The following is a 72089-nucleotide window of genomic DNA, read 5'->3' as shown; positions in this document are numbered from 1 at the left end:
ATTTATTACAGCATTTCGGACTCCAAGACTTAATCATAGTAGTAGACTAGTCCAGCAAAGGATTGTACAGTTTTAACCAAGCCAATCCTAGAACAACCGGAGAGGGTAAATTATCTAATACAACCAAGTCCAAAATTTCTTGGTGAAGACCATTGATAGTAAGGGGAAATGCAGCAACCTTGTGAGTAATACATTTCAAGGGAGTGTTATCAATTGCAATCACAGAAATAGGTAATGACAAAGGTTTGTATTTCAATTTAAGTTTTTCAAAAAACCCTTTATCAATCACATTAAGTGTTGAACCACAATCCACAAATACCTGAAATTCAATCAAATTTTCCTGCAAAGTAGTACTCCCTGAAAGAAATATTCCTGCAGAGCGTAAACAAGCTATACGGGCGTACCTGACCTTTTTGTTTTTTCTTTACTTAAAAGAAGCTCACAATACTTAATCAAATGGTCAGCTTTACCACAATAAAGACACAATCCCTCGGCGAACCTCCGGTCTCATTCCTGAGAGCGGAACGACATCGCCCTAACCTCCATCGGTTCTCCGCCGTCTGAGCAGATTTTCTGGGGACTAGGACCTGGCATTACAGAAGTCTTTACCTCATTCAGCCTAGATCTCAGCCTCCTATCCACACAAACAGCTAATTGCAGGGCATCCTGCAGAGTCTCAGGTGCAGGTAGTGCAATTAACAAATCCTTAACCGTTTCACTCAGACCAGCAAGAAATAGATATTTCAGAGCAGGATCATTCCATCTGACTTCAGAAGCCCACCTTCTAAAGTGTGTGCCATAAATCTCAGCATCATCTGACCCCTGATTCAAACACCTGAGTTCTGCCTCAGCAGATGAGATTCGATCAGGATCATCATATAATAGATCCATAGCAGAAAAAAACTCTTCTACCGACCTCAAACATGGATCATTAGGTTGAAGAGAAAAGGCCCACCCTTGTGGTTCATTGCGTAAAAGTGACATAATAAAACCAATGTGCTGTGATTCATTCCCAGAGAACCTTGGTCTCAAACGAAAATATAACAAACAAGCATTTTTAAAGGAAAAAAAATCTTGATGTTTACCATAAAAAAACATCAGGCAGTCCTACCTTGGGTCCCACAAAATGCGCCCCAGAACAGCTACTAACGTGTTGCTGGAGCTCGGCCACCTCCAGAGTCAACCCCTGCAAGCATTGAGACAAATCCTGGACGGAAGCCACACTGAACCCCGTATTAATATTTCCTTATTTTTTTATTTTTTTGGGGGGGCTGGACTTACTGTTATGATCTGCAACAAGAACTAAGGAAAGAAGGAAAGCTTTCCCTACAGTAAGACTAAGCTGAATCCCTACGATGTAGCGGGCTGCCTGTTCCTAGCGAACAGACCTGCCTTAGTCCTATGCTAGTCTGAATGAAGACCTATAGAATAAAGGTAAGGGGTCCCTAAAAGAACTAAGGACTGGAACAAGAAAAGGGACACCTCCTGAACAGAGAAAGTTGTTGCAGAAAACAAAAGAGAAACTGACAAAAAGGTACTAGAGGTCCAAAAGGACCAAGTGAACTGAGAGATAGGCACCGAAGCACCTGGCTAGCAAAACAGTTAAACAACACTGAAGTCCAGCACAGCCAAAATGGCGGAGCTGGAATATAAAGGCAGATGGTCACGTGACCGCAAAACACAAGATGGAAAAAACAAACAGGAGGGTTCTAACACAAAGTCTTCTATGCCATTTATATTGGTCCACTTGTGCGTTAAAAGTAGAGATGAGCGTTGTTCGACTCGAATTGTTCGCCAATCTCAAATTCGAGCTGTTTTGAGCGGTGTTCAAGCCGTTCGGCAAACACGAACGATTTTAAAAAAAAAAACAGGTGTTTGAGATTATGTTCGATAACTGTTCATGCACCAAAATCATAACTGGATTTTTTCACAGTAATGCTGATAATCAATGTTAATACGCAGTTTGAGTGTGCAGCGGGGCGGGGGGAGGGGCAGGGGATGGATCTCTGCAGAAATAATGAAGATCTCCATTTTTTTTCTCTTTCCCGCATTTACAGTGGGGAGGTGCAGTCTGTCAGCCTATCAGCAGCGCACAAACGGAGCGAACTGCTTTTTTTCACACAAGCAAGGGCATGTGTCATTGGCTGTGTATGTCACATGTCCTTGCCCTATAAGACCCAGCCATTTTCCCCATCGCCACCATTTTCTCACTGCTGCAGCTGCGTGTTAGACGGCACCGCTGTTACTATGTGCGCTATACATTCAGTGTTAATTTCAAGCCAATTTTCTCTGAAATATACAGATAGCTTGGGAGTAGGGAATAGTTGTGATTGCAGTCCTTTTGAGGACTAGGTTACAGCATTTCCTACGACTTTTAGAAGGCAGGTCTGTGCTCTGAGATAGATAGGTTGCCAGGCAGGTCTGTGCCAGTGCTGTGCAAGTGTTTTTCACAGCATTTGGCTAAATCTAGCTAAGCAAATCCGTTTTGGCCTCTTGCAGTGTGTGTTAGTCAGTGGAGTAGTGTATCTGTGTTGCAAGCTACACCACCTGTGTATAGAATACAATTTTTTTTACTGCACCTAGCCAAGTAAAACCTTTTGGGCATAGCATCATTCTATTAGGCCATCTATACTAAGCTCCACCAGCTTGCAAATTAGTAATAATTTTTATCTGCATCTAGCTCGGAAAATAATTTTGGGCTTGTAGCAGTGTGTGGGACTTATTCTTAGTACATCTATATTAAGCTCCTCCAGCTTGCAAATTACAAATAATTTTTATCTGCATCTAGCTCGGAAAATTATTTTGGGCATAGTAGTAGTGTGTAGTATAGAGATGAGCGTTGTTCTACTCGAACTGTTCGCCAATCTCAAATTCGAGCTGTTTTGGGCGGTGTTCGAGCCGTTCGGCGAACACGAACAATTTGAGAAAAATTCGGCTGTTCGAGGTTATGTTCGATAACTGTTCGTGCACCAAAATCATAACTGGATTTTTTCTCAGTAATGATGAAAATTAATGTTAATACGCAGTTTGAGTGTACAGCGGGGTGGGGTGAGGGGCAGGGGATGGATCTCTGCAGGAACAATGAAGATCTCCATTTTTTTTTTCTCTTTCCCGCATTTACAGTGGGGAGGTGCAATCTGTCAGCCTATCAGCAGCGCACACACGGAGCGAAGTGCTTTTTTTCACACAAGCAAGGGCATGTGTCATTGGCAGTGTATGTCACATGTCCTTGCCCTATAAGACCAAGCCATTTTCCCCGTCGCCACCATTTTCTCACTGCTGCAGCTGCGTGTTAGACGGCACCGCTGTTGCTGTGTGCGCTATACCTTGTTAATTTCAAGCCAATTTTCGCACAAATCTACAGATAGCTTGGGAGTAGGGAATACTTGTGATTGCAGTCCTTTTAAGGACTAGGTTACAGCATTTCCTACGACTTTTATCAGGCAGGTCTGTGCTCTTAAATAGATAGATTGTGGAAGTAAAGACTAATTGTAATTGGAGTCCTTTTCAGGACTAGGTTACATCAGTTCCTATCAGTTTTTGCCAGGCAGGTCTGTGCCAGTGCTGTGCAAGTTTTTTTCACAGCATTTGGCTGAATCTAGCAAAGCTAATCCTTTTTGGCCTATTGCAGAGTGTGTTAGTCAGTGGAGTAGCCTATCTGTGTTGCAAGGTATACCACCTGTGTATAGAATACCAATTTTTTTACTGCACCTAGTGAAGTAAAATCTTTTGGGCATAGCATCATTCTATTAGTCCATCTATACTGACCTCCATCAGGTTGCAAATTGAATATAATTTTTTCTGCATCTAGCTCTGAAAAAATATTGGGCTTCTAGCTGTGTGTGGGACTTGTTGTATTAGTCCATCTATACTGACCTCCATCAGGTTGCAAACTGCATATATTTTTTTCTTCATCTACCTCTGAAAAAATATTGGGCTTCTAGCTGTGTGTGGGACTTGTTCTATTAATCCATCTATACAGACCTCCATCAGGTTGCAAACTGAAAATATTTTTTTCTGCATCTACCTCTGAAAAAATATTGGGCTTCTAGCTGTGTGTGGGACTTGTTCTATTAATCCATCTATACAGACCTCCATCAGGTTGCAAACTGAATATATTTTTTTCTGCATCTACCTCTGAAAAAATATTGGGCTTCTAGCTGTGTGTGGGACTTGTTCTATTAATCCATCTATACAGACCTCCATCAGGTTGCAAACTGAATATATTTTTTTCTGCATCTACCTCTGAAAAAATATTGGGCTTCTAGCTGTGTGTGGGACTTGTTGTATTAGTCCATCTATACTGACCTCCATCAGGTTGCAAACTGAATATATTTTTTTCTGCATCTACCTCTGAAAAAATATTGGGCTTCTAGCTGTGTGTGGGACTTGTTCTATTAATCCATCTATACAGACCTCCATCAGGTTGCAAACTGAATATATTTTTTTCTGCATCTACCTCTGAAAAAATATTGGGCTTCTAGCTGTGTGTGGGACTTGTTGTATTAGTCCATCTATACTGACCTCCATCAGGTTGCAAACTGAATATATTTTTTTCTGCATCTACCTCTGAAAAAATATTGGGCTTCTAGCTGTGTGTGGGACTTGTTGTATTAGTCCATCTATACAGACCTCCATCAGGTTGCAAACTGAATATATTTTTTTCTGCATCTACCTCTGAAAAAATATTGGGCTTCTAGCTGTGTGTGGGACTTGTTGTATTAGTCCATCTATACTGACCTCCATCAGGTTGCAAACTGAATATATTTTTTCTGCATCTACCTCTGAAAAAATATTGGGCTTCTAGCTGTGTGTGGGACTTGTTCTATTAATCCATCTATACAGACCTCCATCAGGTTGCAAACTGAATATATTTTTTTCTGCATCTACCTCTGAAAAAATATTGGGCTTCTAGCTGTGTGTGGGACTTGTTGTATTAGTCCATCTATACTGACCTCCATCAGGTTGCAAACTGAATATATTTTTTTCTGCATCTAACCCAGCCAATAGTTTTGGCCTAATACCACAGTTTGGCCACTCAGCTCTGCTCGGTTCCCATCCATTGTTTTTTTGTGCAAACAACTCCAGAGTTGTTAATTAGTTAACCACCAAAATGAGTGGAAAAAGGCCTGCTGCTGGTGGAAAGGGGAATAGGCGTGTTGGGAAGGGGAAAAAAGGTTGTGTCCGTGGGGTAGGTGTTAAAGCAACAGTAACATCTGCAGAAGAAAGACCATCTTCCAGCCAAACTAAAATGTCTACTTCTTTTAGCGGACAATGTGATAAGATCCCTTTCTTACGGCCACGCCAATCGCTACAAATTCCAGATGAGGCACAAAAACAGCAGGTGCTTCAATGGATATCAAGTGCTCCTTTAAGTGGGCTCTCCTCCACATCAACTTCAACATCACAAATACTCCAGTCCTCAAAGGTGTCACCCCAATCGCACTTGCTTCCTCACAGCTCCCCATCTGAGTATGAGGTAGAACAGATGGTTGAGTCTGCAGAGCTGTTTACTCATACTATAGCCTGGGAATCAGAGGTCGACTCCAGCGCTTCTGTGAATCCAGACGAGGAAATGATCTGCACTGATGCCCAGAATCTTTATGAGTCGGATCCAGGACCAGACGCAGAAGGTTCTGACCATAATGTAGACCCTCATTCCCAAACTGTAACTCCTGTTGGTGGAGACAATGAGGAAGACGATGATAAGACTCAAATACCTGATTGGAGCGACAACTTTAGTTTTTTGTCAGGGCAGGAACAGGTTGGCTCTGAGGACGACGGGTGTGATAACGCACAGGGTGATGATGATGAGGTTGGAGATCCCACTTACTGTCAACCCACAGTCAGCCAAGAGATGAGGTCAGCAGAGGAGGTGGAGGAAGATGCTAGTGACGACGAGGTCAGGTTGCGCCTTCCTGGACAGAGACGTAGTGCTGGAAGCACGTCAACAACTGCATCCTCAAACACAACTCTGCCTCTCACCACAAGTCGTGGTGGCTCTTCAGGTCGCATGGGTGCTAAGCCTTGCATAGCCTGGGCATTTTTTCAGATCGATAAAGATGACCCAACTCGTGTTATCTGTAACATTTGTCAGCAAAAGCTAAGTAGAGGCCAAAAAATACATAGTTTGAGTACTTCATGCATGAAACGGCACATGGACATGAAGCATAAGTTGCAGTGGGAAGCTCAGTGTGCTACAATGCGGCCTAGCCGGCCGGGCCAACCACCGTCTGCCATATCTTGTGCATCCGCGGCCTCTTCATCCTCTGTGACTGGGGGGACAGCAGTCACACCTGTTTTGGGGCGCAGACCTGCCACCTCTTTACCCGCAACAGCCAGCGTGATTGGCAGGTCATCATTTTCTTTGGAGGTGGTAACACCAGCTGGTGTTGAGCGCTGTCCGACATCGATAGCACCACCTTTGGATCAAGGCAACATAACATGTCCGCCTGCATCTTCCTCACAGACCGGCAGTTTGCCGGGGACACCCTTATCAACCCCGTCTAAGCACAATAGCCAGCCCTCGGTCCCTCAGATGTGGACAAGTAAAAGACCATTTCCTCCTAGCCATGAGAAAGCTAAGAGGTTGAATTTCACCATCTGCAAGTTCTTGGCTACAGAAATGCTGCCTTTCCGCCTGGTGGACACAGAGGATTTTCGAGACCTTATGTCTGTCGCAGTGCCCCAGTACCAGATGCCCAGTCGGCACTACTTCTCAAAGAAAGGTGTGCCTGCGCTCCACCAGCATGTCGCACACAACATCACCGCTTCTTTGAGAAACTCTGTGTGTGACAGGGTGCATTTCACCACAGACACTTGGACGAGTAGGCATGGACAGGGGCGTTACATGTCGCTGACTGGGCACTGGGTAACTATGGTGACAGCAGGACAAGGGGCTGCTGTCCAAGTCTTGCCGTCCCCACGAGTTGTGCGTCAATCCTCTTTATGTCAAAGTTCCTCCACTGCTTCTGCCTCCTCAACCTCCTCTCGGTCTTGCACCTGCACCCAAAGCCTGTCTGGTCATGCCACAAGCTTTCTAACTGCGCAGAAGGGATCCTGCACACCTCCTTACTATGCTGGCAGTAGGGCTCAACGTCATCAGGCGGTTTTTACATTGAAATGTCTGGGAAATGTGAGTCACACAGCTGAGGAGTTGTGGTCAGCTCTGGAGAACCAATTTCATGAATGGTTGTCTCCACTGGACCTGAAACCAGGGAAGGCCGTGTGCGACAATGCTGCAAACCTGGGTGCGGCCCTTCGCCGGGGCAATGTCACACACGTGCCTTGTATAGCTCACGTGTTGAACCTGGTTGTCCAGCAATTTTTAGCCCACTATCCCAGACTAGATGGCCTTCTGCAGAGGGCACGGTCGCTGTGTGCTCACTTTCGCCGTTCGCATCCCGCAGCTCAGCGACTTACATCTCTACAGAAGTCGTTGGGCCTGCCACTTCACCGGCTAAAATGCGATGTGCCTACCCGGTGGAATTCAACTCTGCACATGTTGCAGCGACTGTGGCAGCACCGACAAGCCCTGGTGCAATACGTTCTGACGTATAGCCTGGGCCAACGAGATCCAGAGGTGGGGCAAATCACGCTGGAGGAGTGGTCTCAGATCAGGGACCTATGCACCCTTCTGCACAGTTTTGAAATGGCGACGAAGATGTTTAGTGCTGACGATGCCATTATCAGCATGACTATTCCGGTGATTTACGTGCTGGAGCACATGTTAAACAGAATTCGGAGTCAGGTGGTGGCACAAGAGGAGGTGGAGGAAGTAGAGGAGGAGGAGTTGTATGCGGAAGGGCTAACATCTGCAAGGTCCAGACGGTTGGCAGCACCAAGGCGGCAGGCATGTGAGGGTGGGGGAGATGGTTTTACCAGGGCGCATGGTAGCAGCCAAACTAGTGAGGAAGGTGCAGGAGCCCAGGAAGAAGTGGAGGACGAACTGATGGAAGACTCATCAGATGAGGGAGACCTTGATCACATTTCTGTTGTGCGAGGTTGGGGGGAGAGGACAGAGGAAGGAAGCATGATTGTTACCTCGCCACCAACACAACAGGGACTTGGTGCTCCTGGATGCGCAACACACATGAGTGCCTTCTTGCTGCACTACCTGCAACATGACCCTCGAATTGTGAGAATTAGAAATAATCCTGACTACTGGGTTGCCACACTGTTAGATCCCCGGTACAAAAGTAAATTTGCCGAAATTATTCCTGCCATAGAAAGGGATGCACGCATGCAGGAGTATCAGCAGAGACTGTTGCAGAATCTTACATGTGCTTTTCCACAAAACACCAGTGGTGCACGTAGTGAATCTCACAGTTCCAACTTGCCAACCGTGGTCTGTATGGTGTTGTTCAATAAAGGGCCCAAAATTAAGATAACATAGATGGGAGAGGTCTCTATGAATAGGAATTCCTAAGTATTTGATACCCTGTGAGGGCCAGGCAAAGGGAAAGTTGGACTGGATGGAATCCTATATGGATTTGGGGAGGGAGACATCGAGGGCCTCAGACTTCGCTGCATTGATTTTAAAATTTGACCATGTAACAAAGTGATCTATTTCAGCCATAACAGCATGGATGGATATATGTGATTGAGTGATATATACTAGGACATCATCAGCAAATAGAGAGCACTTGTACTCGGTGCCTCCCACCTCAATCCACCTAATATTGGGGTTATGGCGAATTGATGAGAGCAGGTGCTCCGTCACTAGGATGTATAAGAGAGGGGACAGAGAACATCCCTGCCTTGTCCCATTGGTGATTGTGAAAGGTGATGAAAATGTTCTGACGCGCCCCCTGGGCCTTGGGACACCCGGAGCCGGACCCTTTTTGGTGGATGCTGGTGGTTGTAGTCTCCGTGGCGGCAACCCGGTTCCGTGGCTCAGGGCGGTCAAACCAGTGGCGGAACTATTTATGTGGTTTTGATGTTTAAATGTCCGACTACGCCACCCGTGGATTGCGGTCAGAGTGAACCGCCGCTCCAGGGCAGACCGCTGAGGCTGGTGTTGTGGGTGCAGCAGAGCGTAGCATAACTCCCCACGGGAGGAGTATAGCCTCAGGGCAGTGTATGCGGAGGATGGGGGTGATGGTGCAGGGCAGCAGCAGTAATGACACGGAGTCAGTGATGCAGTCCAGGGCCTTTACTCACAGTTCTTATTATCCAGACCACGTCTGCAGGTAACGGCTGCCCACGTCGTACTGTGCTCACCAGGTGAGGGGCTCAGACAACTCCCAGATAACTTTGGAGTGCTTCACAGGACCCCCTTTGTGTGTCCTTTGTCTGGCCTTTCTTACCAACCCTTCTGTCCGGCTGCCTCGGGCCTCCTCTTGGTAAACTTGGCGCCAGTTTCCCTGACCCTATGTGGTGCCTTCCTAGCGGGTGTAGCGAGGGGCTGCGCCACATAAAATGTCACAGCCTCCTGTTTCTACCTGAGGGTCGTTTCCTGCCTTCACTAGTTTCGGGGACCGGTCTCCTCCTTTGGCCTGACCCCTCCACGCAGGTGGATTCGGGCGTGCGGTGGCGACTCGCCCGTCCGCACCCCTGAGATCCCTTCGTTCCTCGTTCCTGGAGCCTTCTCCGCTCCTCTTCCTTCCTTCTCCCTCTTCCAGGCCTGGGCCTCTGTTACTAGGCCCGCCTCCGGAGCAGAGCTCATGCAGAGCCCCTGCTCCCTGCCACTTCTGCTCAGACTTCTCTGCACTGAACTAAGATGGTGCCCACCTTTTATACTCCCTTCTCAATGCACCCAGGAACTGCTTCCTCCCTGCTCCTGCACTACAGGGTTCCCCTTCCTCAGTGTTCCCTCCCCCCACTCCAGCCAGGGACAGGGACTGTCGTGCCCATCTCAGGGGCATATTGGTCGCCCTGCCCCACGGCAATGTGGTGTAATGCATGCAGGTGTCGGGTCCTGATCCACACTACATCCTTACCTGAGAGTGAGATATCACACCTCTGGGTGAGGTGCAATACCTCTGTAGCAACCGAGCCCTCAGGGTGCTACAGTTCCATTTATCTTCAGCCTAGGTGACGTATTGCGATACAGGGCCGTGATTTTGGCTATAAAAGGGTCCCCTAGACCCCTACCCCAAGCTTTTTAAGAGAATCATATATGGCGTGCCAGGAGACTCTATGGAATGCTTTCTCAGCATCCAACGAGAGTATCTAATTACAAATTTTTAACTGCATCTAGCCCAGGAAATACTTTGTGCCTAGTAGCAGGGTCTGCTAGTCAGCGGATTATCCCGGCTGTTAAGCAAGCTACACCACCTGTAGTTTGGACACTTCATTTTTTCAAAGGAAATGCTTCGGGACCATGGGATACTCAGTGAAGAGCATCAGGAGGCACCCCAAGGCATAGGGGCTCGGACTGGCAGTAGGATGCCTTGCGGTGGACAGCCGAGCTCGATCCTTATAAAAGCTTTTTAACTGCAGCAGCTTTAGTGGACGCTACTGGAGCTGGAATTACGCGGCTGCTGGCATGAGACTTGCCCTCCAATAGATCCTTGTAAATGGATTTAAAGTGTATTTATTCAAATTAGAGAGACAATTTAAATTAAAAAGCTTAGAGCTGCCTCCACTACAGGGGGGCTCGCTCGACCCACCAGCGGACAGGCACCAGTATTGGGAGAGGGGGGCTGGCCGTCAGGGTTCACCGCGGCTCTGGCACAAACCCGGCGACACGGAGGTGGCACGGGCAGGAGCGGACTGAACGTGTCGGCTTCTCACTTTTTGGATTTTAGAAGGGCATGACATGCCTATATCTGTGTCTCCCCCTCCTTTTACTCCTCCACCTCTTTTCTTTTCGCATGACTATATGTACTTGTCACTTTTCCATGTGTTAGTTGTGTCTTCTGAGCAGTTTGTCAGCTTTTGGACACCTTTGAAGGTGTTTTCTATGTGTTTCTATGTGTTTTTGTTTGCCTGCCATTGGTTTTAACGGTGTTCGAAGGTGTTCGACGAACAGTTCGACGAACAGTTCGGCGAACACACGGGTGTTCGACGAACCGAACTCGAACACTACGGGGGTGGCTCAACACTAGTGTAGTACTCATTGTATTAGGCCATCTATACCAAGCTCCACCACTTTTGAAATTAATAATAATTTTTAGCTGCATCTTGCCTGGAAAATAATTTTGGGCATAGTAGCAATGTGTGGTACTCATTGTATTAGGCCATCTATACCAAGCTCCACCAGCTTTGAAATTAATAATAATTTTTAGCTGCATCTTGCCTGTAAAATAATTTTGGGCATAGTAGCAGGGTGTGGTACTCATTGTATTAGGCCATCTATACCAAGCTCCACCAGTTTTGAAATTAATAATAATTTTTAGCTGCATCTTGCCTGGAAAATAATTTTGGGCATAGTAGCAATGTGTGGTACTCATTGTATTAGGCCATCTATACCAAGCTCCACCAGCTTTGAAATTAATAATAATTTTTAGCTGCATCTTGCCTGGAAAATAATTTTGGGCATATTAGCAGTGTGTGGTACTCATTCTATTTGGCCATCTATACTAAGCTCCACCAGCTTTCAAATTAATAATAATTTTTCGCTGCATTTTGCCTGGAAATTTATTTTGGGCATAGTAGTAGTGTGTGGTACTCATTTTATTAGGCCATCTATACTAAGCTCCACCAGCTTTCAAATTAATAATAATTTTTAGCTGCATCTTGCCTGTAAAATAATTTTGGGCATATTAGCAGTGTGTGGTACTCATTCTATTAGGCCATCTATACTAAGCTCCACCAGCTTTCAAATTACTAATAATTTTTAGCTGCATCTTGCCTGGAAAATAATTTTGGGCATAGTAGCAGTGTGTGGTACTCATTGTATTAGACCATCTATACTAAGCTTCACCAGCTTTGAAATTAATAATAATTTTTAGCTGCATCTAGCCCGGAGAATAATTTTGGGCCTGTAGCAGTGTGTGGGACTCAATCTATTACGCCATCTATACTAAGCTCCACCAGCTTTGAAATTAATAATAATTTTTAGCTGCATCTAGCCCGGAAAATAATTTTTCTTCCCAATAGTGGTAGCAATAGAAATATGGGGTGCGCGCCTGGCTAACAAAAATATACGCTTCATAACAAAAAACACCAGCCTAGCGCACTGCATTAATACGATGGCATCATCGTCTCTCCCAGTGCTAGGCCTACTACGCCGGCTAGCATTCCTGTGCCTAAAACACAATGTATGGGTCCGCGCTAGCCACGATGCTGAGGGGTCTAAAGCTGCTGCTAACGCTTTATCACAATTCAATTGGCAGATTTTCACAGAGCTCCTCCCCAACGCCCACCCATCGGGCAACAGTTGCCCACCCTCCCTATGGGATCTAGTGGCGAATAGTTGATGCCATTAATCAGAGCGTCAGTTGCCCCGTCGACGTGGCAAGCATACGGTAAGGCATGGGAAGAGTGGACACGACTAGTAGCAGGCAGACGGGTTGACCAATGTGAACAAGCCAGATTACAAGTCACCATAGAATTTCTCCACCAGCTAATGATGAGGGGCATATCAGGGGCGTCAGCGCAGCGGTGTCTGACCGGAGTAGCATTTCACTTCCAACTACTGAATTGTGGAGATGTGACAAAGAGATTCATCATCAGACAATCCATAAAAGGGTGGAAAAGGGGTCAGCCAAGTCAGGAGTGTAGATGTCCCGTCCCGTGTCACTAAAACTGATTTCTCACATCATATCCCTAACACCATTAACATGACACTCACAATTTGAAGCAACACTACTGTCTACTGCATTTGCATTCACCTTCTTTGGGCGCTATGCATAAGCGAATTAGTCCCTCAATCCAAAATTACCACCAGTGGAGGCTTATTACACCAGGACGTGGTCATAGCCAATAATGCAATACGTCTACGCATACGCCAATCGAAAACGGTTCCAGCGGGCAGGGGCACTTGGGTACTTCTACAACCCACAAACGGTACACTGAGTCAGGTAACAATAGTAAAAACATATATAACCATCAGATCACAAAATAATTTCTTCCTATCACACATTGATGGAATGCCATTATCAAGATACCAGTTCCAAGCTATATTTAATAAATGCATAACATCGGCAGGGAACCACCCCAAAGATTACAGAACACACTCATTCTACATAGGCGCGGCCACGGAAGCAGCAAGAGCAGGACTGTCAGAAACGGAAGTTCAGAGGATAGGGAGATGGCGATCCACGTGTTTGGCAAGATACATAAGACCGGACTTGTTATCCTAACATGGTTTGTTTGTTTTACAGGTGACGCTAAGCCAACAGTGTGGGTGATAGGCCACTCGTATATATATTGGGCAGAAAAAAGGGCGAAAGTCCGCCCAGGCGGGAGGAAATTAGAGTTTCATAACACATATTTCAACTGGAGAGGTACTAGAGGCCTGCTATGGCCACAGGTACTAATGGAGGTAATCAAGGTAGGGAGAGAGGCAAGAGGTCCGGTCATCTTAGTTATACAGGCCGGGGGAAACAACCTAGGTCATCACAAGAGCGCATAACTAATGGCAATAATGAAACTAGACACTGAGCGCTTCAGAGAATTTTTCACAAAACTAACTATAGTATGGTCAGAGATTGTGCCGATAGCTGTATGGCAAGGTGCGCGAGACATCACGGCCATCGAACGGACAAGGTGGGTAATAAATATTCGGATGGCAAAATTTAGAAGAGACAGAGGCGGTGTAGTGATACAACACCGACAACTGGAAGGAGATAAAGCAGGCCTCATACGGCCCGACGGTGTTCACTTAATGGATATTGGACAGGACATATTCCTGTCAGGACTAGTGTTGAGCCACCCCCGTAGTGTTCGAGTTCGGTTCGGTTCGTCGAACACCCGTGTGTTCGCCGAACTGTTCGTCGAACTGTTCGTCGAACACCTTCGAACACCGTTAAAACCAATGGCAGGCAAACAAAAACACATAGAAACACATAGAAAACACCTTCAAAGGTGTCCAAAAGCTGACAAACTGCTCAGAAGACACAACTAACACATGGAAAAGTGACAAGTACATATAGTCATGCGAAAAGAAAAGAGGTGGAGGAGTAAAAGGAGGGGGAGACACAGATATAGGCATGTCATGCCCTTCTAAAATCCAAAAAGTGAGAAGCCGACACGTTCAGTCCGCTCCTGCCCGTGCCACCTCCGTGTCGCCGGGTTTGTGCCAGAGCCGCGGTGAACCCTGACGGCCAGCCCCCCTCTCCCAATACTGGTGCCTGTCCGCTGGTGGGTCGAGCGAGCCCCCCTGTGGTGGAGGCAGCTCTAAGCTTTTTAATTTAAATTGTCTCTCTAATTTGAATAAATACACTTTAAATCCATTTACAAGGATCTATTGGAGGGCAAGTCTCATGCCAGCAGCCGCGTAATTCCAGCTCCAGTAGCGTCCACTAAAGCTGCTGCAGTTAAAAAGCTTTTATAAGGATCGAGCTCGGCTGTCCACCGCAAGGCATCCTACTGCCAGTCCGAGCCCCTATGCCTTGGGGTGCCTCCTGATGCTCTTCACTGAGTATCCCGTGGTCCCGAAGCATTTCCTTTGAAAAAATGAAGTGTCCAAACTACAGGTGGTGTAGCTTGCTTAACAGCCGGGATAATCCGCTGACTAGCAGACCCTGCTACTAGGCACAAAGTATTTCCTGGGCTAGATGCAGTTAAAAATTTGTAATTAGATACTCTCGTTGGATGCTGAGAAAGCATTCCATAGAATCTCCTGGCACGCCATATATGATTCTCTTAAAAAGCTAGGGGTAGGGGTCTAGGGGACCCTTTTATAGCCAAAATCACGGCCCTGTATCGCAATACGTCACCTAGGCTGAAGATAAATGGAACCCTGAGGGCTCGTTTGCTACAGAGGTATTGCACCTCACCCAGAGGTGTGATATCTCACTCTCAGGTAAGGATGTAGTGTGGATCAGGACCCGACACCTGCATGCATTACACCACATTGCCGTGGGGCAGGGCGACCAATATGCCCCTGAGATGGGCACGACAGTCCCTGTCCCTGGCTGGAGTGGGGGGAGGGAACACTGAGAAAGGGGAACCCTGTAGTGCAGGAGCAGGGAGGAAGCAGTTCCTGGGTGCATTGAGAAGGGAGTATAAAAGGTGGGCACCATCTTAGTTCAGTGCAGAGAAGTCTGAGCAGAAGTGGCAGGGAGTAGGGGCTCTGCATGAGCTCTGCTCCGGAGGCGGGCCTAGTAACAGAGGCCCAGGCCTGGAAGAGGGAGAAGGAAGGAAGAGGAGCGGAGAAGGCTCCAGGAACGAGGAACGAAGGGATCTCAGGGGTGCGGACGGGCGAGTCGCCACCGCACGCCCGAATCCACCTGCGTGGAGGGGTCAGGCCAAAGGGGGAGACCGGTCACCGAAACTAGTGGAGGCAGGAAACGACCCTCAGCTAGAAACAGGAGGCTGTGACATTTTATGTGGCGCAGCCCCTCGCTACACCCGCTAGGAAGGCACCACATAGGGTCAGGGAAACTGGCGCCAAGTTTACCAAGAGGAGGCCCGAGGCAGCCGGACAGAAGGGTTGGTAAGAAAGGCCAGACAAAGGACACACAAAGGGGGTCCTGTGAAGCACTCCAAAGTTATCTGGGAGTTGTCTGAGCCCCTCACCTGGTGAGCACAGTACGACGTGGGCAGCCGTTACCTGCAGACGTGGTCTGGATAATAAGAACTGTGAGTAAAGGCCCTGGACTGCATCACTGACTCCGTGTCATTACTGCTGCTGCCCTGCACCATCACCCCCATCCTCCGCATACACTGCCCTGAGGCTATACTCCTCCCGTGGGGAGTTATGCTATGCTCTGCTGCACCCACAACACCAGCCTCAGCGGTCTGCCCTGGAGCGGCGGTTCACTCTGACCGCAATCCACAGGTGGCGTAGTCGGACATTTAAACATCAAAACCACATAAATAGTTCCGCCACTGGTTTGACCGCCCTGAGCCACGGAACCGGGTTGCCGCCACGGAGACTACAACCACCAGCATCCACCAAAAAGGGTCCGGCTCCAGGTGTCCCAAGGCCCAGGGGGCGCGTCAGAACATTTTCATCACCTTTCACAATCACCAATGGGACAAGGCAGGGATGTTCTCTGTCCCCTCTCTTATACATCCTAGTGACGGAGCACCTGCTCTCATCAATTCGCCATAACCCCAATATTAGGTGGATTGAGGTGGGAGGCACCGAGTACAAGTGCTCTCTATTTGCTGATGATGTCCTAGTATATATCACTCAATCACATATATCCATCCATGCTGTTATGGCTGAAATAGATCACTTTGTTACATGGTCAAATTTTAAAATCAATGCAGCGAAGTCTGAGGCCCTCGATGTCTCCCTCCCCAAATCCATATAGGATTCCATCCAGTCCAACTTTCCCTTTGCCTGGCCCTCACAGGGTATCAAATACTTAGGAATTCCTATTCATAGAGACCTCTCCCATCTATGTTATCTTAATTTTGGGCCCTTTATTGAACAACTCCATACAGACCACGGTTGGCAAGTTAGAACTGTAAGATTCACTACGTGAACCACTGGTGTTTTGTGGAAAAGCACATGTACACTGTGTTCCAAATTGTTATGCAAAAAGTGTTTAGGAGTGATAAGGGAAGAATTTGTTTGTTTGTCAGTTAAACTCATTGATGGTGATGTGTGTCAGGGCTCTTTATATCACTGTAAGCAATTGCAGACACCTGTGCTAATTAGTTTGGCAGGTGTGTCCAATGAAAGGCAAGACTACTTAAGAAGGCTGTCTCACATTATTAAGCAGCCTACATTTTCTGCCAAAATGGGAAAGAAAAAGGATGTGTCGGCTGCTGAGAAGCAACAAATTGTGGAGTGTTTAGGTCAAGGCATGACTACAATCAACATTGTGCGATGATCAGGATGAAGTGTCTTGGCAATGAAGAAGTATGTAGCTGATTCACAGTACACACGTGTGCGTGCTGATAAGGGCAAATTGAGGACTCTTTCCTACAGGCAATTACGTCAGGTTGAAAGAGCAGCGGCAAAAAAGCCTTGTCATAGCAGCAGACAAGTTTTTGAAGCTGCTTGTGCCTCCAACGTCCCCCGAACAACAAGATGCAGGGTCCTTCAGAGGTTTGCAGCTGTGCATACGCCATCCTGTCGACCTCCTCTATCCACTTCACACAAGCAGAAACGGCTCCAGTGGGCCAAACATTACATGAAGACTGATTTCAAAACTGTTTTGTTCACGGATGAGTGCCGTGCAGCGCTCGATGGTCCAGATGGATGGAGTGGAGGATGGCTGGTTGATGGACACCCCACGCAAACACGGCTACAGCGCCAACAAGGAGGAGGTGGAGTAATGTTTTGGGCTGGAATCATGGGGAGAGAGATTGTCGACCCCTTTAGGATCCCTGAAGGCGCTAAAGATGAACTCCATAATGTATGTGGATTTTCTCAAACAGCACTTCCTGCCATGGTTCAAGAAGAAGAACCGTGTATTTCACAGCAAGATCATTTTTCTGCATGATAATGCACCATCTCATGCTGCACATAAAACATCTGCATCTCTGGCTGATATGGGCATAAAAGGGGACAAACTTATGGTGTGACCCCCATGCTCCCCTGACCTCTACCCCATTCAGAACCTTTGGAGCATCATTAAAAGGAGTGTCTATGATGGCGGGAGGCAGTTCACATCTAAGCAACAGCTCTGGGAGGGTATTCTGTCCTCATGCAAAACAATTGAAGCAGAAACCATCCAAAACCTGACAAATTCAATGGACGAGAGAGTTCAGAAGCTCCTTTCGAACAAGGGGTCCTATGTGAAAATGTAACATCACCTAGAATAAAGTTTTGAGTTGAAAACTGTTTGATTTCAGTTTCTAACAACCTGCTAATGCTTATAATTTCAAAAATGACCATTTTTTTGGTCTTTATTAAAATGAAAAGGTTGATCGAAAAGTTTGGGGGATCTAAGAGTGTGGCAACCCAGTAGTCATGATTACTTCGAATTCTGACAATATGAGGGTCATGCTGCAGGTAGTGCAACAAGAAGGCACTTATGTGTCTTGCGCATCTCGGAGCCCCAAAATTATTTTCCGGGCTAGATGCAGCTAAAAATTATTATTAATTTTAAATCTGGTGAAGCTTTAGTATAGATGGCCTAATAGGATCAGTGCTGCACACTGCTACAAAGCCCAAATTATTTTCCAGTCAAGATACAGATAAACATGATTAGTAATTTTAAATCTGGTGGAGCTTATTATAGATGGCCTAATAGAATCAGTGCTGCACACTGCTACAAAGCCCAAATTATTTTCCAGCCAAGATACAGATAAACATGATTAGTAATTTGAAAGCTTAAAACGGTTGGTAGGGTGATTTTAACCAATCATCAAGCTTTTACTCTCCCCAGGATGACACAGGGGTAGAAAAGTCATTTCGGATCCATGATTTGTTCATCTTTATGAACGTGAGTCTGTCTACATTATCAGTGGAGAGCCGCGTGCGCTTATCTGTCAGCACACCACCAGCAGCGCTGAACACACGTTCAGACAGAACGCTGGCTGCGGGGCATGACAAGATCTCCAAGGCGTAAGTGGCTAGCTCCGGCCATTTATCCAGATTGGAAGCCCAAAAAGAGCAAGGGTCCAGTGACACAGTCGTGGCTTCAATATTTACTTGGAGATACTCCTGTACCATCGTCTCTAGGCGTTGACTATGTGTCAGACTTCTTGTCTCCTGTGGCCTTGCAAAGGATGGGCTAAAAAAGTGGTGAAATGATTCCGCAAAATTGATGTTACCAGCAGATACTGTGGTTCTGTTACGGTTTGAGTGCTGAACACTTGACGGTCCCACGGTTGGCAAGTTGGAACTGTGAGATTCACTACGTGCACCACTGGTATTTTGTGGAAAAGCACATGTAAGATTCTGCAACAGTCTCTGCTGATACTCCTGCATGCGTGCATCCCTTTCTATGGCAGGAATAATTTCTGCAAATTTACTTTTGTACCGGGGATCTAACAGTGTGGCAACCCAGTAGTCAGGATTATTTCTAATTCTCACAATTCGAGGGTCATGTTGCAGGTAGTGCAGCAAGAAGGCACTCATGTGTGTTGCGCATCCAGGAGCACCAAGTCCCTGTTGTGTTGGTGGCAAGGTAACAATCATGCTTCCTTCCTCTGTCCTCTCCCCCCAACCTCGCACAACAGAAATGTGATCAAGGTCTCCCTCATCTGATGAGTCTTCCATCAGTTCGTCCTCCACTTCTTCCTGGGCTCCTGCACCTTCCTCACTAGTCTGGCTGCTACCATGCGCCCTGGTAAAACCATCTCCCCCACCCTCACATGCCTGCCACCTTGGTGCTGCCGACCGTCTGGACCTTGTGGATGTTAGCCCTTCCGCATACAACTCCTCCTCCTCTACTTCCTCCACCTCCTCTTGTGCCACCACCTGACTCCGAATTCTGTTTAACATGTGCTCCAGCATGTAAATCACCGGAATAGTCATGCTGATAATGGCATCGTCAGCACTAAACATCTTCGTCGCCATTTCAAAACTGTGCAGAAGGGTGCATAGGTCCCTGATCTGAGACCACTCCTCCAGCGTGATTTGCCCCACCTCTGGATCTCGTTGGCCCAGGCTATACGTCAGAACGTATTGCACCAGGGCTTGTCGGTGCTGCCACAGTCGCTGCAACATGTGCAGAGTTGAATTCCACCGGGTAGGCACATCGCATTTTAGCCGGTGAAGTGGCAGGCCCAACGACTTCTGTAGAGATGTAAGTCGCTGAGCTGCGGGATGCGAACGGCGAAAGTGAGCACACAGCGACCGTGCCCTCTGCAGAAGGCCATCTAGTCTGGGATAGTGGGCTAAAAATTGCTGGACAACCAGGTTCAACACGTGAGCCATACAAGGCACGTGTGTGACATTGCCCCGGCGAAGGGCCGCACCCAGGTTTGCAGCATTGTCGCACACGGCCTTCCCTGGTTTCAGGTCCAGTGGAGACAACCATTCATGAAATTGGTTCTCCAGAGCTGACCACAACTCCTCAGCTGTGTGACTCACATTTCCCAGACATTTCAATGTAAAAACCACCTGATGACGTTGAGCCCTACTGCCAGCATAGTAAGGAGGTGTGCAGGATCCCTTCTGCGCAGTTACAAAGCTTGTGGCATGACCAGACAGGCTTTGGGTGCAGGTGGAAGACCGAGAGGAGGTTGAGGAGGCAGAAGCAGTGGAGGAACTTTGACATAAAGAGGATTGACGCACAACTCGTGGGGACGGCAAGACTTGGACAGCAGCCCCTTGTCCTGCTGTCACCATAGTTACCCAGTGCCCAGTCAGCGACATGTAACGCCCCTGTCCATGCCTACTCGTCCAAGTGTCTGTGGTGAAATGCACCCTGTCACACACAGAGTTTTTCAAAGAAGCGGTGATGTTGTGTGCGACATGCTGGTGGAGCGCAGGCACACCTTTCTTTGAGAAGTAGTGCCGACTGGGCATCTGGTACTGGGGCACTGCGACGGACATAAGGTCTCAAAAATCCTCTGTGTCCACCAGGCGGAAAGGCAGCATTTCTGTAGCCAAGAACTTGCAGATGGTGAAATTCAACCTCTTAGCTTTCTCATGGCTAGGAGGAAATGGTCTTTTACTTGTCCACATCTGAGGGACCGAGGGCTGGCTATTGTGCTTAGACGGGGTTGATAAGGGTGTCCCCGGCAAACTGCCGGTCTGTGAGGAAGATGCAGGCGGACATGTTAGGTTGCCTTGATCCAAAGGTGGTGCTATCGATGTCGGACAGCGCTCAACACCAGCTGGTGTTACCACCTCCAAAGAAAATGATGACCTGCCAATCACGCTGGCTGTTGCGGGTAAAGAGGTGGCAGGTCTGCGCCACAAAACAGGTGTGACTGCTGTCCCCCCAGTCACAGAGGATGAAGAGGCCGCGGATGCACAAGATATGGCAGACGGTGTTTGGCCCGGCCGGCTAGGCCGCATTGTACACACTGAGCTTCCCACTGCAACTTATGCTTCATGTCCATGTGCCGGTTCATGCATGAAGTACTCAAACTATGTATTTTTTGGCCTCTACTTAGCTTTTGCTGACAAATGTTACAGATAACACGAGTTGGGTCATCTTTATCGATCTGAAAAAATGCCCAGGCTATGCAAGGCTTAGCACCCATGCGACCTGAAGAGCCACCACGACTTGTGGTGAGAGGCAGAGTTGTGTTTGAGGATGCAGTTGTTGACGTGCTTCCAGTACTACGTCTCTGTCCAGGAAGGCGCAACCTGACCTCGTCGTCACTAGCATCTTCCTCCACCTCCTCTGCTGACCTCATCTCTTGGCTGACTGTGGGTTGACAGTAAGTGGGATCTCCAACCTCATCATCATCACCCTGTGCGTTATCACACCCGTCGTCCTCAGAGCCAACCTGTTCCTGCCCTGACAAAAAACTAAAGTTGTCGCTCCAATCAGGTATTTGAGTCTTATCATCGTCTTCCTCATTGTCTCCACCAACAGGAGTTACAGTTTGGGAATGAGGGTCTACATTATGGTCAGAACCTTCTGCGTCTGGTCCTGGATCCGACTCATAAAGATTCTGGGCATCAGTGCAGATCATTTCCTCGTCTGGATTCACAGAAGCGCTGGAGTCGACCTCTGATTCCCAGGCTATAGTATGAGTAAACAGCTCTGCAGACTCAACCATCTGTTCTACCTCATACTCAGACGGGCAGCTGGAGATTTGGGAGCTGTGAGGAAGCAAGTGCGATTGGGGTGACACCTTTGAGGACTGGAGTATTTGTGATGTTGAAGTTGATGTGGAGGAGAGCCCACTTAAAGGAGCACTTGATATCCGTTGAAGCACCTGCTGTTTTTGTGCCTCATCTGGAATTTGTAGCGATTGGCGTGGCCGTAAGAAAGGGATCTTATCACATTGTCCGCTAAAAGAAGTAGACATTTTAGTTTGGCTGGAAGATGGTCTTTCTTCTGCAGATGTTACTGTTGCTTTAACACCTACCCCACGGACACAACCTTTTTTCCCCTTCCCAACACGCCTATTCCCCTTTCCACCAGCAGCAGGCCTTTTTCCACTCATTTTGGTGGTTAACTAATTAACAACTCTGGAGTTGTTTGCACAAAAAAACAATGGATGGGAACCGAGCAGAGCTGAGTGGCCAAACTGTGGTATTAGGCCAAAACTATTGGCTGGGTTAGATGCAGAAAAAAATTATATTCAATTTGCAACCTGATGGAGGTCAGTATAGATGGACTAATAGAGAAAGTCCCACACACTGCTAGAAGGCCAAATATTTTTTCAGAGCTAGATGCAGAAAAAAATATATTCAGTTTGCAACCTGATGGAGGTCTGTATAGATGGATTAATAGAACAAGTCCCACACACAGCTAGAAGCCCAATATTTTTTCAGAGGTAGATGCAGAAAAAAATATATTCAGTTTGCAACCTGATGGAGGTCAGTATAGATGGACTAATACAACAAGTCCCACACACAGCTAGAAGCCCAATATTTTTTCAGAGGTAGATGCAGAAAAAAATATATTCAGTTTGCAACCTGATGGAGGTCTGTATAGATGGATTAATAGAACAAGTCCCACACACAGCTAGAAGCCCAATATTTTTTCAGAGGTAGATGCAGAAAAAAATATATTCAGTTTGCAACCTGATGGAGGTCAGTATAGATGGACTAATACAACAAGTCCCACACACAGCTAGAAGCCCAATATTTTTTCAGAGGTAGATGCAGAAAAAAATATATTCGGTTTGCAACCTGATGGAGGTCTGTATAGATGGACTAATACACCAAGTCCCACACACAGCTAGAAGCCCAATATTTTTTCAGAGGTAGATGCAGAAAAAAATATATTCAGTTTGCAACCTGATGGAGGTCTGTATAGATGGATTAATAGAACAAGTCCCACACACAGCTAGAAGCCCAATATTTTCTCAGAGGTAGATGCAGAAAAAAATATATTCAGTTTGCAACCTGATGGAGGTCAGTATAGATGGACTAATACAACAAGTCCCACACACAGCTAGAAGCCCAATATTTTTTCAGAGGTAGATGCAGAAAAAAATATATTCAGTTTGCAACCTGATGGAGGTCTGTATAAATGGATTAATAGAACAAGTCCCACACACAGCTAGAAGCCCAATATTTTTTCAGAGGTAGATGCAGAAAAAAATATATTCAGTTTGCAACCTGATGGAGGTCTGTATAAATGGATTAATAGAACAAGTCCCACACACAGCTAGAAGCCCAATATTTTTTCAGAGGTAGATGCAGAAAAAAATATATTCAGTTTGCAACCTGATGGAGGTCTGTATAGATGGATTAATAGAACAAGTCCCACACACAGCTAGGAGCCCAATATTTTTTCAGAGGTAGATGCAGAAAAAAATATATTCAGTTTGCAACCTGATGGAGGTCTGTATAGATGGATTAATAGAACAAGTCCCACACACAGCTAGAAGCCCAATATTTTTTCAGAGGTAGATGAGGAAAAAAATATATGCAGTTTGCAACCTGATGGAGGTCAGTATAGATGGACTAATACAACAAGTCCCACACACAGCTAGAAGCCCAATATTTTTTCAGAGCTAGATGCAGAAAAAAATTATATTCAATTTGCAACCTGATGGAGGTCAGTATAGATGGACTAATAGAATGATGCTATGCCCAAAAGATTTTACTTCACTAGGTGCAGTAAAAAAATTGGTATTCTATACACAGGTGGTATATCTTGCAACACAGATAGGCTACTCCACTGACTAACACACTCTGCAATAGGCCAAAAAGGATTAGCTTTGCTAGATTCAGCCAAATGCTGTGAAAAAAACTTGCACAGCACTGGCACAGACCTGCCTGGCAAAAACTGATAGGAACTGATGTAACCTAGTCCTGAAAAGGACTCCAATTACAATTAGTCTTTACTCCCACAACCTATCTATTTAAGAGCACAGACCTGCCTGATAAAAGTCGTAGGAAATGCTGTAACCTAGTCCTTAAAAGGACTGCAATCACAACTATTCCCTACTCCCAAGCTATCTGTAGATTTGTGCGAAAATTGTCTTGAAATTAACAAGGTATAGCGCACACAGCAACAGCGGTGCCGTCTAACACGCAGCTGCAGCAGTGAGAAAATGGCGGCGACGGGGAAAATGGCTTGGTCTTATAGGGCAAGGACATGTGACATACACTGCCAATGACACATGCACTTGCTTGTGTGAAAAAAAGCACTTCGCTCCGTGTGTGCGCTGCTGATAGGCTGACAGATTGTACCTCCCCACTGTAAATGCGGGAAAGAGAAAAAAAAAATGGAGATCTTCATTGTTCCTGCAGAGATCCATCCCCTGCCCCTCCCCCCACCCCGCTGTACACTCAAACTGCTTATTAACATTAATTTTCATCATTACTGAGAAAAAATCCAGTTATGATTTTGGTGCACGAACAGTTATCGAACATAACCTCGAACAGCCGAATTTTTCTCAAATTGTTCGTGTTCGCCGAACGGCTCGAACACCGCCCAAAACAGCTCGAATTTGAGATTGGCGAACAGTTCGAGTAGAACAACGCTCATCTCTAGTCAGGACTCCAGGACGGAGTGGAACAAGCGTTAAGAGTGATGAATGGGGGTCAGAGTCCTGCATTCGAGTACGCAGGATCCTCCGTGGCCTGGAAATAGAAAGGACATGTTGGAGAGTTACACTTGTTGGCCAACTTGCCGGTGTGGATACCCAGGGCATGCTGCAACAAGCTGAATTATTTTAGAAATAAAATGCCTTTCTAATGGAATGAGTATAAAGAGTTAATAAAGCTGTGACCGATCCTCACCCATTTAGTTGTAAGAGTTACATTATTGTATTGTCAAGGAAAGGGGGGTGGTAGGGGGGCTGAGCGTTTGGGTTTGGATGGAGGTCCCCACATTCTTCCTAGGCTAGATGCATTTAAAAATTCTTATTAGATACACAGGCGGTGCAGCTTGCTTCACAGCTGGGCTATTACTCCCAAAGAATTGCCTAGGTTAGATGCAGTTAAAAATTCTACGCTGACTAGCAGACACTGAAGCTTTGGAGCAGACCTCTGAGTAAACAGCTCTTCAGACTCAACCATCTGTGTTACCCCAAGCCATAGTGTATGTAGTTTCTTACAGTTAAAAAGGGGGGGGGGCGACCCAACCCACCTGGAATTGACGATGCCAACGTCACGTAAAACACAGCAAGGGGACTCCAAAAAGAGTCTCCATTTTTTCCAAAAATTGTGGTACAGACACCACTTAAGTGGCATCAATTGCCCCAGAGATGCTTAAAACGGTTGGTGAGGTGATTTTACCAAATCCTCAAGCTTTTAGTCTCCCCAGGATGACACAGGGGTAGAAAGGTCCTTGCGGATCCATGATTTGTTTATCTTTATGAACGTGAGTCTGTCTACTTTCTCAGTGGACAGCCGCGTGCGCTTATCTGTCAGCACACCACCAGCAGCGCTGAACACACTTTCAGAGAGAACGCTGGCTGCAGGGCATGACAAGATCTCCAAAGCGTGAGTGGCGATCTCTGGATATTTTTCCAGATTGGAATCCCAAAATGAGCAAGGGTCCAGTGACACAGTCATGGCTTCGATGTTCACTTGGAGATACTCCTGTACCATCCTCTCTAGGCGTTGACTATGTGTCAGACTTCTTGTCTCCTGTGCCCTTGCAAAGGATGGTCTAAAAAAGTGGTGAAACTATTCCACAAAATTGCTGTTACCAGCAGATACTGTGTTACTGTTACGGTTTGAGTGATGAAGACTAGAGATGAGCGGTGTTCGACTAGAACTGTTCGCCAATCTCAAATTCGAGCTGTTTTGGGCGGTGTTCGAGTTGTTCGACGAACCCGAACGATTTGCAAAAAATTCGGCTGTTCGAGGTTATGTTCGATAACTGTTCGTGCACCAAAAGCGTGTCCTGCATGTCTGGCGCTATTTAGAGCACCAATCATGCAGGGATTGTCTGCCACTCACTGTAATGCCACAGCCATGGTGGTTGTGGCATTACAGTGATTGCCCAAATCGATGGGAACAGTGCCAACAGTGAAACATGAAAAGCCGGCAATTCAGCAGCGGCATACACCGGTACCCGACAATTTAGAACCGAAAGAATAGAGCATCACACATAGATTAGATAGATATAAACATGTCAGCCACATATATACGAAGTACAGTGAAAGTGCTGCTTACTGTACTTGTCATTTAGCGTAAAGGATTTATCAAAAAAAATAATAGTGTTTTCATGCACCATCTCTTTAAAAAAGCCGGCCGGCAATTCAGCATCTGTACCCGACAATTTATAACAGACAGAATAGAGCTTCACACATAGATTAGATAGATAGAAACATGTCAGCCACATATATACGAAGTACAGTGACAGTGTTGCTTACTGTACTTGTCATTTAGCGTAAAGGATTTATCAAAAAAAATAATAGTGTTTTCATGCACCGTCTCTTTAAAAAAGCCGGCCGGCAATTCAGCAGCGGTACCCGACAATTTATAACAGACAGAATAGAGCTTCACACATAGATTAGATAGATAGAAACATGTCAGTCACATATATATGAAGTACAGTGATAGTGTTGGTTACTGTACTTGTCATTTAGTATTAAAATAAAGGATTTATTATTAAAAAAATTGGCGTGGGGTTCCCCTTAATTTTAGGCTCTAGCGGAGGTTAAGCAGACGGCTGGGGCAGATGTTTGAAGCCTGGGAAGGGGGCAATACCCACGGAGCTTCCCAGGCTACTAATATCAGCCCCCAGCTGAATACATAGCCTTTACTAGCTATTAAAATGGGGGACACCCCAAAAAAAATGACGTGGGGTCCCCCCTAATTTAATAGCTAGCAAAGGCTAGGCAGACAGCTGGGGGCTGATATTAATAGCCCAGGAAGGGAGCCATGAATATTGGCCCCCTCCCAGGCTAGAAACACCAGCCGTCAGCCGCCCCAGAAATGGCGCATTCATAGGATGCGCCAATTCTGGCACTTAGCCTCGCTCTTCCACGCTGCCCTGGTGCGGTGGCAGGGGGTAATAGGGTTGGGGTTGATGTCAGCTTATAATGCCAGCTGACATCAAGCCCAGGTTAGTAATGGAGAGGCGTCTATAAGACACCCCCATTACTAACCCCATAGTCAAAGTTAAAAAAAACACAAACACCCAGAATAAAGTCCTTTAATTGAAATAAAGACACAATCCTTTATTGTTCTAAATTAAACCATACTTACCGTCACGCCCATTCCAGCTGAAGCCAACGATCTCCTGCAATAAAAGAAAAATAATAAAGCAACCTCATCCTTACCTTTCCATGGTTCCCACGACAGCTTCAGCTCTGCTACATCGAGATGACAGGCTGGACCGCAGCAGAACGCTGCCATCCAGCCTCTCATCCCGCAGACACTGAGAAGCGCAGGCTTGCTTGCGCTGCTCAGCGTCTCTCTGTGACGACATCCAGATGAGCCGAGTTCATGTCCAATGAACTCGGCTCACCTCATGCACGTCACTGACAGCGTGGGAAAATTCTCACGCTGAAGCGGTGAGTGCAGGAGAATTCTCCCACGCTGTCAGTGACGTGCATAAGGTGAGCTCATGTCCAATGAACTCAGCTCACCTCCTGCACGTCACTGACAGCGTGGGAGAATTCTCCTGCACTCAGCGCTTCAGCGTGAGAATTCTCCCACGCTGAAGCGCTGAGTGCAGGAGAATTTTCCCACGCTGTCAGTGACGTGCATAAGGTGAGCTCATGTCCAATGAACTCAGCTCACCTCCTGCACGTCACTGACAGCGTGGGAGAATTCTCCTGCACTCAGCGCTTCAGTGTGAGAATTCTCCCACGCTGAAGCGCTGAGTGCAGGAGAATTTTCCCACGCTGTCAGTGACGTGCATGAGGTGAGCCGAGTTCATTGGACATTAACTCGGCTCATCTGGATGCCCTCACAGAGAGACACTGTGGAGCGCAAGCATGCCTGCGCTTCTCAGTGTCTGCGGGATGAGAGGCTGGATGGCAGCGTTCTGCTGCGGTCCAGCCTGTCATCTCGATGTAGCAGAGCTGAAGCTGTCATGGGAACCATGGAAAGGTAAGGATGATGTTGCTTTATTATTTTTCTTTTATTTCAGGAGATCGTTGGCTTCAGCTGGAATGGGCGTGATGGTAAGTATGGTTTAATTTAGAACAATAAGGAATTGTGTGTTTATTTCAATTAAAGGACTTTTTTCTGGGTGTTTGTGTTTTTTCTAAATACTTTACTAGAAATTCATGGTGGTCATGTCTAATATTGGCGTGACCCCATGAATTTCGGGCTTAGGGCCAGCTGATAATGCCAAGCTGGCCCTAACCCCTTTATTACCCAGTGAGCCACCGCATCAGGGCCCTGGATGAGTTGGGTACAGCGCCAGAAGATGGCGCTTCTATGAACGCGCCATTTTCCGGGGTGGCTGCGGACTGCAATTTGCAGCAGGGGTGGCCCAGAAAGCTTGGGCCTCCCTGCGCTGCGGATTCCAGCCCCCAGCTGCCTAGTTGTACCTGGCTGGACACAAAAACAGGGCGAAGCCCCACGTCAATTTTCTTTAAATTATTTCATGAAATAATTAAGAAAAAAAGGGCTTCCCTATATTGTTGTGTCCGGCCAGGTACAAATAGGCACCTGGTGGATGGGGGCAGCCCGTTCCTGCCTGCTGTACCTGGCTGGACACAAATATAGTGCGAAGCCCCACTTCAATTTTTTTAAATTATTTCAGGAAATTCCTGAAATAATTTAAAAAAATTGAAGTGGGGCTTCGCACTATATTTGTGTCCAGCCAGGTACAGCAGGCAGGAACGGGCTGCCCCCATCCACCAGGTGCCTATTTGTACCTGGCCGGACACAACAATATAGGGAAGCCCTTTTTTTCTTAATTATTTCATGAATTTCATGAAATAATTAAAAAAAAAGTACGTGGGGCTTCGCCCTATTTTTGTGTCCAGCCAGGTACAACTAGGCAGCTGGGGGCTGGAATCTGCAGCGCAGGGAGGCCCAAGCTTTCTGGGCCCCCCCCCCGCTACAAATTGCAGTCCGCAGCCACCCCGGAAAATGGCGCGTTCATAGAAGCGCCATCTTCTGGCGCTGTACCCAACTCATCCAGGGCCCTGGTGCGGTGGCTCACTGGGTAATAAAGGGGTTAGGGCCAGCTTGGTATTATCAGCTGGCCCCAAAAAGCTGGCCCCAAGCCCAAAATTCATGGGGTCACGCCAGTATTAGACATGACCGCCATGAATTTCTAGTAAAGTATTTAAAAAAAACACAACACCCAGAATAAAGTCCTTTAATTGAAATAAAGACACAATTCTTTATTGTTCTAAATTAAACCATACTTACCATCACACCCATTCCAGCTGAAGCCAACGATCTCCTGCAATAAAAGAAAAATAATAAACCAACCTCATCCTTACCTTTCCATGGTTCCCACGACAGCTTCAGCTCTGCTACATCGAGATGACTGGCTGGACCGCAGCAGAACGCTGCCATCCAGTCTGTCATCCCGCAGACACTGAGAAGCGCAGGCATGCTTGCGCTCCTCACTGTCTCGCTGTGACGGCATCCAGATGAGCCGAGGTCATGTCCAATGAACTCGGCTCACCTCATGCACGTCACTGACAGCGTGGGAAAATTCTCACGCTGAAGTGCTGAGTGCAGGAGAATTCTCCCACGCTGTCAGTGATGTGCATGAGGTGAGCTCATGTCCAATGAACTCAGCTCACCTCCTGCACGTCACTGACAGCGTGGGAAAATTCTCCTGCAATCAGCGCTTCAGCGTGAGAATTTTCCCACGCTGTCAGTGACGTGCATGAGGTGAGCCGAGTTCATTGGACATGAACTCGGCTCATCTGGATGTCGTCACAGAGAGACGCTGAGCAGCGCAAGCAAGCCTGCGCTTCTCAGTGTCTGCGGGATGACAGGCTGGATGGCAGCGTTCTGCTGCGGTCCAGCCTGTCATCTCGATGTAGCAGAGCTGAAGCTGTCGTGGGAACCATGGAAAGGTAAGGATGAGGTTGCTTTATTATTTTTCTTTTATTGCAGGAGATCGTTGGCTTCAGCTGGAATGGGCGTGATGGTAAGTATGGTTTAATTTAGAACAATAAAGGATTGTGTCTTTATTTCAATTAAAGGACTTTATTCTGGGTGTTTGTGTTTTTTTTAACTTTGACTATGGGGTTAGTAATGGGGGTGTCTTATAGACGCCTCTCCATTACTAACCTGGGCTTGATGTCAGCTGGCATTATAAGCTGACATCAACCCCAACCCTATTACCCCCTGCCACCGCACCAGGGCAGCGTGGAAGAGCGAGGCTAAGTGCCAGAATTGGCGCATCCTATGAATGCGCCATTTCTGGGGCGGCTGACGGCTGGTGTTTCTAGCCTGGGAGGGGGCCAATATTCATGGCTCCCTTCCTGGGCTATTAATATCAGCCCCCAGCTGTCTGCCTAGCCTTTGCTAGCTATTAAATTAGGGGGGACCCCACGTCATTTTTTTGGGGGGGTCCCCCATTTTAATAGCTAGTAAAGGCTATGTATTCAGCTGGGGGCTGATATTAGTAGCCTGGGAAGCTCCGTGGGTATTACCCGCTTCCCAGGCTTCAAACATCTGCCCCAGCCGTCTGCTTAACCTCCGCTAGAGCCTAAAATTAAGGGGAACCCCACGCCAATTTTTTTAATAATAAATCCTTTATTTTAATACTAAATGACAAGTACAGTAACCAACACTATCACTGTACTTCATATATATGTGACTGACATGTTTCTATCTATCTAATCTATGTGTGATGCTCTATCTTTCTGTTCTAAATTGTCGGGTACCGCTGCTGAATTGCCGGCCGACTTTTTTAAAGAGACAGTGCATGAAAACACTATTATTTTTTTAAATAAATCCTTTACACTAAATGACAAGTACAGTAAGCAACACTATCACTGTACTTATTATATATGTGACTGACATGTTTCTATCTATCTAATCTATGTGTGAAGCTCTATTCTTTCTGTTCTAAATTGTCGGGTACAGATGCTGAATTGCCGGCCGGCTTTTTTAAAGAGATGGTGCATGAAAACACTAATTTTTTTTTAATAAATCCTTTACACTAAATGACAAGTGCAGTAACCAACACTGTCACTGTGCTTCTTATATGTGTGACTGACATGTTTCTATCTATCTAATATATGTGTGATGCTCTATTCCTTCTTGTCTAAATTGTCGGGTACCGGTGTATGCCGCTGCTGAATTTGCCGGCCGGCTTTTTTAAAGAGAGTGTCTTCTGAGCAGTTTGTCAGCTTTTGGACACCTTTGCAGGTGTTTTCTATGTGTTTCTATGTGTTTTTGTTTGCCTGCCATTGGTTTTAACGGTGTTCGACGGTGTTCTAAGGTGTTCGACGAACAGTTCGACGAACAGTTCCTCGAACATCCCGGTGTTCGACGAACCGAACCGAACCCGAACACTACGGGGTGGCTCAACACTAATGAAGACTCGACAGTCCCACGGTTTGCAAGTTAGAACTGTGAGATTCACTACGTGCACCACTGGTGTTTTGTGGAAAAGCACATGTAAGATTCTGCAACAGCCTCTGCTGATACTCCTGCATGCGTGAATCCCTTTCTATGGCAGGAATTATTTCGGCAAATTTACTTTTGTACCGGGGATCTAAGAGTGTGGCAACCCAGTAGTCGGGATTACTTCGAATTCTCACAATCCAAGGGTCATGTTGCCGGTAGTGCAGCAAGAAGGCACTCATGTGTCTTGCGCATCCAGGAGGACCAAGTCCTTGTTGCGTTGGTAGTGAGGTAAGAATCATGCTTCCTTCCTCTGCCCTCTCCCCCCAACCTCACACAACAGAAATGTGATCAAGGTCTCCCTCATCTGATGAGTCTAACATGCCCATCGCGAGTTCATCCTCCACTTCTTCATTGGCTACTGCACCTTCCTCAACAGTTTGGCTGCTACCATGCGGCCTGGTTAATCCCTCTCCCCCACCCTCACATGCCTGCCGCCTTGGTGCTGCCGACCGTCTGGACCTTGGAGATGTTATCCCTTCCGCATACGACTCCTCCTCTACTTCCTCCACCTCCTCTTGTCCCACCACCTGACTCTGAATTCTGTTTAACGTGTGCTTCAGCATGTAAATCACCGGAATAGTCATGTTGATAATGGCATCATCAGCACTAAAAATCTTCGTCGCCATTTCAAAACTGTTCAGACGGTTGTGTGGCGCCCCTGAGGGTTCTGTCGCCACAGAAGTACTGCATCTCACCCAGAGGTGTGGTATCGCACCCTCAGGTAGGGAAGGAGTATGGCTCGGGACCCTAACACCGGCATCCAACACATACACGCAGTGGGGGGTAGGGCGAGATTGCTCCTAAGGGAGAGCACAGTCCAAGGTCCCTAGCTGGCAGGAGGGTCCTATGTAGTGGTTGTGGGGGGAGAAAGCAGCTTAGGGGAGCACATGACAGGGAGAGTATAAATAGGAAGCCATCTTAGAAAGAGCAAGCCAGTCAGAGGAGGAGAAGTGACAGGAGCAGAGGCTCTGCATGAGCTCTGCTCCGGAGGCGGGCCTAGCCTGGGAGTCCCAGGGCTGAAGGAGAGAAGAGAGGAGTGGGAGCAGGAAGGCTCCAGGAACCGAAGTGACCCTAGGGGTACGGGCCATGCAGAAGGCCACCCGTACGCCCGCTGCTACCAGGAGGTAGAGGGGTCAGGCCAGATAAGGGGAACCAGTCCCTCAACTAGCGGAGAAACAGCAAGGCTCAACTAGAAACCAGAGGCTGCAGCATTTCATGTACTGCAGGCCAAAGTCCACACCAGTCTCACTAAGAAGGTAGCCACATAGGACCCAGGGGACGGAACACACGTTGCCCGCCAAGGCCCGAGGATATCGGATAGAAGTGTCACTTGATGTGAGGTGCAGGGAGAAAGCCAGAGAAAGGACACACAGAAGGGGGTCCTGCTAAGTATTCCGGAGCTATCTGGGGGTGGACTGAGCCCCTCCCTGAGTACCCACAGCACGACGGGGGAGATTGCTCTGGTACCTGTAATCTGGACTGCAACAACTGTGAGTAAAGATCTTGGGACTGCATCACACGGACTCTGTGTTCATTACTGACTCCCTGCACTACAACCACCATCATCCACCCACACTGCCCTGAAGCTACACTTTTCCTGTGGGGAGTAAAAATACCATTGCTGCAAAACCACCAGCTTCAGAGGACTGTTCCGCAGCGGCGGCCCCTTTGGCCGCACTCCATAGGTGGCATAGTCGGACATTATAAAACCCATATATACAAATTACCCTTGGATTGACCGCCCAGGGTCACGGACCGGGTCACCGCCACAGTGACTACAACCCCCAGCGTCTACCGGCCTGGCTCTGGGTACCCCATGGCCCAGGGGGCGCGTCAACTTCATAGGTCCCTGATCTGAGACCACTCTTACAGCTTGATTTGCCCCCTCTGGAACTTGTTCGCCCAGGCTATACATCAGAACGTATTGCACCAGGGCTTGTCGGTCCTGCCACAGTCGCTGCAACATGTGCAGAGTTGAATTCCACTGTGTCGGCACATCGCATTTCAGCCGGTGAACTGGCAGGCCCAACGACTTCTGTAGAGATGTAAGTCGTTGAGCTGCGGGATGCGAACGGCGGAAGTGAGCACACAGCAACCGTGCCCTCTGCAGAAGGCCATCTAGTCCGGGATAGAGGGATAAAAATTGCTGGACAACCAGGTTCAACACGTGAGCCATACAAGGCACGAGTGTGACATTGCCCCGGCGAAGGGCCGCACCTAGGTTTGCAGCATTGTCGCACACGGCCTTCCCTGGTTGCAGGTCCAGTGGAGACAACCATTCATGAAACTGGGTCTCCAGAGCTGACCACAACTCCCCAGCTGTGTGACTCACATTTCCCAGACATTTCAAAGTAAACACCGCCTGATGCCGTTGAGCCCTGCTGCCAGCATAGTAAAGAGGTGTGCAAGATTCCTTCTGCACAGTTGGAAAGCAGGTGGCATTACCAGACAGGCTTTGAGTGCAGGTGGAGGACCGAGAGGAGGTTGAGGAGGCAGAAGCAGTGGAGGAACTTCTAGATAAAGAGGATTGATGTACAACTCGTGGGGACGGCAAGACTTGGACAGCAGCCCCTTGTCCTGCTGTCACCATAGTTACCCAGTGCCCAGTCAGCGACATGTAATGCCCCTGTCCATGCCTACTCGTCCAAGAGTCTGTGGTGAAATGCACCCTGTCACACACAGAGTTTCTCAAAGAAGCGGTGATGTTGTGTGCGACATGCTGGTGGAGCGCAGGCACACCTTTCTTTGAGAAGTAGTGCCGACTGGGCATCTGGTACTGGGGCACTGCGACGGACATAAGGTCTCGAAAATCCTCTGTGTCCACCAGGAGGAAAGGCAGCATTTCTGTAGCCAAGAGCTTGCAGATGGTGAAATTCAACCTCAGCTTTGTCATGGCTAGTAGGAAATGGTCTTTTACTTGTCCACATCTGAGGGACTGAGGGCTGGCTGTTGTGCTTAGACGGAGTTGAGTAGGGTGTCCTCGGCAAACTGCCGGTCTGTGAGGAAGATGCAGGCGGAAAAGTTAGGTTGCCTTGATCCAAAGGTGGTGCTCTCGATGTCGGAGAGCGCTCAACACCAGCTGGTGTTTCCACTTCCAAATGAAATGATGACCTGCCAATCACACTGGCTGTTGCGGGTAAAGAGGTGGCAGGTCTGCGTCCAAAAACATGTGTGACTGCTGTCCCCCCAGTCACAGAGGATGAAGAGGCGGCGGATGCACAAGATGGGGCAGACGGTGGTTGGCCCGGCCCACTAGACCGCATTGTAGCACAGTGAGCTTCCTACTGCAACTTATGCTTCATATCCATGTGACGGTTCATGCATGAAGTACTCAAACTATGGATTTTTTGGCCTCTACTTAGCTTTTGGTGACAAATATTACAGATAACACGAGTTGGGTCATCCTTATCGAACTGAAAAAATGCCCAGGCTATGCAAGGCTTAGAGCCCATGCGACCTGAAGAGCCACTACGACTTGTGGTCAGAAGCAGAGTTGTGGTTGAGGATGCAGTTGTTGACGTGCTTCCAGTACTCCGTCTCTGTCCAGGAAGGCGCAACCTAACCTCGTCGTCAATAGCATCTGTGACGCCCCGCTGCGCTTGGTATAACAGATCCTAGAAGAGTGCATTGAAGGAATCCTCCACAAGAGGCCCCCATAAACATTCACATATCTCCACCTTCCACCTCAGACCAGCAGAGGGAGCCCGTTAGGGATATAAATAGGGAAGGTGGAGCTAGGCAGTTCAGTTCCTCTGAAGAGTTCCTGCAGTAGAGATGCCTAAGAGAGGTCAGTCTGCAGTGGAGCTCAGTCTAGTCTAGAGAACTCAGTTAATAGTTCAGCAGTGGAGCACGAGGCTCCTGCTAGCTAGATTCAGGGAGCCCAGTTAGAGCTTAAGGTGTGCTGGCGCCATAAGATCGGTGAAGCGCGGCAAGCTGCCGTAAGTGTGTATAGCCTAGTGAGGGCCTGAGTAGGCCGAAGGCGAGTGGAGAGTTAGTACATAGGGGGCAGAAGAGCTTAACCAGCTCACCCCGAAGCATTTACCGGACACCGGATCTGAGCTTACCGGGATCTCTATGACCCAGTAAGGCATAACCGGAATCCCTGGAGAACTAAAAGTCACAGGATCGCTAAGGTGCTGATGCGTAACAGAGCCAGGAGATGCTTAGGCCCCACATACTGGGAGCGTGAACTCCAAGACAAGGCCCTACCACAAGGTCAGCCAGCGCAGGACAGAGACAAAGTTAGGCCTAGCTCCAGGCAGGCCAGAAACTTACTACGCAGAGGCAAGAAACAGGAGACCTTAAACCCGCTCATTGGGGAGGATCCTGATATGCACCCTTCACCCTACAGTGCTCCGGGATGTGCCTGAATTTCCACCAGTAAAAGGTACTGAAGTGACTACCGTGTCCGTTCCCGTTCTTGCTCTGACCCAGCTGGGTCTCGCCTGTCCTGCATTCCCCCTGCATACGCTTTTCTGAGGCCTAGCTCCACCTGTGGGGAGCTATACCATTGAGCTGCCTTATTACCGGCCTCAGTGGACTGCTGCAGCGCTGGTGCTTCTCACCAGATACCACAGATGGCGTCACGAACTCTTATAAAATTAACAATTATCCACCCTTTTAAAGAGTGACCCCAGGGTACGGGCCCGGGAGCCGACCACCGCGACATCCCCAAGGCCAGGCAAAGGCTCGGGTACCGAGTCATCCCCATCCCCTGGGCTAGTCACATCCTCCTCCAACTCCTCTGCTGACCTCATCGACTGGCTGACTGTGGGTTGACAGTAAGTGAGATCTCCAACCTCGTCATCATCACCCTGTGTGTTCTCACACCCGTCGTCCTCAGAGCCAACCTCTTCCTGCCCTGACCGAAAAGTCAAGTTGTCGCTCCAATCAGGTATTTGAGTCTCATCATCGTCTTCATCATTGTCTCCACCAACAGGAGTTACAGTTTGGGAATGAGGGTCTACATTATGCTCAGAACCTTCTTCATCTGGTCCTGGATCCGACTCATAAAGATTCTGGGCATCAGTGCAGATCATTTCCTCGTCTGGATTAACAGAAGCTCTGGAGCAGACCTCCGTTTCACGGGCCATAGTATGAGTAAACAGCTGTGCAGACTCAACCATCTGTGTTACCCCATACTCAGACGAGCAGATGGAGACTTGGGAGCTGTGAGGAAGCAAATGACGCGCCCCCTGGGCCGTGTGAAAGGGATACCCAGAGCCGGATCTCGATGGGGGTAGTAGTCCTTGTGGCGGTGACCCGGTCCGTGCCCAGGGTGTCAAACTAAGTGGCAGTCTATGGCAGTAGATGTTAATTTGATCGACTACGCCACCCGTTGAGTGCAGCTAAGGAGCTGCTGCTGCAGGGCAGACCGCTGAGGCCGGTGGTAGGATTGTGCAGCGTGATAGTATAACCCCCAACGGGAGGGGTATGGCCTCAGGGCAGCCGACGTGGATGATGGGGGTAGCAGGAACCACTCGGAGACGGTACGGTGTAGTTCAGGGTCTTTACTGGTGACAAAGATAGACCCTCCCGGAGTACTGGCTAGCGATTGGGGCCTGGTCAGTCCTTGAGCAGATGGGATCTCCCCTGGCCAGGCGGAGTTGTAGGCCTCCCAAACTAACTGTACTCTTCTGGCTACCTTGCTAGAGGCGGGTATAAGTAGCCCACGTCCCTGAGTGTACTGTGTGGTGCTCACCCGTATGGCCGGTGACTTGGGGCCTTCTAGTAGCTTCCGCTCCACGACGGCGGTGCTGGTCCCATGCGTGTGACCGTGCCTTCGGGTTTCTTGGCCAGAGGACCTGGAATCCCCTGCCTGACGGATTCTGCTGCTGGGTAGGAGTTAGTCCCCACAGCCTCGGACTCCGGGTCCGGTAAGAAATCTTCTCAGTCAGGGCGAGCTCTGCAGCTGCCAGCCCCTGACTCCTTGTAACACTGCTCCCACAGAGCTCCTGATGTTCTGTTCCTATATTTGCTTCTTTTCTCTGTCTCTACTTCTTCTCTACTCACTAACCCTGCCTCAGCCCTAGGTTTATATAGGGGAAGTTCTTCCCCTCCCAGGACTGGGCAGGAGGTGTGGCATGCATAGGATTCCTGACCAAGAGACCTCCCACCTGCTCTCAGACATAACATTGCTGTTACTGTGGAAACCAGATCCCTGGGGTGCCACATTCCCCCCTAGTGAAATTTAGTACTCCGGGACTAAACATATTTTAGAAAAACATAACAAGATATAACAATACAATAAAGAAACACATAAAGGTGGTCACGGCATGTCCGTAACCGGGTGCAGTCTTTAAAGAAAGCAAGGTGTCCATTTCACCAAAACAGGGAGACGTAACCAGGTAGGGGTCTGTCCTGCCCCGAGTCCTTAACAGTCTTTAGTCCGTCCTGGGTTACGCTCCAACTATGTACACAGGATTCCCGGTAAATCCACCAAAGACTCCTATAAACAACTAGAAACACATAATTATACACAAGCAACAAGAAAAACAGGTAACCACAAATAAAACAATTTATACACTTCAAATCCTCCAACGTGCGGGTAACTGGCCTCTAGTGGCCCTAGTGGACCTACGGAGCTGACTGTCTGGCCCTGAACTACAGGGTGTAGGAGCTGTTAAGGGTAAACTGGGCAGCGGTCTACGGGCCCTTTGGCTCACTAGGGATATGGCAGGCTCACTGCAAGCAGAGGGTTGATCCTCCTGGTCTGCTGGTGTGGGGTCTTCTGCCTCCTGGACCGGCTGTTCTTCCAGCTCTACCTGTTGCTCCGTAGGTGCTTGGGATGCTGGTTGGAGGAAGGTGAGTACGGGTACCACAACTGCACCATTGACTTGAGTCCAAGACCGAGGGAAGTCTCCGAGCACAGTACTAACCATATCTTCCCTTTCCTCTACGGGTCGATGGTCTTCTTGTTCCTCTTCAGGGTTCCGTAGCTGTTCAGGACACTTCTTCAGGTGATCCCGGGATACAATGGCTGTGGTCTCCCCTCCGTCTTTACTGATGGTACAGACCTTCGGGTTCTCGTGGCTTGAGGGCAGTACAGTGTACGGGTCCTTCTCCCACTGGTCGTCCAACTTGTGGAGCCGTCTTTTCCTCTTCAAGACCTGCTCTCCGGGCACCAGGGGAACAGCGGGAGCATACTGGTTGTAAGTTTTCTCTTGTCTCTCCCTAGCCTGACAGAGACTTCACTCCACGCTCTCCTGTACTTTCCGGTACTGCTGCTGCCTCTCTGTGTCCCAGTCTGCTTCTGGTGAAGTGTCCTCGGGTGTCAGGACTCCCATTTCCAGGTCAACAGGTAACTTACCAGGTCTCGCCCTCATTAGGTAAGCCGGGGTACAGTTGGTGGAACCTACCGGGATGTGGTTGTATAGGTCCACCAGATCGGGCAGCTTCTCAGGCCACAGACTGCGTTCTTCCAGGGGCAACGTTTTCAGAAGATCCATTACCACCTGGTTCATTTTCTCACAAAGTCCATTAGTTTGCGGATGATAGGGTGTCGTCCTTATCTTCCGGCAGCCATACAGATTGCAGAATTCCTGGAAGACCTCCGCTTCAAAGGCAGGTCCCTGGTCCGTCAGCACTTGGTCCGGGTACCCGTGTGGACGGCAGAAGTGCTGCTGGAAGGCTCTAGCTGCTGTTTGAGCCATTAAGTCCTTGATGGGGACGACAACCAAGAACCGGGAGTAATGATCCACGATGATTAACGCGTAGACGTAGCCACTTCTGCTTGGGGTCAGTTTTACATGATCCAAGGCTACCAGTTCCAACGGCTGCCGGGTGACGATGGACTGCAGGGGAGTCTTCTGGCTGGCACGGTCCTTCCTCCTCAGGTTGCACGGGCCACAGTCTCTGCACCACCTCTCGATGGTTCCCCTCATGCCTACCCAATGGAACCGCCCGCACAGCAGGAACTCCAGCTTCTTCCATCCGAAATGCCCAGCTCCATCGTGGTATGCCTCCATCACCATGGCTGCTTCTCGTCGTGGCACCACTACTTGCCAGATTAGTTCATGCGTCCGGGAGTTAACCATCCTGCGGCACAACTTCCCCTTGTAAAGGAACAGTCTACTCTTTTCTGCCCACAGTTGCTTGGCTTCCTCCGGAGCGTCTGGGTCAAGGCGAGCCTCTGGCTGAGTCAGCATCTCCTTCACCAGCCGGACAGCAGGGTCACTGTCTTGCGTTTCCGCCCAGTTGTAGTGAGGTAAGGGGTTAAGCGTAGCGCCTTGCTTACTCCTTACCCGATGGGAATACTGGATAGTCCCATGACGGTGAAACGCGGGGAGTTCGACTTCTTCCAGTCCCTCTGGATCTTCTCCTACGTCCGGTAGGTTTGGCATCCTGGACAGGGCGTCCGCGTTGGTATTGGAGCGTCCTGCCCGGTATTTGATGGTGAACTCGTAGTTGGACAGGCGGGCCATCCATCTCTGCTCTAGGGAACCGAGTCTTGCCGTGTCCAGGTGTGTCAACGGGTTGTTATCCGTGTACACGACGAACCGGGAAGAAGCGAGGTAGTGCTTAAAGCGTTCGGTGACTGCCCACACCACTGCCAGGAACTCTAGCTTAAATGAGCTGTAATTCTCAGGGTTTCTTTCGGTGGGTCGCAGTTTTCGGCTGGCGTAAGCGATTACTCGCTCTTTCCCCTGCTGGATCTGGGACAGCACGGCTCCTAGCCCGATGTTACTTGCGTCGGTGTAGAGGATAAAGGGCTGGCTGTAATCCGGGTACGCCAGGATTTCATCCCCCGTGAGGGCCATCTTCAGCTGGCGGAAGGACTCTTCTTCCAACTTCTCCCATCTGAAGGGCGGCTTCTGGTTCTTGGCCTTCCGGGACTGGCCTATCAGGAGGTCCTGCATAGGAGCTGCCTTTTTGGTGAAACCGGGGATGAACCTGCGGTAGTAGCCTACCAACCCGAGGAACTGCCGCACTTCCTTTACACTGGAGGGACTTGGCCATTCCTTAATTGCGGTGATCTTATCAGGGTCGGGAGCCACTCCGTCAGCGCTCACCACGTGTCCCAGGTACTGCACCTTTGGTTTCAGGAGGTGACACTTGGAGGGTTTCACCTTTAGGCCGTAGCTTGCCAGAGCTTCGAACACTTCCGCCAGGTGTTTCAGGTGGTCCTCATAAGTCTTAGAATATACGATGACATCGTCCAGGTACAACAGGACCGTCTCGAAGTTTCTGTGGCCCAGACAGCACTCCATTAATCGTTGGAAGGTTCCTGGTGCGTTGCAGAGTCCGAACGGCATGCAGGTAAACTCGCTAAGTCCCATCGGGGTGGTGAATGCGGTCTTCTCCCGGTCCGCCTCTGCTACAGAAACCTGCCAGTACCCACTAGTGAGATCCAAGGTAGAGAAGAAGTTAGCAGATCTTAAAGCAGCCAAAGACTCCTCTATCCTTGGTAAGGGGTACGCATCCTTGTGTGTGATACGGTTGATTTTCCGGTAATCTACACACATCCTCATGGTGTTGTCTTTCTTTTTGACTAAGACTAGTGGAGCTGCCCAGGGGCTACAGCTATCCCTGATCACCCCAGCCTCCTTCATGTCTCTAAGCATCCCCTTGGCGTGTTGGTAGTGTGCAGGGGGTACGGGTCGATACCTCTCTTTTATGGGAGGATGGTCTCCCGTGGGGATGTGGTGTTCTACCCCCTTGACTCGCCCGAAGTCTAACGGGTGTTTACTAAACACTCTCTCGTACTCTTGAACCACCCGATAGACTCCCTGTTTCTGGTGTGAGGGAGTGGAGTCAGTACCCAAATGTAGTTGCTGACACCAGTCCTCCATTGTTTTCTTAGAGCCGTTACCTTCCTCCGGGTGAGATGGAGGCAAGGGTTCCACAGATTGTATAGCATTTTGGTTAATGGTATATAATTTGGCTAGCGTGGCATACCGGGGCAGGTACACTTCCCTCTTCCCGATATTGATTATGCGAACGGGCACCCTCCCATGGCGTACATTAACCACCCCCCGTGCTGTCAAGATGGTGGGCCTACTGTCTGAGTAAACTGGTTCTACCATTGCCTGGTAATCTCTACCTCTCAGACCAATAGCTGCCCGGCACCAAATCATCATTTCACTTTTTGGGGGCATGGCAATAGGGAAAGGGTCACACATTCTCACGCTACCAATCTCACCGCCGGAGAGTTCCACCTGTTGCCGTCGCATCAGTGCCCGGATCTCTTTTTGGAGCACTCGCTGCTCGCCGGAGCTGGCGTTCTTGGCAACCTGCTGTAAAAGGAAAATCACCTCTGCAAGACAATTTTCAATTACATTAGTTCCTAGAGTTATCTTTGGGTGACTCTCGTGTTTGTCAGTGTCTACAATGATCAGTCCCTGTGCTGCCAGTTCAACTCTACCAATTTTAATGGTCACCTCTTTAAATCTGATCTGTGGCACGGGCTGACCATTGCTGGCGATGATACTCAAGTCGTCGTCAGGGTAGCGGGTAATATCCGAGTCATTCCAGTACTGCTTGAAGAGCACGTACGGGATGGTGGTGACCTGTGACCCGGTGTCCAGTAGGGCACTCATAGGAATGCCATCCAGTACCACAGGCAAGACTGGACGTCCTCCCACATATTTGTCGCGCCAGTTCGATGGGCCTGATGATCTTTTTCCTAGGGGTTGGCCCTCTACCCTAGGTTGTGCCAGTTTAAAGGACAGTACCTTGCCATATGTCCGGGTTGATTACAGCGGCGGCAGATGGGTCGTCCGTCCTCGTTGTATCGGTCGCTGGGTCTTCCTCTGGCCGGTGGGGTCCTCCTTGGTCGACGCCACGGGATGTCCTCCGGTCCGAATGCCATCTGGATCTTCCCTGGAGTAGAAACCTGTAAAGACTGCACAGTTTGGGTTAGCGCAGCAACGCTTTTAGCTAGCTCTTGGACCTGATGGTGCAGGTCTGGAGCCGGGTCATTGCTCAAAGCCTGCGCATCAGCTCCCACAGGCCCTGCCGACAAGGGCGCCGCCTCCTGGTGGTAAGTAGTAGTGGGGCGTCTGTGGGTCACAACGCCACCTGGTGCCGGTTCTCGGAGCACCCTGATGGATCTGTCCTTGAACTGTGCAAATACCAGATGAGGGTCCTGTAAGGCCATTGCCCGCAACTGGGTTCGGTGGGCATTGCAATATAAACCCTCTATAAATTGTTCAGTCAACAGCCTGTCCTCGTCTCCCACGCCGTCAGGGTCGGTCTGCTTAATGGCTCTCAGGGCCTCTTGTAGGTTCAGGGCATAGTCCCTTATACTCTCATGTGCCCGCTGTTTGCACCCGTAGAATCTAAGCTTGATCTCGGCTGAGGTGCGGGTATCAAAGGTGTCCCTCAGCCGGGTTAGTATCCCTGCGACAGTCCTCCCCCCAGGTGGCCAGGACTTTACCTCCCTTCGGGCTGCCCCAGTTAATTGGGCCACCAGGGTGCTCACTTTTTGCTCTTCTGTGAGGGGGTACACCTGGAAGAGGCTATCCAGCTTTTCTCTAAAGTCATGCAGGGTATGTGACTCCCCTGAGTACTGGGGTAGCCAGGCCGCTCCCGGGATATAGGGCATGGTGAAAGGCATGACTGCAGCAGCGGTGGCGCTGGCGGGGGTTGAGGCAGTGAAGCTCTCCTCCGTATCCGACATCCTCCTCCCCCCTAGTGGACCGTGGCCTACCTTGCGATGATCCTCTTCCGTAGGCCGCGGCTCCGCAGTAGATCGTCAGGGTTGAGGACCTTCCGTCGCGCTCCTGTGACGTCGGCGTCTGCTGGGCTCCTTCCAGGACCTTACGTGACGTCCGGACGTGAGGCGGGGCTTCAGTTCTCGCGCGCTTTCGGAGTCCACGCCCCTCTTCTTCCCGCGCGACGTCTTCAAGATGGCGTCCAACGGCGGGAAAACTCCACGGAAGACGGGAAGAAGGCTGAAAATGGCGCCGGATGGCGGGAATCTTCACCGATGGCGGGAAGAAGGCTGAAGATGGCGCCGGATGGCGGGAATCTTCACCACAGGTAAGTTTGAACAGTCTCTTTCAGGCACGCAGTACCCGGTGGTTGCGGGCACGAAATCCTGCCGACTACGCCAAAAGTTGACGCGCCCCCTGGGCCGTGTGAAAGGGATACCCGGAGCCGGATCTCGATGGGGGTAGTAGTCCTTGTGGCGGTGACCCGGTCCGTGCCCAGGGTGTCAAACTAAGTGGCAGTCTATGGCAGTAGATGTTAATTTGATCGACTACGCCACCCGTTGAGTGCAGCTAAGGAGCTGCTGCTGCAGGGCAGACCGCTGAGGCCGGTGGTAGGATTGTGCAGCGTGATAGTATAACCCCCAACGGGAGGGGTATGGCCTCAGGGCAGCCGACGTGGATGATGGGGGTAGCAGGAACCACTCGGAGACGGTACGGTGTAGTTCAGGGTCTTTACTGGTGACAAAGATAGACCCTCCCGGAGTACTGGCTAGCGATTGGGGCCTGGTCAGTCCTTGAGCAGATGGGATCTCCCCTGGCCAGGCGGAGTTGTAGGCCTCCCAAACTAACTGTACTCTTCTGGCTACCTTGCTAGAGGCGGGTATAAGTAGCCCACGTCCCTGAGTGTACCGTGTGGTGCTCACCCGTATGGCCGGTGACTCGGGGCCTTCTAGTAGCTTCCGCTCCACGACGGCGGTGCTGGTCCCATGCGTGTGACCGTGCCTTCGGGTTTCTTGGCCAGAGGACCTGGAATCCCCTGCCTGACGGATTCTGCTGCTGGGTAGGAGTTAGTCCCCACAGCCTCGGACTCCGGGTCCGGTAAGAAATCTTCTCAGTCAGGGCGAGCTCTGCAGCTGCCAGCCCCTGACTCCTTGTAACACTGCTCCCACAGAGCTCCTGATGTTCTGTTCCTATATTTGCTTCTTTTCTCTGTCTCTACTTCTTCTCTACTCACTAACCCTGCCTCAGCCCTAGGTTTATATAGGGGAAGTTCTTCCCCTCCCAGGACTGGGCAGGAGGTGTGGCATGCATAGGATTCCTGACCAAGAGACCTCCCACCTGCTCTCAGACATAACATTGCTGTTACTGTGGAAACCAGATCCCTGGGGTGCCACACAAGTGCGATTGGGGTGACACCTCTGAGGACTGGAGTATTTGTGATGTTGAAGTTGAGGTGGAGGAGAGCCCACTTGAAGAAGCACTTGATATCCGTTGAAGCACCTGCTGTTTTTGTGCCTCATCTGGAATTTTTAGTGATGGGCGTGTCCATAAGAAAGGGATCGTATCACATTGTCCACAAAAAGAAGTAGACATCTTAGTTTGGCTGGAAGATGGTCTTTCTTCTGCAGATGTTACCCCCCCACCAGCGGACAGGCACCAGTATTGGGAGAGGGGGGCTGGCCGTCAGTGTCCACCGCGGCTCTGGCACAAAACCCGGTAACACGGAGGTCGCACAGGCAAGGACGGACTGGCCGTGTCGGCTTGGCACTCCAGCGTAGTCCCTCTACCCGCTCGCGCCCGTAACCTCAAAGGGCCAATATTCATGGCACCCTTCCTGGGCTATTAATATCAGCCCCCAGCTGTCTGCCTAGCCTTTGCTAGCTATCCAAATAGGGGGGACCCCACGTCATTTTTTTGGGGGGGTCCCCCATTTTAGTAGCTAGTAAAGGCTAGTTATTCAGCTGGGGGCTGATATTAGTAGCCTGGGAAGCTCCGTGGATATTACCCCCATCCCAGGCTTCAAACATCTGCCCCAGCTGTCTGCTTAACCTCTGCTAGAGACTATAATTACGGGGAACCCCACGCCAATTTTTTTTTTAATAAATCCTTTATTTTAACACTAAATAAGAAGTACAGTAATCAACACTATCACTGTACTTATTATATATGTGACTGACATGTTTCTGTCTATCTAATCTATGTGTGATGCTCTATTCTTTCTGTTCTAAATTGTCGGGTACCGATGCTGAATTGCCGGCCGGCTTTTTTAAAGAGACAGGTGCATGAAAACACAATTATTTTTTTTTAATAAATCCTTTAACACTAAATGACAAGTACAGTAACCAACACAATCACTGTACTTCTTATATATGTGACTGACATGTTTCTATCTATCTAATCCATGTGTGATGCTCTATTCTTACTGTTCTAAATTGTCGGGTACCAGTGTATGCCGCTGCTAAATTGCCGGCCGGCTTTTCTAAAGAGAGTGTCTTCTGAGCAGTTTGTCAGCTTTTGGACACCTTTGAAGGTGTTTTCTATGTGTTTTCTATGTGTTTCTATGTGTTTTTTTTTGCCTGACATTGGTTTTAACGGTGTTCGACAGTGTTCTAAGGTGTTCGACGAACAGTTCCACGAACATCCCGATGTTCGACAAACCGAACCCGAACACTACGGGGGTGGCTCAACACTAGTGTTGAGCCACCCCCGTAGTGTTCGGGTTCGGTTCGGTTCGTCGAACACCGGGATGTTCGAGGAACTGTTCGTCGAACTGTTCGTCGAACACCTTAGAACACCGTCGAACACCGTTAAAACCAATGGCAGGCAAGCAAAAACACATAGAAACACATAGAAAACACCTGCAAAGGTGTCCAAAAGCTGACAAACTGCTCAGAAGACACTCTCTTTAAAAAAGCCGGCCGGCAAATTCAGCAGCGGCATACACCGGTACCCGACAATTTGGACAAGAAGGAATAGAGCATCACACATAGATTAGATAGATAGAAACATGTCAGTCACACATATAAGAAGCACAGTGACAGTGTTGGTTACTGCACTTGTCATTTAGTGTAAAGGATTTATTAAAAAAAATATTAGTGTTTTCATGCACCGTCTCTTTAAAAAAGCCGGCCGGCAATTCAGCATCTGTACCCGACAATTTAGAACAGAAAGAATAGAGCTTCACACATAGATTAGATAGATAGAAACATGTCAGTCACATATATAATAAGTACAGTGATAGTGTTGCTTACTGTACTTGTCATTTAGTGTAAAGGATTTATTTAAAAAAATAATAGTGTTTTCATGCACTGTCTCTTTAAAAAAGCCGGCCGGCAATTCAGCAGCGGTACCCGACAATTTAGAACAGAAAGATAGAGCATCACACATAGATTAGATAGATAGAAACATGTCAGTCACATATATATGAAGTACAGTGATAGTGTTGGTTACTGTACTTGTCATTTAGTATTAAAATAAAGGATTTATTATTAAAAAAATTGGCGTGGGGTTCCCCTTAATTTTAGGCTCTAGCGGAGGTTAAGCAGACGGCTGGGGCAGATGTTTGAAGCCTGGGAAGGGGGTAATACCCACGGAGCTTCCCAGGCTACTAATATCAGTCCCCAGCTGAATACATAGCCTTTACTAGCTATTAAAATGGGGGACCCTGCAAAAAAAATGACGTGGGGTCCCCCCTAATTTAATAGCTAGCAAAGGCTAGGCAGACAGCTGGGGGCTGATATTAATAGCCCAGGAAGGGAGCCATGAATATTGGCCCCCTCCCAGGCTAGAAACACCAGCCGTCAGCCGCCCCAGAAATGGCGCATTCATAGGATGCGCCAATTCTGGCACTTAGCCTCGCTCTTCCACGCTGCCCTGGTGCGGTGGCAGGGGGTAATAGGGTTGGGGTTGATGTCAGCTTATAATGCCAGCTGACATCAAGCCCAGGTTAGTAATGGAGAGGCGTCTATAAGACACCCCCATTACTAACCCCATAGTCAAAGTTAAAAAAAACACAAACACCCAGAATAAAGTCCTTTAATTGAAATAAAGACACAATCCTTTATTGTTCTAAATTAAACCATACTTACCATCACGCCCATTCCAGCTGAAGCCAACGATCTCCTGCAATAAAAGAAAAATAATAAAGCAACCTCATCCTTACCTTTCCATGGTTCCCACGACAGCTTCAGCTCTGCTACATCGAGATGACAGGCTGGACCGCAGCAGAACGCTGCCATCCAGCCTGTCATCCCGCAGACACTGAGAAGCGCAGGCTTGCTTGCGCTGCTCAGCGTCTCTCTGTGACGACATCCAGATGAGCCGAGTTCATGTCCAATGAACTCGGCTCACCTCATGCACGTCACTGACAGCGTGGGAAAATTCTCACGCTGAAGCGCTGATTGCAGGAGAATTTTCCCACGCTGTCAGTGACGTGCAGGAGGTGAGCTGAGTTCATTGGACATGAGCTCACCTCATGCACATCACTGACAGCGTGGGAGAATTCTCCTGCACTCAGCACTTCAGCGTGAGAATTTTCCCACGCTGTCAGTGACGTGCATGAGGTGAGCCGAGTTCATTGGACATGACCTCGGCTCATCTGGATGCCGTCACAGCGAGACAGTGAGGAGCGCAAGCATGCCTGCGCTTCTCAGTGTCTGCGGGATGACAGACTGGATGGCAGCGTTCTGCTGCGGTCCAGCCAGTCATCTCGATGTAGCAGAGCTGAAGCTGTCGTGGGAACCATGGAAAGGTAAGGATGAGGTTGGTTTATTATTTTTCTTTTATTGCAGGAGATCGTTGGCTTCAGCTGGAATGGGTGTGATGGTAAGTATGGTTTAATTTAGAACAATAAAGAATTGTGTCTTTATTTCAATTAAAGGACTTTATTCTGGGTGTTGTGTTTTTTTTAAATACTTTACGAGAAATTCATGGCGGTCATGTCTAATACTGGCGTGACCCCATGAATTTTGGGCTTGGGGCCAGCTGATAATACCAAGCTGGCCCTAACCCCTTTATTACCCAGTGAGCCACCGCACCAGGGCCCTGGATGAGTTGGGTACAGCGCCAGAAGATGGCGCTTCTATGAACGCGCCATTTTCCGGGGTGGCTGCGGACTGCAATTTGTAGCGGGGGGGGGGGCCCAGAAAGCTTGGGCCTCCCTGCGCTGCAGATTCCAGCCCCCAGCTGCCTAGTTGTACCTGGCTGGACACAAAAATAGGGCGAAGCCCCACGTACTTTTTTTTTAATTATTTCATGAAATTCATGAAATAATTAAGAAAAAAAGGCCTTCCCTATATTGTTGTGTCCGGCCAGGTACAAATAGGCAGCTGGTGGTTGGGGGCAGCCCGTTCCTGCCTGCTGTACCTGGCTGGACACAAATATAGTGCGAAGCCCCACTTCAATTTTTTAAATTATTTCATGAAATTCATGAAATAATTAAGAAAAAAAGGGCTTCCCTATATTGTTGTGTCCGGCCAGGTACAAATAGCCAGCTGGTGGATGGGGGCAGCCCGTTCCTGCCTGCTGTACCTGGCTGGACACAAATATAGTGCGAAGCCCCACTTCAATTTTTTTTAATTATTTCATGAAATTCATGAAATAATTAAGAAAAAAAGGGCTTCCCTATATTGTTGTGTCCGGCCAGGTACAAATAGGCAGCTGGTGGATGGGGGCAGCCCGTTCCTGCCTGCTGTACCTGGCTGGACACAAATATAGTGCGAAGCCCCACTTCAATTTTTTTAAATTATTTCAGGAAATTCATGAAATAATTTAAAAAAAATTGACGTGGGGCTTCGCACTATATTTGTGTCCAGCCAGGTACAGCAGGCAGGAACGGGCTGCCCCCAACCACCAGCTGCCTATTTGTACCTGGCCGGACACAACAATATAGGGAAGCCCTTTTTTTCTTAATTATTTCATGAAATAATTTAAAGAAAATTGACGTGGGGCTTCGCCCTGTTTTTGTGTCCAGCCAGGTACAACTAGGCAGCTGGGGGCTGGAATCCGCAGCGCAGGGAGGCCCAAGCTTTCTGGGCCACCCCTGCTGCAAATTGCAGTCCGCAGCCACCCCGGAAAATGGCGCGTTCATAGAAGCGCCATCTTCTGGCGCTGTACCCAACTCATCCAGGGCCCTGATGCGGTGGCTCACTGAGTAATAAAGGGGTTAGGGCCAGCTTGGCATTATCAGCTGGCCCTAAGCCCGAAATTCATGGGGTCACGCCAATATTAGACATGACCACCATGAATTTCTAGTAAAGTATTTAAAAAAAACACAACACCCAGAAAAAAGTCCTTTAATTTAAATAAACACACAATTCTTTATTGTTCTAAATTAAACCATACTTACCATCACGCCCATTCCAGCTGAAGCCAACGATCTCCTGAAATAAAAGAAAAATAATAAAGCAACATCATCCTTACCTTTCCATGGTTCCCATGACAGCTTCAGCTCTGCTACATCGAGATGACAGGCTGGACCGCTGCAGAACGCTGCCATCCAGCCTGTCATCCCGCAGACACTGAGAAGCGCAGGCTTGCTTGCGCTCCACAGTGTCTCTCTGTGAGGGCATCCAGATGAGCCGAGTTAATGTCCAATGAACTCGGCTCACCTCATGCACGTCACTGACAGCGTGGGAAAATTCTCCTGCACTCAGCGCTTCAGCGTGGGAGAATTCTCACACTGAAGCGCTGAGTGCAGGAGAATTCTCCCACGCTGTCAGTGACGTGCAGGAGGTGAGCTGAGTTCATTGGACATGAGCTCACCTTATGCACGTCACTGACAGCGTGGGAAAATTCTCCTGCACTCAGCGCTTCAGCGGGAGAATTCTCACGCTGAAGCGCTGAGTGCAGGAGAATTCTCCCACGCTGTCAGTGACGTGCAGGAGGTGAGCTGAGTTCATTGGACATGAGCTCACCTTATGCACGTCACTGACAGCGTGGGAGAATTCTCCTGCACTCACCGCTTCAGCTTGAGAATTTTCCCACGCTGTCAGTGACGTGCATGAGGTGAGCCGAGTTCATTGGACATGAACTCGGCTCATCTGGATGTCGTCACAGAGAGACGCTGAGCAGCGCAAGCAAGCCTGCGCTTCTCAGTGTCTGCGGGATGAGAGGCTGGATGGCAGCGTTCTGCTGCGGTCCAGCCTGTCATCTCGATGTAGCAGAGCTGAAGCTGTCGTGGGAACCATGGAAAGGTAAGGATGAGGTTGCTTTATTATTTTTCTTTTATTGCAGGAGATCGTTGGCTTCAGCTGGAATGGGCGTGACGGTAAGTATGGTTTAATTTAGAACAATAAAGGATTGTGTCTTTATTTCAATTAAAGGACTTTATTCTGGGTGTTTGTGCTTTCTTTAACTTTGACTATGGGGTTAGTAATGGGGGTGTCTTATAGACGCCTCTCCATTACTAACCTGGGCTTGATGTCAGCTGGCATTATAAGCTGACATCAACCCCAACCCTATTACCCCCTGCCACCGCACCAGGGCAGCGTGGAAGAGCGAGGCTAAGTGCCAGAATTGGCGCATCCTATGAATGCGCCATTTCTGGGGCGGCTGACGGCTGGTGTTTCTAGCCTGGGAGGGGGCCAATATTCATGGCTCCCTTCCTGGGCTATTAATATCAGCCCCCAGCTGTCTGCCTAGCCTTTGCTAGCTATTAAATTAGGGGGGACCCCACGTCATTTTTTTTGGGGGGTCCCCCATTTTAATAGCTAGTAAAGGCTATGTATTCAGCTGGGGGCTGATATTAGTAGCCTGGGAAGCTCCGTGGGTATTACCCCCTTCCCAGGCTTCAAACATCTGCCCCAGCCATCTGCTTAACCTCCGCTAGAGCCTAAAATTAAGGGGAACCCCACGCCAATTTTTTTAATAATAAATCCTTTATTTTAATACTAAATGACAAGTACAGTAACCAACACTATCACTGTACTTCATATATATGTGACTGACATGTTTCTATCTATCTAATCTATGTGTGAAGCTCTATTCTGTCTGTTATAAATTGTCGGGTACCGCTGCTGAATTGCCGGCCGGCTTTCTTAAAGAGACGGTGCATGAAAACACTATTATTTTTTTTGATAAATCCTTTACGCTAAATGACAAGTACAGTAAGCAACACTGTCACTGTACTTCGTATATATGTGGCTGACATGTTTCTATCTATCTAATCTATGTATGATGCTCTATTCTGTCTGTTATAAATTGTCGGGTACAGATGCTGAATTGCCGGCCGGCTTTTTTAAAGAGACGGTGCACGAAAATACTATTATTTTTTTTGATAAATCCTTTACGCTAAATGACAAGTACAGTAAGCAGCACTTTCACTGTACTTCGTATATATGTGGCTGACATGTTTATATCTATCTAATCTATGTGTGAAGCTCTATTCTTTCGGTTCTAAATTGTCGGGTACCGGTGTATGCCGCTGCTGAATTGCCGGCTTTTCATGTTTCACTGTGAGCACTGTTCCCATCGATTTGGGCAATCACTGTAATGCCACAACCACCATGGCTGTGGCATTACAGTGAGTGGCAGACAATCCCTGCATGATTGGTGCTCTAAATAGCGCCAGACATGCAAGACACGCTTTTGGTGCACGAACAGTTATCGAACATAATCTCGAACAGCCGAATTTTTTGCAAATCGTTCGGGTTCGTCGAACAACTCGAACACCGCCCAAAACAGCTCGAATTTGAGATTGGCGAACAGTTCTAGTCGAACACCGCTCATCTCTACTCAAAACTAGAGATGAGCGTTGTTCGACTCGAACTGTTCGCCAATCTCAAATTCGAGCTGTTTTGGGCGGTGTTCGAGCCGTTCGGCGAACACGAACGATTTGAGAAAAATTCGGCTGTTCGAGGTTATGTTCGATAACTGTTCGTGCACCAAAATTATAACTGGATTTTTTCTCAGTAATGATGAAAATTAATGTTAATACGCAGTTTGAGTGTACAGCGGGGTGGGGGGAGGGGCAGGGGATGGATCTCTGCAGGAATAATGAAGATCTCCATTTTTTTTCTCTTTCCCGCATTTACAGTGGGGAGGTGCAATCTGTCAGCCTATCAGCAGCGCACACACGGAGCGAAGTGCTTTTTTTCACACAAGCAAGGGCATGTGTCATTGGCAGTGTATGTCACATGTCCTTGTCCTATAAGACCAAGCCATTTTCCCCGTCGCCACCATTTTCTCACTGCTGCAGCTGCGTGTTAGACGGCACCGCTGTTGCTGTGTGCGCTATACCTTGTTAATTTCAAGCCAATTTTCGCACAAATCTACAGATAGCTTGGGAGTAGGGAATACTTGTGATTGCAGTCCTTTTAAGGACTAGGTTACAGCATTTCCTACAACTTTTATCAGGCAGGTCTGTGCTCTTAAATAGATAGATTGTGGGAGTAAAGACTAATTGTAATTGCAGTCCTTTTCAGGACTAGGTTACATCAGTTCCTATCAGTTTTTGCCAGGCAGGTCTGTGCCAGTGCTGTGCAAGTTTTTTTCACAGCATTTGGCTGAATCTAGCAAAGCTAATCCTTTTTGGCCTATTGCAGAGTGTGTTAGTCAGTAGAGTAGCCTATCTGTGTTGCAAGATATACCACCTGTGTATAGAATACCAATTTTTTTACTGCACCTAGTGAAGTAAAATCTTTTGGGTATAGCATCATTCTATTAGTCCATCTATACTGACCTCCATCAGGTTGCAAATTGAATATAATTTTTTTCTGCATCTAGCTCTGAAAAAATATTTGGGCTTCTAGCAGTGTGTGGGACTTGTTCTATTAGTCCATCTATACTGACCTCCATCAGGTTGCAAACTGAATATAATTTTTTTCTGCATCTAGCTCTGAAAAAATATTTGGCCTTCTAGCAGTGTGTGGGACTTGTTCTATTAGTCCATCTATACTGACCTCCATCACGCTGCAAATTCAAAATAATTTTTTGTCTGCATCTAGCTCTGAAAAAATATTTGGCCTTCTAGCAGTGTGTGGGACTTTCTCTATTAGTCCATCTATACTGACCTCCATCAGGTTGCAAATTAAAAATAATTTTTATCTGCATCTACCTCTGAAAAAATATTTGGGCTTCTAGCTGTGTGTGGGACTTGTTCTATTAGTCCATCTATACTGACCTCCATCAGGTTGCAAACTGAATATAATTTTTTTCTGCATCTAGATCTGAAAAAATATTTGGCCTTCTAGCAGTGTGCGGGACTTTCTCTATTAGTCCATCTATACTGACCTCCATCAGGTTGCAAATTAAAAATAATTTTTATCTGCATCTAGCTCTGAAAAAATATTTGGCCTTCTAGCAGTGTGTGGGACTTTCTCTATTAGTCCATCTATACTGACCTCCATCAGGTTGCAAATTAAAAATAATTTTTTTCTGCATCTAGCTCTGAAAAAATATTTGGCCTTCTAGCAGTGTGTGGGACTTTCTCTATTAGTCCATCTATACTGACCTCCATCAGGTTGCAAATTCAAAATAATTTTTTGTCTGCATCTAGCTCTGAAAAAATATTTGGCCTTCTAGCAGTGTGTGGGACTTTCTCTATTAGTCCATCTATACTGACCTCCATCAGGCTGCAAATTAAAAATAATTTTTATCTGCATCTACCTCTGAAAAAATATTTGGGCTTCTAGCTGTGTGTGGGACTTGTTCTATTAGTCCATCTATACTGACCTCCATCAGGTTGCAAACTGAATATAATTTTTTTCTGCATCTAGATCTGAAAAAATATTTGGCCTTCTAGCAGTGTGCGGGACTTTCTCTATTAGTCCATCTATACTGACCTCCATCAGGTTGCAAATTAAAAATAATTTTTATCTGCATCTAGCTCTGAAAAAATATTTGGCCTTCTAGCAGTGTGTGGGACTTTCTCTATTAGTCCATCTATACTGACCTCCATCAGGTTGCAAATTAAAAATAATTTTTTGTCTGCATCTAGCTCTGAAAAAATATTTGGCCTTCTAGCAGTGTGTGGGACTTTCTCTATTAGTCCATCTATACTGACCTCCATCAGGTTGCAAATTCAAAATAATTTTTTGTCTGCATCTAGCTCTGAAAAAATATTTGGCCTTCTAGCAGTGTGTGGGACTTTCTCTATTAGTTCATCTATACTGACCTCCATCAGGTTGCAAATTAAAAATATTTTTTTGTCTGCATCTAGCTCTGAAAAAATATTTGGCCTTCTAGCAGTGTGTGGGACTTGTTCTATTAGTCCATCTATACTGACCTCCATCAGGTTGCAAACTGAATATATTTTTTTTCTGCATCTACCTCTGAAAAAATATTGGGCTTCTAGCTGTGTGTGGGACTTGTTCTATTAATCCATCTATACAGACCTCCATCAGGTTGCAAACTGAATATAATTTTTTTCTGCATCTACCTCTGAAGAAATATTTGGGCTTCTAGCTGTGTGTGGGACTTGTTCTATTAGTCCATCTATACTGACCTCCATCAGGTTGCAAACTGAATATAATTTTTTTCTGCATCTAGCTCTGAAAAAATATTTGGCCTTCTAGCAGTGTGTGGGACTTTCTCTATTAGTCCATCTATACTGACCTCCATCAGGTTGCAAATTAAAAATAATTTTTATCTGCATCTACCTCTGAAAAAATATTTGGGCTTCTAGCTGTGTGTGGGACTTGTTCTATTAGTCCATCTATACTGACCTCCATCAGGTTGCAAACTGAATATAATTTTTTTCTGCATCTAGATCTGAAAAAATATTTGGCCTTCTAGCAGTGTGCGGGACTTTCTCTATTAGTCCATCTATACTGACCTCCATCAGGTTGCAAATTAAAAATAATTTTTATCTGCATCTAGCTCTGAAAAAATATTTGGCCTTCTAGCAGTGTGTGGGACTTTCTCTATTAGTCCATCTATACTGACCTCCATCAGGTTGCAAATTAAAAATATTTTTTTGTCTGCATCTAGCTCTGAAAAAATATTTGGCCTTCTAGCAGTGTGTGGGACTTTCTCTATTAGTCCATCTATACTGACCTCCATCAGGTTGCAAATTCAAAATAATTTTTTGTCTGCATCTAGCTCTGAAAAAATATTTGGCCTTCTAGCAGTGTGTGGGACTTTCTCTATTAGTCCATCTATACTGACCTCCATCAGGCTGCAAATTAAAAATAATTTTTATCTGCATCTACCTCTGAAAAAATATTTGGCCTTCTAGCTGTGTATGGGACTTGTTCTATTAGTCCATCTATACTGACCTCCATCAGGTTGCAAACTGAATATAATTTTTTTCTGCATCTAGCTCTGAAAAAATATTTGGCCTTCTAGCAGTGTGTGGGACTTTCTCTATTAGTCCATCTATACTGACCTCCATCAGGTTGCAAATTAAAAATAATTTATATCTGCATCTAGCTCTGAAAAAATATTTGGCCTTCTAGCAGTGTGTGGGACTTTCTCTATTAGTCCATCTATACTGACCTCCATCAGGTTGCAAATTAAAAATATTTTTTTGTCTGCATCTAGCTCTGAAAAAATATTTGGCCTTCTAGCAGTGTGTGGGACTTGTTCTATTAGTCCATCTATACTGACCTCCATCAGGTTGCAAACTGAATATATTTTTTTTCTGCATCTACCTCTGAAAAAATATTGGGCTTCTAGCTGTGTGTGGGACTTGTTCTATTAATCCATCTATACAGACCTCCATCAGGTTGTAAACTGAATATAATTTTTTTCTGCATCTACCTCTGAAGAAATATTTGGGCTTCTAGCTGTGTGTGGGACTTGTTCTATTAGTCCATCTATACTGACCTCCATCAGGTTGCAAACTGAATATAATTTTTTTCTGCATCTAGCTCTGAAAAAATATTTGGCCTTCTAGCAGTGTGTGGGACTTTCTCTATTAGTCCATCTATACTGACCTCCATCAGGCTGCAAATTAAAAATAATTTTTATCTGCATCTACCTCTGAAAAAATATTTGGCCTTCTAGCTGTGTGTGGGACTTGTTCTATTAGTCCATCTATACTGACCTCCATCAGGTTGCAAACTGAATATAATTTTTTTCTGCATCTAGCTCTGAAAAAATATTTGGCCTTCTAGCAGTGTGTGGGACTTTCTCTATTAGTCCATCTATACTGACCTCCATCAGGTTGCAAATTGAAAATAATTTTTTGTCTGCATCTAGCTCTGAAAAAATATTTGGCCTTCTAGCAGTGTGTGGGACTTTCTCTATTAGTCCATCTATACTGACCTCCATCAGGTTGCAAACCGAATATATTATTTTTCTGCATCTACCTCTGAAAAAATATTTGGGCTTCTAGCTGTGTGTAGGACTTGTTCTATTAGTCCATCTATACTGACCTCCATCAGGTTGCAAATTGAATATAATTTTTTTCTGCATCTAACCCAGCCAATAGTTTTGGCCTAATACCACAGTTTGGCCACTCAGCTCTGCTCGGTTCCCATCCATTGTTTTTTTGTGCAAACAACTCCAGAGTTGTGAATTAGATAACCACCAAAATGAGTGGAAAAAGGCCTGCTGCTGGTGGAAAGGGGAATATGCGTGTTGGGAAGGGGAAAAAAGGTTGTGTCCGTGGGGTAGGTGTTAAAGCAACAGTAACATCTGCAGAAGAAAGACCATCTTCCAGCCAAACTAAAATGTCTACTTCTTTTAGCGGACAATGTGATAAGATCCCTTTCTTACGGCCACGCCAATCGCTACAAATTCCAGATGAGGCACAAAAACAGCAGGTGCTTCAACAGATATCAAGTGCTCCTTTAAGTGGGCTCTCCTCCACATCAACTTCAACATCACAAATACTCCAGTCCTCAAAGGTGTCACCCCAATCGCACTTGCTTCCTCACAGCTCCCAAATCTCCAGCTGCCCAAATGAGTATGGGGTAACACAGATGGTTGAGTCTGCACAGCTGTTTACTCATACTATAGCCTGGGAATCAGAGGTCGACTCCAGCGCTTCTGTGAATCCAGACGAGGAAATGATCTGCACTGATGCCCAGAATCTTTATGAGTCGGATCCAGGACCAGACGCAGAAGGTTCTGACCATAATGTAGACCCTCATTCCCAAACTGTAACTCCTGTTGGTGGAGACAATGAGGAAGACGATGATGAGACTCAAATACCTGATTGGAGCGACAACTTTAGTTTTTTGTCATGGCAGGAACAGGTTGGCTCTGAGGACGACGGGTGTGATAACGCACAGGGTGATGATGATGAGGTTGGAGATCCCACTTACTGTCAACCCACAGTCAGCCAAGAGATGAGGTCAGCAGAGGAGGTGGAGGAAGATGCTAGTGACGACGAGGTCAGGTTGCGCCTTTCTGGACAGAGACGTAGTACTGGAAGCACGTCAACAACTGCATCCTCAAACACAACTCTGCCTCTCACCACAAGTCGTGGTGGCTCTTCAGGTCGCATGGGTGCTAAGCCTTGCATAGCCTGGGAATTTTTTCAGATCGATAAAGATGACCCAACTCGTGTTATCTGTAACATTTGTCAGCAAAAGCTAAGTAGAGGCCAAAAAATCCATAGTTTGAGTACTTCATGCATGAACCGGCACATGGACATGAAGCATAAGTTGCAGTGGGAAGCTCACTGTGCTACAATGCGGCCTAGCCGGCCGGGCCAGCCACCGTCTGCCACATCTTGTGCATCCGCGGCCTCTTCATCCTCTGTGACTGGGGGGACAGCAGTCACACCTGTTTTGTGGCGCAGACCTGCCACCTCTTTACCCGCAACAGCCAGCGTGATTGGCAGGTCATCATTTTCTTTGGAGGTGGTAACACCAGCTGGTGTTGAGCGCTGTCCGACATCGATAGCACCACCTTTGGATCAAGGCAACCTAACATGTCTGCCTGCATCTTCCTCACAGACCGGCAGTTTGCCGGGGACACCCTTATCAACCCGTCTAAGCACAATAGCCAGCCCTCGGTCCCTCAGATGTGGACAAGTAAAAGACCATTTCCTCCTAGCCATGAGAAAGCTAAGAGGATGAATTTCACCATCTGAAAGCTCTTGGCTACAGAAATGCTGCCTTTCCGCCTGGTGGACACAGAGGATTTTCGAGACCTTATGTCCGTCGCAGTGCCCCAGTACCAGATGCCCAGTCGGCACTACTTCTCAAAGAAAGGTGTGCCTGCGCTCCACCAGCATGTCGCACACAACATCACCGCTTCTTTGAGAAACTCTGTGTGACAGGGTGCATTTCACCACAGAAACTTGGACGAGTAGGCATGGACAGGGGCGTTACATGTCGCTGACTGGGCACTGGGTAACTATCGTGACAGCAGGACAAGGGGCTGCTGTCCAAGTCTTGCCGTCCCCACGAGTTGTACGTCAATCCTCTTTATCTAGAAGTTCCTCCACTGCTTCGGCCTCCTCAACCTCCTCTCGGTCTTCCACCTGCACCCAAAGCCTGTCTGGTAATGCCACAAGCTTTCTAACTGCGCAGAAGGGATCCTGCACACCTCCTTACCATGCTGTCAGTAGGGCTCAACGTCATCAGGCGGTTTTTACTTTGAAATGTCTGGGAAATGTGAGTCACACAGCTGAGGAGTTGTGGTCAGCTCTGGAGAACTAATTTCATGAATGGTTGTCTCCACTGGACCTGAAACCAGGGAAGGCCGTGTGCAACAATGCTGCAAACCTGGGTGCGGCCCTTCGCCGGGGCAATGTCACACACGTGCCTTGTATGGCTCACGTGTTGAACCTGGTTGTCCAGCAATTTTTAGCCCACTATCCCAGACTAGATGGCCTTCTGCAGAGGGCACGGTCGCTGTGTGCTCACTTCCGCCGTTCGCATCCCGCAGCTCAGCGACTTACATCTCTACAGAAGTCGTTGGGCCTGCCACTTCACCGGCTAAAATGCGATGTGCCTACCCGGTGGAATTCAACTCTGCACATGTTGCAGCGACTGTGGCAGCACCGACAAGCCCTGGTGCAATACGTTCTGACGTATAGCCTGGGCCAACGAGATCCAGAGGTTGGGCAAATCACGCTGGAGGAGTGGTCTCAGATCAGGGACCTATGCACCCTTCTGCACAGTTTTGAAATGGCGACGAAGATGTTTAGTGCTGACGATGCCATTATCAGCATGACTATTCCGGCGATTTACATGCTGGAGCACATGTTAAACAGAATTCGGAGTCAGGTGGTGGCACAAGAGGAGGTGGAGGAAGTAGAGGAGGAGGAGTTGCATGCGGAAGGGCTAACATCTGCAAGGTCCAGACGGTCGGCAGCACCAAGGCGGCAGGCATGTGAGGGTGGGGGAGATGGTTTTACCAGGGCGCATGGTAGCAGCCAAATTAGTGAGGAAGGTGCAGGAGCCCAGGAAGAAGTGGAGGACGAACTGATGGAAGACTCATCAGATGAGGGAGACCTTGATCACATTTCTGTTGTGCGAGGTTGGGGGGAGAGGACAGAGGAAGGAAGCCTGATTGTTACCTCGCCACCAACACAACAGGGACTTGGTGCTCCTGGATGCGCAACACACATGAGTGCCTTCTTGCTGCACTAACTGCAACATGACCCTCGAATTGTGAGAATTAGAAATAATCCTGACTACTGGGTTGCCACACTGTTAGATCCCCGGTACAAAAGTAAATTTGCAGAAATTATTCCTGCCATAGAAAGGGATGCACGCATGCAGGAGTATCAGCAGAGACTGTTGCAGAATCTTACATGTGCTTTTCCACAAAACACCAGTGGTGCACGTAGTGAATCTCACAGTTCCAACTTGCCAACCGTGGGACCGTCAAGTGTTCAGCACTCAAACCGTAACAGAACCACAGTATCTGCTGGTAACATCAATTTTGCGGAATCATTTCACCACTTTTTTAGCCCATCCTTTGCAAGGCCACAGGAGACAAGAAGTCTGACACATAGTCAACGCCTAGAGACGATGGTACAGGAGTATCTCCAAGTAAACATTCAAGCCATGACTGTGTCACTGGACCCTTGCTCTTTTTGGGCTTCCAATCTGGATAAATGGCCGGAGCTAGCCACTTACGCCTTGGAGATCTTGTCATGCCCCGCAGCCAGCGTTCTGTCTGAACGTGTGTTCAGCGCTGCTGGTGGTGTGCTGACAGATAAGCGCACGCGGCTCTCCACTGATAATGTAGACAGACTCAAGTTCATAAAGATGAACAAATCATGGATCCGAAATGACTTTTCTACCCCTGTGTCATCCTGGGGAGAGTAAAAGCTTGATGATTGGTTAAAATCACCCTACCAACCGTTTTAAGCTTTCAAATTACTAATCATGTTTATCTGTATCTTGGCTGGAAAATAATTTGGGCTTTGTAGCAGTGTGCAGCACTGATTCTATTAGGCCATCTATAATAAGCTCCACCAGATTTAAAATTACTAATCGTGTTTATCTGTTTCTTGACTGGAAAATAATTTGGGCTTTGTAGCAGTGTGCAGCACTGATCCTATTAGGCCATCTATACTAAGCTCCACCAGATTTAAAATTAATAATAATTTTTAGCTGCATCTAGCCCGGAAAATAATTTTGGGGCTCAGAGATGCGCAAGACACATAAGTGCCTTCTTGCTGCACTACCTGCAACATGACCCTCATATTGTCAGAATTCGAAGTAATCATGACTACTGGGTTGCCACACTCTTAGATCCCCCAAACTTTTCGATCAACCTTTTCATTTTAATAAAGACCAAAAAAATGGTCATTTTTGAAATTATAAGCATTAGCAGGTTATTAGAAACTGAAATCAAACAGTTTTCAACTCAAAACTTTATTCTAGGTGATGTTACATTTTCACATAGGACCCCTTGTTCGAAAGGAGCTTCTGAACTCTCTCGTCCATTGAATTTGTCAGGTTTTGGATGGTTTCTGCTTCAATTGTTTTGCATGAGGACAGAATACCCTCCCAAAGCTGTTGCTTAGATGTGAACTGCCTCCCGCCATCATAGACACGCCTTTTGATGATGCTCCAGAGGTTCTGAATGGGGTAGAGGTCAGGGGAGCATGGGGGTCACACCATAAGTTTGTCCCCTTTTATGCCCATATCAGCCAGAGATGCAGATGTTTTATGTGCAGCATGAGATGGTGCATTATCATGCAAAAAAATTATCTTGCTGTGAAATACACGGTTCTTCTTCTTGAACCATGGCAGGAAGTGCTGTTTGAGAAAATCCACATACATTATGGAGTTCATCTTTAGCGCCTTCAGGGATCCTAAAGGGGCCGACAATCTCTCTCCCCATGATTCCAGCCCAAAACATTACTCCACCTCCTCCTTGTTGGCGCTGTAGCCGTGTTTGCGTGGGGTGTCCATCAACCAGCCATCCTCCACTCCATCCATCTGGACCATCGAGCGCTGCACGGCACTCATCCGTGAACAAAACAGTTTTGAAATCAGTCTTCATGTAATGTTTGGCCCACTGGAGCCGTTTCTGCTTGTGTGAAGTGGATAGAGGAGGTCGACAGGATGGCGTATGCACAGCTGCAAACCTCTGAAGGACCCTGCATCTTGTTGTTCGGGGGACGTTGGAGGCACCAGCAGCTTCAAAAACTTGTCTGCTGCTATGACAAGGCTTTTTTGCCACTGCTCTTTTAACCTGACGTAATTGCCTGTAGGAAAGAGTCCTCAATTTGCCCTTATCAGCACGCACACGTGTGTACTGTGAATCAGCTACATACTTCTTGATTTGCAAGACACTTCATCCTGATCATCGCACAATGTTGATTGTAGTCATGCCTTGACCTAAACACTCCACAATTTGTTGCTTCTCAGCAGCCGACACATCCTTTTTCTTTCCCATTTTGGCAGAAAATGTAGGCTGCTTAATAATGTGAGACAGCCTTCTTAAGTAGTCTTGCCTTTCATTGGACACACCTGCCAAACTAATTAGCACAGGTGTCTGCAATTGCTTACAGTGATATAAAGAGCCCTGACACACACCACCATCAATGAGTTTAACTGACAAACAAATTCTTCCCTTATCACTCCTAAACACTTTTTGCATAATAATTTGGAACACAGTGTACATGTGCTTTTCCACAAAACACCAGTGGTTCACGTAGTGAATCTTACAGTTCTAACTTGCCAACCGTGGTCTGTATGGAGTTGTTCAATAAAGGGCCCAAAATTAAGATAACATAGATGGGAGAGGTCTCTATGAATAGGAATTCCTAAGTATTTGATACCCTGTGAGGGCCAGGCAAAGGGAAAGTTGGACTGGATGGAATCCTATATGGATTTGGGGAGGGAGACATCGAGGGCCTCAGACTTCGCTGCATTGATTTTAAAATTTGACCATGTAACAAAGTGATCTATTTCAGCCATAACAGCATGGATGGATATATGTGATTGAGTGATATATACTAGGACATCATCAGCAAATAGAGAGCACTTGTACTCGGTGCCTCCCACCTCAATCCACCTAATATTGGGGTTATGGCGAATTGATGAGAGCAGGTGCTCCGTCACTAGGATGTATAAGAGAGGGGACAGAGGACATCCCTGCCTTGTCCCATTGGTGATTGTGAAAGGTGATGAAAATGTTCTGATGCACCCCCTGGGCTTTGGGACACCCGGAGCCGGACCCTTTTTGGTGGATGCTGGTGGTTGTAGTCTTCGTGACGGCGACCCGGTTCCGTGGCTCAGGGTGGTCAAACCAGTGGCGGAACTATTTATGTGGTTTTGATGTTTAAATGTCCGACTACGCCACCCGTGGATTGCGGTCAGAGTGAACCGCCGCTGCAGGGCAGACCGGTGAGGCTGGTGTTGTGGGTGCAGCAGAGCGTAGCATAACTCCCCACGGGAGGAGTATAGCCTCAGGGCAGTGTATGCGGAGGATGGGGTTGATGGTGCAGGGCATCAGCAGTAACGACACGGAGTCAGTGATGCAGTCCAGGGCCTTTACTCACAGTTCTTATTATCCAGACCACGTCTGCAGGTAACGGCTGCCCACGTCGTACTGTGCTCACCAGGTGAGGGGCTCAGACAACTCCCAGATAACTTTGGAGCGCTTCACAGGACCCCCTTTGTGTGTCCTTTGTCTGGCCTTTCTTACCAACCCTTCTGTCCGGCTGCCTCGGGCCTCCTCTTGGTAAACTTGGCGCCAGTTTCCCTGACCCTATGTGGTGCCTTCCTAGCGGGTGTAGCAAGGGGCTGCGCCACATAAAATGTCACAGCCTCCGGTTTCTAGCTGAGGGTCGTTTCCTGCCTCCACTAGTTTCGGGGACCGGTCTCCCCCTTTGGCCTGACCCCTCCACGCAGGTGGATTCGGGCGTGCGGTGGCGACTCACCAATCCGCACCCCTGGGATCCCTTCATTCCTCCTTCCTGGAGCCTTCTCCGCTCCTCTTCCTTCCTTCTCCCTCTTCCAGGCCTGGGCCTCTGTTACTAGGCCCGCCTCCGGAGCAGAGCTCATGCAGAGCCCCTGCTCCCTGCCACTTCTGCTCAGACTTCTCTGCACTGAACTAAGATGGTGCCCACCTTTTATACTCCCTTCTCAATGCACCCAGGAACTGCTTCCTCCCTGCTCCTGCACTACAGGGTTCCCCTTCCTCAGTGTTCCCTCCCCCCACTCCAGCCAGGGACAGGGACTGTCGTGCCCATCTCAGAGGCATATTGGTCGCCCTGCCCCACGGCAATGTGGTGTAATGCATGCAGGTGTCGGGTCCTGATCCACACTCCATCCCTACCTGAGAGTGAGATATCACACCTCTGGGTGAGGTGCAATACCTCTGTAGCAACCGAGCCCTCAGGGTGCTACAGTTCCATTTATCTTCAGCCTAGGTGACGTATTGTGATACAGGGCCATGATTTTGGCTATAAAAGGGTCCCCTAGACCCCTACCCCAAGCTTTTTAAGAGAATCATATATGGCGTGCCAGGAGACTCTATGGAATGCTTTCTCAGCATCCAACGAGAGTATCTAATTACAAATTTTTAACTGCATCTAGCCCAGGAAATACTTTGTGCCTAGTAGCAGTGTCTGCTAGTCAGCGGATTATCCCGGCTGTTAAGCAAGCTACACCACCTGTAGTTTGGACACTTAATTTTTTCAAAGGAAATGCTTCGGGACCACGGGATACTCAGTGAAGAGCAACAGGAGGCACCCCAAGGCATAGGGGCTGGGACTGGCAGTAGGATGTCTTGCGGTGGACAGCTGAGCTCGATCCTTATAAAAGCTTTTTAACTGCAGCAGCTTTAGTGGACGCTACTGGAGCTGGAATTACGCGGCTGCTGGCATGAGACTTGCCCTCCAATAGATCCTTGTAAATGTATTTAAAGTGTATTCATTCAAATTAGAGAGACAATTTAAATTAAAAAGCTTAGAGCTGCCTCCACCACAGGGGGGCTCGCTCGACCCACCAGCGGACAGGCACCAGTTTTGGGAGAGGGGGGCTGGCCGTCAGGGTTCACCGCGGCTCTGGCACAAACCCGGCGACACGGAGGTGGCACGGGCAGGAGCGGACTGAACGTGTCGGCTTCTCACTTTTTGGATTTTAGAAGGGCATGACATGCCTATATCTGTGTCTCCCCCTCCTTTTACTCCTCCACCTCTTTTCTTTTCGCATGACTATATGTACTTGTCACTTTTCCATGTGTTAGTTGTGTCTTCTGAGCAGTTTGTCAGCTTTTGGACACCTTTGAAGGTGTTTTCTATGTGTTTCTATGTGTTTTTGTTTGCCTGCCATTGGTTTTAACGGTGTTCGAAGGTGTTCGATGAACAGTTCGACGAACAGTTCGGCGAACACACGGGTGTTCGACGAACCGAACCGAACTCAAACACTACGGGGGTGGCTCAACACTACTCGTCAGTAAAAAATACAGGAGTATTCACCACCATTGCCGTGGCCAACATATTGGAGATGGTGGATTTCCACCACTTAGCTTTGCCATGTGTGGGAGGAAACAATTTTTTACGTGACCACAAATGCAGGACCGAGGGCTGGCTGCGGTGCTGAGAGGGCGGAGTACGGTGAAACGGACAAACTTCTGGCCTGTGAGTGAGGTGCAGGGTGACATGGCTTGATGAACGTGTGGTGTGCTCGGTGAAACAAACACAGCATGTGAGGCACCCCAGGAGTCCGGTTGACACAGTGGCATTGCCTCCCTCACAAGGGGTGATGCCATGCCTGGAAGCAAGGAAGGGTCCCCTAATCAGGTTTTGCTAGCATGCAACACTTTCCTAGCTCCAGGCCAGCAAGGGGAGCTCCTCCCCTTAGCAACTGGGATCTGGGGGTGGGGTTAGTTACAGTTAGTGAGAGGAGTTGAATACAGGACAGCGACGAGGAAAGACCTGGGGAGTGGAGCTGCACGGCCGCTCACCCCAGAGAGGAGCGTAGAAGAACCGGACACCAGAGTCCGAGGTTGTGCGGCACTGAAGGCCCAGCAGCAGAAACCGGAGGGCAGGAGACTGCAGGTCTCCTGGCCCCATCAGATGCCCGGAGGCTCAGCAGCAAGATAGGGCCCAGCACCGCAACGTGGGAGCGACACTCCAGGAAGGCCCGAGCTGCCTGCTATACGGGTGAGCACAAGGACGTTTTACTCAGGGACGAGGGCCACAGCACAGCTATAAGCAGCAGGGCCTAAGAGATTAGCGCAAAGGGAAGGCCTACAACTTCACTTGGCGAGGTGGATTCCCAACTTGCTTCCATGCCGCCCGGACCTCTACTACCAGCTAGTACCCATGCCCCAGTTTGCCTAACCACCGCAAGTAAAGAGAAGAGGAAACCACCATTAAGTTGTGGGCTGATTATTAACTGCGCTATCCTCTGCACTACACCGCACAGCAACATCTATAAAATCACAACTTCCTGCCCTGGAGCTAAGCTCTGCCTGTGGAGAGCTGAACCAACTCTGCTGCGTCATCATCGGCTCCATAGGTTCTGCACCGCAGCGGCGGCTCCATATAGCCGCATACCACAGGTGGCGTCATGAACATTATATAAAAACTATAATCTCCTTTCTCAAATTCCCCCTTTATTGACCGCCCTGGGTCACGGACCGGGTCACTGCCACTGTGACATCTCCCCTAGCAATGACCGGCCCAGCTACCGAGTACCCTGCGGCCCAGGGGGCGTGTCACATGCATGTCCGCTTCTGTCAGGGGCGTATCTAGGGGGGGGCAGCTGAGGCATGTGCCACCTCGCCTGTCCGAGGTGTCTCCCCCGGGCGGCGGCATTTTGCCGCCCCGGTCCGGGATTCGGACGTTCTCTGACCGGGCATCAAACTGAGAGCCCGCTCAGAGAAGCTGCAGCGTGCCGGCTCTCAGTCATTGTACTTGCATCTTGAAGACGCAAGTACAATTGAAGTTCTGACCGTCAGCTTAGAGCGAAGTCAGCAGCATAATCAGGTCATTTGATCACGCTGCTGACGTCACTAGCCGGCGCTAACAGGAGAGAGCAGTGCCTCGGTGGTAAGTGCTCCTGTCGAGCTGAAGACACCGAAGGTTTGGGAGATGGCATATTAATTAATGTGTGGGGGAGTATTAATGGTTCAGGGGAGGTATATTAATTAAATGTGCAGGGGTGGAATTAATTGTGCAGGGGGCATATTAATTAAATGTGCAGGGGGACATATTTTTTAATTGTGCAGTGGGGGTATTAATTGTTCAGGGGAGTATTAAATGTGCAGGGGGACAAATTAATTAAATGTGCAGGGGGGGATTAATTGTGCAGGGGGGCATATTAATTAAATGTGCAGGGGGGAATATTAATTGTGCTGGGGGGCATTTTAATTAAATGTGCAGGGGGGGCATATTTATTAATTGTGCAGTGGGGGTATTAATTGTTCAGGGGAGTATTAATTGTGCAGGGGGGCATATTAAGTAAATGTGCTGGGGGGCATATTTATTAATTGTGCAGGGGGGCATATTTATTAATTGTGGGGAGGTATATTAATTAAATGTGCAGGGGGGAATATTAATTAAATGTGCAGGAGGCATATTCATTAAATGTGCAGGGGGGGGGTTAATAAATATGCTCCCCCTGCACAATTAACCCCCCTGCACAATTAATAAATATGCTCCTCCTGCACAATTAATTGTGCAGGGGGTATTAATTGTGCAGGGGGAATATTTATTAAATTTGCAGGAGGTATTAACTGTGCAGGGGGCTATTAATTGTGGAGGGGGATATTTATTAATTGTGCAGGGGGGCTATTATTGTGAAGGGGGCTATTAATTGTGCAGGGGACATATTTATTTATTGTTCACGGGGATATTTATTTATTGTGCAGGGGGGTTATTAATTGCTCAGGGGGCTATTTATTAGTTGTACAGGGGGGCTATTAATTGCTCGGGGGGCTATTAATTGTACAGGGGTGTATATTTATTCATTGTTCAGGGGGCTATTTATTTATTGTGCAGGGGCCATATTTATTCAGTGTGGAGGGGAGGATTTATTTAGTGTGAACGGGGGAGATTTAATCTGTGGGGAGCGAGTGGGGGGTGGGTGCAGACACATTATTGGTAATGATGAGCGAGCATGCTCGCCACTGCTCGGTACTCGCCCGAGCATTTAACTACTGGAGATGCTCGGAGCTCGCCGAGTACTTGCGCGATGCTCGGGCGGGAGCTCGGGTCCCCGTCCTGCATGTCTGGTGCTATTTAGAGCACCATTCATGCAGGGATTGTCTGCAACTTACTGTAATGCCACAGCCATGGTGGTTGTGGCATTACAGTGATTGCCCAAATCGATGGGAACAGTGCTCACAGTGAAACATGAAAAGCCGGCAATTCAGCAGCGGCATACACCGGTACCCGACCATTTAGAACAGAAAGAATAGAGCATCACACATAGATTAGATAGATAGAAACATGTCAGTCACATATATAATAAGTACAGTGATAGTGTTGCTTACTGTACTTGTCATTTAGTGTTAAAATAAAGGATTTATTAAAAAAAAAAAGTGGCGTGGGGTTCCCCGTAATTTTAGTCTTTAGCGGAGGTTAAGCAGACGGCTGGGGCAGATGTTTGAAGCCTGGGAAGGGGGTAATACCCACGGAGCTTCCCAGGCTACTAATATCAGCCCCCAGCTGAATACCTAGCCTTTACTAGCTACTAAAATGGGGGACCCCCCCAAAAAAATGACGTGGTCCAGCCTGTCATCAGAATGCCATCCCAGCATGGGAGAATTCTCCTGCTCAAGCGCTGAGCGCAGGAGGCTTCACTGAGAAGCTTCTCAGTGTCTGCGGCATGGCAAGCTGGATGGCAGCGTTCTGCTACGATCCCGCCTGTTATGTCAATGTAGCAGAGCTGAAGCTGTCCTGGGAACCATGGAAAGGTAAGGATGAGGTTGGTTTATTATTTTATTTTTATTGCAGGAGATAGTTGGCTTCATCTGGAATGGGCGTGACGGTAAGTAGAGTTTAATTTAGAACATTAAAGAATTGTGTGTTTATTTCAATTAAAGGACTTTATTCTGGGTGTTTGTGTTTTTTTTTTACTTTGACTATGGGGTTAGTAATGGGGGTGTCTTATAGATGCCTCTCCATTACTAACCTGGGCTTGATGTCAGCTGGCATTATAAGCTGACATCAACCCTAACCCTATTACCCCACTGCCACCGCTACAGGGCAGTGAGAAGAGCGAGGCTAAGTGCCAGAATTGGCGCATCCTATGGATGCCCCATTTCTGGGGTGGCTGACGGCTGGTGTTTCTAGCCTGGGAGGGGGCCAATATTCATGGCACCCTTCCTGGGCTATTAATATCAGCCCCCAGCTGTCTGCCTAGCCTTTGCTAGCTATTAAAATAGGGGAGACCCCACGTCATTTTTTTTTTGGGTCCCCCATTTTAATAGCTAGTAAAGGCTAGGTATTCAGCTGGGGGCTGATATTAGTAGCCCGGGGAAGCTCCGTGGGTATTACCCCCTTCCCAGGCTTCAAACATCTGCCCCAGCCGTCTGCTTAACCTCCGCTAGAGACTAAAATTACGGGGAACCCCACGCCAATTTTTTTTTTAATAAATCCTTTATTTTAACACTAAATGATAAGTACAGGAACCAACACTATCACTGTACTTATTATATATGTGACTGATATGTTTCTATCTTTCTAATCTATGTGTGATGCTCTATTCTTTCTGTTCTATATTGTTGAGTACCGATGATGAATTGCCGGCTGGCTTTTTTAAAGAGACAGGTGCATGAAAACACTATTATTTTTTTTTAATAAATCCTTTAACACTAAATGACAAGTACAGTAACCAACACTGTCACTGTACTTCTTATATATGTGACTGACATGTTTCTATTTATGTAATCTATGTGTGATGCTCTATTCTTTCTGTTCTAAATTGTCGGGTATCGGTGAATGCCGCTGCTGAATTGCCGGCCGGCTTTTTTAAAGAGACGGGTGCATGAAAATCGAAGGGCACTAGTGTGTTCCAAGCGCCCTGCTATGTTTTTCATGCACCCTCCTATATACCCTGCCTGCCTGTCTGCCTATATATTCTGCCTGCCTGACATTTAATTGAGCACTGTTCCCATCGATTTGGGCTATTTTTGACCTTCTGCAGACCGCCGGGGGGACCGCCAGAAAAATGCTCGAGTTTCCCATAGACTTACATTGGGCTCGTTGCTCGGGTCAAGCACCTGAGTATTCCATTCCAATGTGCTCAACCCGAGCTTCGAGTACCCAAGCATTTTAGTGCTCGCTCATCACTAATTATTGGTAGTGAGGGGGACAATGAGTGCAGACCCATTATGGGAAGTTGGAGGGGGATGTGTGAGTAAGAAATATGAGGAGGTAGGGGAAACGTGTAAGGAGACTATTGATGGGAATAGTGTAACGAGACATTATGGGGGAAGAAAATTGTGAGCGGGCACAGAATAGGGACTGAGTAGTGGGTGGGGAATTGTATGAGGGGACAGTGTAAGGTCACAGCCAGGAGGGAACAGTATGCTAAGGAGGGGGCGTGTTATGAGAGGGCGCAGTACAGAGACTGAGCCCTATAGGGGAGGCACAGTGTGAGGAAAGTGTGAAGAGGGGGCCCAGTATGGAAAAGAGAGGGCAATGTGGAGGGCATGTACCATAAGAGGCTTAGAGTGTGGGAGTGATATTTTGTGCAGGGAATATAGTGAGGGGCAATTATTTATTCAGGGGCTCAGAGTAGGGCAGATATTATTCAGGAGTATTATAATGACACTGCTATCTTTAAGGGCACCATGTGGGGATGTGCTGCAGAAGACCGGAGAAGATGGAAGTCTGCAGAGATGAGCTGTGGATGAGAAAAGTCATCATGGCTTCTGGCCAAGATGAAGAAGAAAAGAAAAAGAACGACTCCTGAGACAGAGTCATCTATCTGGTACCTGGATGTAAATGTTTATGATGCTGACATTTTTTTTTTTTATTTATGTTAGGAGCATTAAAGATGTTGTTTGTGATGAGTCTGCAGTCATTCTATGTGACTGCAGAGTTTTGAATTCTCACAGTGTGCACTGCACACTGTCAGGATTCTCTCGTGCCGGCGATTTGTATACATGCAGTCACATGCCGATTAGACATATGTGGCCTCACTCAATGAAAATAAATTGAGGGAGGCTGGACACGTCTAGTCGGAATGTGGCCAGAATATACAAATTGCATACTTGTGGTGACATGACCGTGCACTCTTGCCATGGCAAGGGAGAATCCTAAAAGTGTGCAGTGCATGCGCTGTGAGAATTCAGAAGCCTGCAGTCACATACAGTGACTGTAGACTTTCATCTCAAACCTGGACAAGCCCGTTAATTATAAAATGAAGCCCTGTAGCCAATCCTGACAGCAAGTATTATACTCACTGTCAGGATTCAGCTCTGCTTACAGGTTTCATCAGTCTTCATATGGCCACTTCACCCACATGCGATTTTCATACTTAAGGTCACCTGACAACAAGCTTTTCTTTCTGCTTCTCTCAGAGAGAATTAGGAAGAGCAGCTCATTGGCACGTGACTAAGGCCACGGCCCCACTATCAGTATTTGGTCAGTATTCAGTCAGTATTCTATCTCAGGAGTGGGAGCCAAAACCGGGTGAGGAACAATCAGAGAAAAGGTATAATAGAAACAAGTCACCAATTCTGCATTTATCACTCACTCCTGGTTTTGGCTCCCACTCCTGAGAAAAAACATTGACCAAATACTGACCAAATACTACTGATACTGGGTACGTGGCCTTAGTGTGCAAATCGCATATGTGCGGGAGGCGAAGGTGGGGGGGAACGCAAAGCTGAATTCTTGCCCCGGGTGCTAGAAGACCTAGATACACCTCTGGCTTCCGTTACAGCTGACGGGCTCTTACTCAGCCTGACTGGAGCAGGTAGAGAAGCAGAAGTTCTGAAGTGGGAGACCTGTGTGCCAATACTTGGCATGGTAACAGAGAAGGAGGAAGAAGAAGTGGATGCGGTTGATGGGGCAGCTGATGGTTGTTGAGGTCCGCTGGTCAGCATTTTATCGCAGTGAGATTGCCAGAGTAATGCATGTTGATTGCGCATGTGAAGGTTCATGCATGTAGTAGTCAAATTATTGCACTTTTTCCCTCTACTGAGGTTTTTATTACAAAGTTTTCAGATAACGTGAGTTGGCTCATCCTTTGTGGTCTCAAAAAAGGCCCAGGCTAGGCAACCCTTGCCGCCCCTTCGAGCTGCAGACCAGCAACCGTTGCTGGTCACTGCCACGGTTGTGCCTAAGGATATAGTGCTCCTCGTGCTTGTATCACTTCATGTCTGCGCCATAAGACGCAACGTAACCTCCTCGTCTTGCTCCTTCGCCTCCTCAGATGAGCTACTCAGCTGCATGACTCAGGGTTCACACAAAGTTGGATGTGCAACCTCATCATCATCCAATGTGATATCCCATTCCTAGCCCTCAAGAGTCACCCCCCTCTTCTTCT

Source organism: Phyllobates terribilis, unplaced genomic scaffold (genome assembly GCF_046119375.1).
Source record: "Phyllobates terribilis strain yellow unplaced genomic scaffold, ASM4611937v1 Scaffold_2__4_contigs__length_985480577, whole genome shotgun sequence".
Lineage (NCBI taxonomy): Eukaryota > Metazoa > Chordata > Amphibia > Anura > Dendrobatidae > Phyllobates > Phyllobates terribilis.
This window is presented reverse-complemented; position numbering follows the sequence as displayed.